Source organism: Vicia villosa, linkage group LG3, assembly GCF_029867415.1.
Source record: "Vicia villosa cultivar HV-30 ecotype Madison, WI linkage group LG3, Vvil1.0, whole genome shotgun sequence".
Lineage (NCBI taxonomy): Eukaryota > Viridiplantae > Streptophyta > Magnoliopsida > Fabales > Fabaceae > Vicia > Vicia villosa.
Genome location: NC_081182.1, coordinates 42,225,801 through 42,297,889, shown reverse-complemented (window position 1 = coordinate 42,297,889; position 72,089 = coordinate 42,225,801). Strand labels below are relative to the sequence as shown.

The 72,089-nt window shown below is 33.3% G+C and overlaps 4 protein-coding genes across 5 annotated transcripts in view; 2 read left to right on the top strand and 2 right to left on the bottom strand.

The window, feature by feature from the left end:
• The window catches only part of LOC131655530 (ethylene-responsive transcription factor ERF110-like), a 1,762-nt gene extending 96 nt beyond the window's left edge, over nucleotides 1-1,666 (bottom strand). Inside the window, exons 1-2 of the mRNA XM_058925384.1 lie at nucleotides 1,217-1,666; nucleotides 1-929 (exon numbers count right to left, since the gene is read on the bottom strand). The exon at nucleotides 1-929 is cut by the window's left edge and continues 96 nt beyond it. Coding sequence (XP_058781367.1) covers nucleotides 232-929; nucleotides 1,217-1,559 — 1,041 coding nt within the window. The 5' untranslated portion in view covers nucleotides 1,560-1,666 and the 3' untranslated portion in view covers nucleotides 1-231. The remainder of the gene's footprint in view (nucleotides 930-1,216) is intronic.
• Nucleotides 1,667-10,230: 8,564 nt separating this feature from the next.
• LOC131657944 (ribonucleoside-diphosphate reductase large subunit-like) lies at nucleotides 10,231-14,456 on the bottom strand. Its single transcript, XM_058927288.1, has 17 exons — nucleotides 14,229-14,456; nucleotides 13,850-13,911; nucleotides 13,684-13,771; nucleotides 13,289-13,552; nucleotides 12,937-13,177; nucleotides 12,780-12,856; nucleotides 12,506-12,676; nucleotides 12,332-12,424; nucleotides 12,072-12,221; nucleotides 11,880-11,966; nucleotides 11,625-11,789; nucleotides 11,420-11,539; nucleotides 11,104-11,306; nucleotides 10,875-11,024; nucleotides 10,648-10,795; nucleotides 10,439-10,537; nucleotides 10,231-10,353 (listed from the first exon to the last, which is right to left on the bottom strand). Exons 1-17 carry the CDS (start codon nucleotides 14,454-14,456, stop codon nucleotides 10,231-10,233), a joined length of 2,469 nt encoding a protein of 822 aa, XP_058783271.1.
• A 33,714-nt stretch (nucleotides 14,457-48,170) lies between these two features.
• LOC131661153 (protein LIKE COV 2-like) lies at nucleotides 48,171-54,086 on the top strand. Of its 2 annotated transcripts, none has more exons than XR_009301123.1 (7): nucleotides 48,171-48,467; nucleotides 49,866-49,918; nucleotides 50,002-50,111; nucleotides 50,670-50,837; nucleotides 52,279-52,376; nucleotides 53,500-53,652; nucleotides 53,775-54,086. XR_009301123.1 is itself a non-coding variant. In XM_058930585.1 (7 exons), exons 1-7 carry the CDS (start codon nucleotides 48,348-48,350, stop codon nucleotides 53,873-53,875), a joined length of 777 nt encoding a protein of 258 aa, XP_058786568.1. In that variant the 5' UTR covers nucleotides 48,175-48,347; the 3' UTR covers nucleotides 53,876-54,086. The 2 variants fall into 2 exon arrangements, 1 of the variants encoding a protein (XP_058786568.1); XM_058930585.1 differs by having other exon boundaries at nucleotides 48,175-48,467; nucleotides 53,526-53,652.
• Nucleotides 54,087-63,406: 9,320 nt separating this feature from the next.
• Nucleotides 63,407-70,651, top strand: LOC131661152 (uncharacterized). Its single transcript, XM_058930584.1, has 13 exons — nucleotides 63,407-64,179; nucleotides 66,240-66,318; nucleotides 66,420-66,476; nucleotides 67,379-67,434; nucleotides 68,281-68,509; nucleotides 68,734-68,820; nucleotides 68,907-68,981; nucleotides 69,074-69,154; nucleotides 69,594-69,658; nucleotides 69,730-69,913; nucleotides 70,001-70,089; nucleotides 70,206-70,320; nucleotides 70,401-70,651. Exons 1-13 carry the CDS (start codon nucleotides 63,569-63,571, stop codon nucleotides 70,440-70,442), a joined length of 1,770 nt encoding a protein of 589 aa, XP_058786567.1. The 5' UTR covers nucleotides 63,407-63,568; the 3' UTR covers nucleotides 70,443-70,651.
• Nucleotides 70,652-72,089: the final 1,438 nt, after the last annotated feature.

Sequence of the window (72,089 nt, the reverse complement as noted above, 5' to 3'; positions counted from 1 at the left end):
CTCAGCTGTGCCACAATACTCTCATCATTTTACATTGTATTATGTGTATCATGTATGTCGATGTGTCAATGTTCGGTCGTTGTCATGTGTCTGTATGTTGATGTGTTTGTATCTGTATCTGGTGTCTGTCATGTGTCTACATCTGTGTTTGTGTTTATGATCGATAGAAAACGATTCATCTAGGTTTGGTGTCAGTCATATGTCTGGTGTTTATGATTGATAGGAAATGGTTCATCTAGAGGAAGAAGAGTTATGATCCGAGGCAGACCATGGTGGAAACTGTGTAGAATAATACGAGGAAGCTGAAGCATTGGTCTGCATAGAAGAAGGAAATGCAGAAGAGGAAGATGCCAAAGAAGAAGCTGGTGACAACACCGACGAAGAAGATTGAAGATGAGAAGCCATAGTAGAACTCATAACCACATTATCATCATAAACATTCCTACCAAGAATACCCGAAAACTGAAAAGGATCATAAAAGTTCGTTGAAGGCTGAGAAGAAGAAGAAAGAAAAGGTCGAGTATGAACAACCGGGTCCGTAGAAGTTGTAATAGAAACAACCGAACTCGGCATATTCGAAATATTCCATTGATTCGACGTTGTTGGAGGAGGATGACGAAGAGTAACATTCTCAGGAAAATTCAGTTTTGCTTTGTTTCCTCTAAAACGAAGAGCAGCTTCATCATATGCTCTAGCAGCTGCTTCAGCGGTTTCAAATGTTCCTAACCATACTCTTGCTGCTTTGAATGGATCTCTTATCTCCGCAGCCCATTTTCCCCATGGTCTCTGTCTTACTCCTCTGTACTTTCTTTTCTCTTCTCCTTCTCTTACCACATTCTCTGTTCTTCTATATTCATACACAGCATTTCCCATTTCTCTTGTCACTCTTGTTGTCGCTGTCGCTGTCCTATTTCTCGAACTTTCTGTATCTGCGTTCATCACAACAGGTATAAATACAATAACCTTTGTATTTAATACAAGACATAACAAAATCATCTACCTATGAAATATATAACAATATAACAGTATCCTGTTTAGAATTATGTCTGGTGTCTGTTATCTGTGTGAGGTCGTCTATCTATAAATATGTAACAGTATTGTGTCTGTTACGTCTGATGTCTGGTGTCTGTGATTGTAACAAGTTCATTACCTAAAAATATTGTGTTCTGGTGTAAGTGATTGTAACAAATATAGAAGAATTAAATATGATGCTTACTTGTTGGTAGAACGAGTGTTGTGTCTGGTGTCTGTGTCGATTGATCTCCGAGGTATCTATCATCTTCTCTAGTTCTTTTGAGAGAAGAACTAGTACCATAACTAGATGAAGAATTAGTAGAAGTAGACATCTTGATATTTGGTTCAAGTTCAACTGCAGTGCTTTGATTTGGAACATCTCCAGAAACAATATGAGTCAAAGCAGAGATCATAGCCGACATTTCTCTATCTCTATTCATCCCAGGAAAAGGAAATACCATTTCACTTGACGACAATGTGGGATCATTGAGTTCCCTTTTAATAACTTTATTATCTCTTGGATTCGCCACCTTAAACAAACACATGTAATATATACTATATGTTATGTTTATGATATATGTTACCTTGATTTTTGTTTTGCATGCAAAAATATATAGATGATTGAAGAAGTCGAATCGCCAACTTCATTAGAATTGTTCGTGTATATATATAAGGAAAGTATTGAAAGGTTCAAATTGTGTTTTTAGCCGCCATTGTGCTAGAGAAAAGTCAGTCGGTGATGATTTAATGAAGGAGTGTAGAATTTTTGCACGAAATAATTAAATAATAGTTTGTAATAATAAAGAAATTAAATAATTAGGCGGTTTGAGAAATTAATATTGGTGATTAATCATATAGATAAATAAATAAAGAATTAGAGAGTGGAGGTGTGAAGGGAAGGTTGTTGCCGGCGGGTGTGGAGAGAACATTCTCGACGGTTGGCAGCTGGTTCGAGCCGATATTAGTTAGTCGGTGAAAAAGGAAGAGACTTAGCCAATTGGTAGGAGCCGACAGAAAGACGAATAAAGTAATACAAAATGTGTTTGATAAGTGTATAGTTAGTGTCTTTCAAATGGTGAGGTGAATAGCCGTGTGTGTGGGGAGACCTTTAATATTTTGAAAGATACTACTGATAGCTGTACATAGAGTTGTAAAAAAGGGTTCGGCCTATTAGACAAGCCCGCAAACCTTATATTTTATTGTGGGCCACGGCGCAAAAGACTTTAAAAAAATACAATTCTATTTTTTTGTCAGTCCACCGGACTTATGTTTTTTTATTGATCGGGTAGGTCAAGTCTCAAGCGGGCTTCGAGCTAGCCCATTAAAAATAAAATTTTAAAATAATTTTAGTTAATTTTGGAGAAAAAATATTGAATTAATGTATAATTGCATAATAATATTTCAATTGAAAAAGAAAAGTTAAAAGAGGATGAAGATATCTTTTAAGATGATATGGTTAAAGAAATAGTTGATATGGTTAAAGAAATAGTTGTGAGATAAAGAGAAATTTTGATAAATATTAGAGATGATATTCAATTTTTCTCTACTTTTACATAGATATCTTCGTGGGAATCGTATATATGAATGTTGATTTGATGAATATTTTAAATGTCACTTAACTAAGTTTATCATTATTGTCTATTTATGTTATGTAGCTTTTATTCATTACATCCTTTTTATAAATTTAAAACTATAATATTGAAATAAATGACTGATTGGCCTATCGGGCTGGTCTAACGGTCCATAGGGCCTGTTAGTAACTAGGTCGGGCTCATTTTTAGCAGCCCATAAAATAATCGGGTCGACCCACTTCAGCTCCTTTATATGTTTTGGCCCCTAGACCGAAGCGGGTTGGGTCAGACCGACCTATTTGACAGCTCTAACTATACATAACTAGATATCATATAAATGAATATTTAAATTCGTAATATCTTATTTATTTAATTTTAGAAGCAAAATTTCAACTATTAAATTATAGAGTTAAAAGGTAGTGCATTGACAGTGTAAAATAGTCCAATAGGGAATCATGAATGTGCCATATCATTAAAGGTTTTTTTAAATAAAAAAATGTTTTAATTGGATGCATGGTGGTGATTGGTTAACAGTGTAAAATTACTTTACACTGTCAGTGCATGATCCCTTTTCTCTAAATTATAATACAATGAAAAATAATATAATAGATACAGATTTTAAAATATTATTTTGTGAAATAAAAATTTTGAAAATTTTAAAAGATTGTACATAATTATATTATTATTTAAAATTTTAATTATTATATTTCATATTTTACTGTTTGAATTTTGAAGAATTTATAATGTTAAATTTTAAGAATTTAATAGACTTAATAAAATTTTCATGTAAATTTTATTTTAAAAAAAATAAAATTAAGACAAATATTAAATCTATTAATAATAACATGACAACTGCTTGAAAAATAAAGTGATTTTAACTTCATGTTATTCTAAGTTATATTTTTCTACACGTGTAAAAATATGTCCGTTATTATTGAAATTCAATGAGTTTATTTTATTTTTTTTAATTTTCTCAATTCTCATAAAAATATACAGTACATACTAACCCCTATATATGGGTCCATCTCCAAGTAAACTATATACAACTACTTTAACAAACTCTATAACAAATTTTTACAATTAATTCTAACCGCTTTCATTACATTAGAATCGACCAAAGTGCAGTATACTCTACGTACAATGTTTGGCAAGCATATTCAAATATGCGGATTCTATCCAAATCCGAGTCAATGAGTAAAAATTTAAATTGATTGAATTTGAGTTTGGATTTTGGATAGTGTGAAACTCGTACTCGACACCAAAATTATATATATATATATATATATATATATATATATATATATATATATATATATATATATATATATATATATATATATATATATATATATATATATATATATATATATGAGAGATATTCTTACTCCAAGAGTAAGTTATCAAGACTTACTCCTTATCATGACTATTGATTCTTTTCAATCTAATAGTTAAAGTTAATGAGTATTATTTTTCTCTCTCCACATTTAATTACTTATTAATTTTAACCATTAGATTGAAAAGAATCAATGGTCATGATGAAAAGTAAGTTTTGATAACTTACTCTTGGTGTAAGAATATCCCTCCTCATATATATATACATATATATATATATATATATATATATATATATATATATATATATATATATATATATATATATATTGTGGAAAATTGTAGGAAAAATGTATTTTATGTATTTTGTTGCGGGTTTGGGTTTGGGTGAAAAAACCTGAACCCACAGGTGTGGGCGGGTGTTATTTTACAACCCGAACAGCATTAGGATTCGTTCGAGTTCGGGTGCCGATTTCAGGTGCGAGTTTGGATAGTGTGAAACCCCGACCCGTTATCATCCCTATAAATACTCCCCCACAAGATCATCATGGTGAAAACGTAATTACTTTGAGGTTGTTTTTGAAGTCTTGGAAAGCTAAGTTGTCGTTGACAAGGGCTTTGCCATAATATCTTCTAACTGTGTTGAAGCAGGTGCATGTTGAATTTTAAGCTTGTTTGCTATGACTCTTTCTCTAAAAAAAATAAACATTTAATTTAATATATTTTGTTCTGGCATGCATGATTGGATTATGAGACAACAACACAACACTTAAGTTATGACAAATCAAAGTTGGGAGAGGTATTTAACTTTCAATTCGGCTAGTAAAAACTCTTACCAGAATTACTCAAATGTAGTGTGTGTCAAGGTTTTATATTCAGCTTCAATACTTGGCCTAACAACCAAGGACATACTCTTGGAACTCCTAGAAATTAGCTTGGACCAATAAAAATACAAGGTCCAGAAGTACATCTTTTATCATCTAGATTATTTTTTCAATCTAAATCACTATATGCTCTTAAAAATCGTTCTTGATCAGATTTTGTAGGAGATAACAGCAAGCCATGTGTTGATGTACCGCTCAAGTATCTCAAAATCCTTTTGACTACGCTCCAATGACTGTCAAGTGGATTAAACAGACAAGCTTTGTTCACACAAAATTCTATATCTAGTCTTGTTAGTGTGACATATTACAAAGCACCCACTACAGACATGTGCAAAAGAACATCCTACATAGGATCAGTTCCAAATTTGCTAGGCTTGCAATGATTGAACATAGGAGAGTGAACTTCATTTGCTTCTTCCATGCTAACCTTAGAAAGTAGATATCTGATATATTTTGTTTGTGTGTGTGAATGAGAGATCCACTTGATTGATACTTTACTTCAATGCCAAGAAAATACTCAAGTCTCCTGAGTTGTTTAAGAGCAAATTGATCATGAAGTTTGCAAATCAGCTTGTGAATGAGAGTAGAAGAGGACCATGTTATTAGGATATCATCAACATAAACAAGAGCATACAAAATGACATCTTGATGATTGTATGTGACAAAGAATGGACATACTTGTTGGATGTGAATCCAAAGTGAAACATGACTTGGTTGAGCTTATCATACCAGGCTTCAGGGGTGTGTTTAAGACCATATAGAGCCTTGTTTAGCTTGTACCCAAGAGCTTTATTGGAATGTTCAAAACCTGGTGGTTGTTGCATGTACACTTCTTCTTAAAGTGCTCCATTGTTAAAAGTATTGTTAATGTCTACCTATAGAATATCCCACTTGTACGTCATAGTCAAGTTCAAGATCACCCTAATTGTTGTTGGCTTTACAACAGGTGAAAAGGTTTCAACGAAATCAAATCCATATTACTTTGTACGTGTTTAGGCAACCATCTGAATTTTGCTTCACTTTAAATACCCATCTACAACCTATGGATTTTGTGTGGGAGAGAAGGATAATGAGTTTCCTTATGTTCTCGAACATAAGGGTATCATACTCTTATTGCATAGCCTTAAACCATTATTACCCTAAGAGTAAATGTAAAAGAGTTACTTCAAATCTTAACTATTGATTTTCATTAATCTAACAACTTTAATTAGTTGTTAACATAAAAAAATATTTCCAAAAATAATTAAATTAAATGATCAATTAAAACCGTTAAATTAATAAAAATCAACGATTAAAATTTGAAGTAACTCTTTTACACAGTTACTCTTAGAGTAAGAATATCTTTCATATATATATATATATATATATATATATATATATATATATATATATATATATATATATATATATATATATATATATATATATATATATATATATATATATATATATATATATATATATATATATATATATATATATAGATGTAAAGATTAATGCGAATATACACAATTCTAATTTATTACTACTAGATTATAAATAGAAGTGTTTATTGATTTACAATATTAATATATGTAATTATTTGTGAGTTGGGATGACATATGTGTGATGTAGAAGTACCCGTTTGATTCAACTTCTAAAATCATTTGACCAAGTTAGCACAAAAAAGAATAAGGGGCCAACTTGTACCATCAAAACAAGTTAAAAGGTAAAAAAAAAAAAAAAGTATTTAAGTTTTGTATCGTTGACCTTTTATATTTTATTTTAAGTTAGTTAACCATGATGAAACATTGAATCTACAACTCAAAATCTGAAAGTATATAGCGGCTTTTAAATATGAAGGAATGGATGTTCTCATCGAGTCAAGAAATTCATAACAAGATAGTTGAATGTGATCATGAACTAAAGAGGAAGTAAAACCAACATGGGGACCCATGTTATGTTTCCTAAATATAAAGATGGCATCGTCGACGTGTTTTCATTCACATGTGCAACTTTCTTAGTGGTTCGTGAATGGGCCAAGTGGGAATTATAATTTTAACTAAAATCAAGTTTTATTTCTTAACTCTAAAAGATCCCATATTTTGTAGTGTTGCAAGACTTGAACTCACGATCTGTTGATTAAAGATGCGCGCCTTTACCCTCTGAACCAACCTAATGCATGTGTCTAAATTGAATGCTAAGTGGTATATTTCTTCACTATTCTCTGGATGCAGAATTGAATTAAAAGGGTGTTTCTCTTCATCAAGTGACATGAATTTCTCTAAAAATAGAGACACTTGGGAAACTAAAAATGCACACGAAAATAGAAATATTCACATCCATTTTTCACCATTTCAATTAATTTAAAAGCATCCTTTACTTTATTAATGCATGAGTAGAGTGTAGGAAATATTTTCTGCAACATATTATCAAAAGATGCGCTTAGTGTGTTTGTGCAATTCACATTAAGGAATTCAAAGTATCCTAAAGGGAATTCTCCTGTAATCTCAATTGCATCTAATATACAATAATTTGTGGGGGCGAATTGTTCCTAAAGGTTTGTTTGAAATTCACACGCTTTGAATATTTCAAGTACAATCTTCATCAACACCTTTTTTATTCTAGTGTTGCCACGTATCCACCAACGACCACAACTATATAACAATCTTTAGGAACAATTTTTACTTAATCAATGGCGGCATCACTCAAAGAAATGACATCTAATTTTGTGAAATTGGATTAGTTTGATGGAGGAAACTTTATCCATTGGCAGAAAAAGATGAAATTTTTGCTTACAACTTTGAAAGTGGTATATGTTCTAAATAATACAAGACTGATCGAAAGGGAAGAAGAATCAATCGTTGAAACAAAAGAGGCAAAAATGGGATAATGATGATTACATTTGCATGGGCCATATTCTCAACTGTATGTCAGATTCCTTGTTCGATATATATATCAAAGCAGTCAATCCGTAGAAGATCTATGGGATAAACTTGAGTCAAGGTACATGCAAGAAGATGCTACAAGTAAGAAATTTCTTGTTTCCCATTTCAATAATTATAAAATGGTAGATAATAGACTTGTTATGGAAAAATTGCATGAAATTGAACATATTCTGAATAATTACAAACAACACAAAATGCACATGGACAAAACCATGATTGTGTCTTCCATAATAGACAAACTCTCACTTTCGTGGAAAGATATAAAAAGGACCCTCAAACATAATAAGAAGGATATATCTCTTGAGCAATTGGGAAATCACCTTCGATTAGAAGAAGAGTATCGCAAAGAAGAAGATACTAAAGACCAATTTACTCATGAGAAAATACATGTTGTGGAAGATGGAAAATTTAAAAGGTCTCACGATAATATGGAAATAGATGGTAAAGATGTTCATGACAACAATGAAAATGGACAAAAGAAAAGAAAGAAATGAAGTTGCTTCCATTGTGGCAAACCGAGATATTTCAAAAGTGAATGCAGGTTCTTGAAAAAGATGAATAAAGAGAAGAACTCAAGTGTGTGAAATGATCACATTGTTGCATAGAAGTAACTTTTAGAAACTATTCACTTTTAAGAATGTTTATCAGATGTCGGAAAAAGTTATAGTTAAGGTTTTGTTGTGTGCAATATTTATATGAAAGTGTGGATTTATTTAGTTTGTATAATTTATTGTGTGCAATATTTATATGAAAGTGTGGATTTATTTAGTTTGTATAATTTATTGTGTGCAATATTTATATGAAAGTGAATTTATATTTGTAACACCCCATTTTCTACCCGGTAATTATAATAAAATCAGAGTGCGGAAAATTTTAAACATCAAACATGAGGCATTACATTTTCGACTTAAAACCACAAACAACTTGTATTTCATTTATCTTTGATACATAGCGTTCGGCATCTACAATTTTAAAAGTATAATTCATACACAAGTTTATTCAACTAGATCAATCTTCATCTTATAATTATTCATCAACTTTTATTCAACTAAAAACAACTTAAACAACAGTAATTACTTCTTATTATTCAACTTGGATATTCAACAGCTATAATAATAACAACATCAATAGAACAACAAATACAATCATAATTTCATCCCGAGTACTACGTATCAGAGCAAGACACCAACTCGACTAACAGTAACTAAAGACTTCATAAAATCACTTCAAACTTCCACCGCTATCTTGAGTACCTGTCTGTTTCCCATGGTAGGGGAAACATCAGCAAAAGGGGTGAGATATCGAAAAATATAAACAAAAGTATGATAATTAATATATTAGACAAGAATCATACAATCATCACCACTTTCAAACAACAGTTATAATAACAATTAGCAACAATTTGTAACAACAATTATAACAACCATCAACAACAACAATTATCACAATAATTACAATAATTATTTCACAACTCAATCCAACACAACTTATATCAACGACAACTCATAACAACATTAACTTCACAACGACTTCAAAAGTAGCTTATTTTTCTAGTTCAGCTTTTACTATACTATGACCTATTATTTTGAGTTTTTCATGATGAATCATGATCAAACCCTGATCAAATGATGAGTGTGACCTAAAAACCTTGATGTCGACCAAAAATCTTGAAGTTTGACTGTATATTGATCATAGTTGACTTTTAAGTCCACATATTATAACATGGAATATATGTAAAGGGTTCAAATGAGCAGGATCAAATTACTCTATGCCTTTATGTATGTGATCTATTGGTCAGGGATCAAATGAAATTGAACTGACAATATTTAAAGTTGGCATGAAGAAGTTATGAGACATGAACTAAGAGGAGTATTGTAAATGTGATTCATGGCTTATAGTTAGATTACTCGTGTTGCAAGTTAGTTACTTGCAACGCAAGTCAGCCGAAATTAGCTATGCCATTGAAAACCTAGGTTGTTAGTTAAGAAAATTAGTTGTTCACTACCTATAAACAGGTTGTCTATGTAACTGGTTTTTGTAATTCCCAATCAATAGACATAGCTTCATTCAATTCTCTAAATATACCTCACTTTCATTTTCTCTATTCTTGCCATTCAAGCTTTCTTACTTCTCAAGTTATCCCAACAGGGTGGACACAAAATTGTAGCTTATTTTTCTAGTTCAGCTTTTAGTATACTATGACCTATTATTTTTTGCTTAGTGTACTTGATCCTTGTATGCTGTCCTAACTTTTATTCAATTAATGAAGCTTGTGCATAATCTGTTATTTCTTTGTAACAGTAACAGAGAAGCAATGCCAAATTCAAAAAAATATATATATAAGACATGACTTCATGAAAAAAAGTACGTTAAAATTCTTTAAATCTAAATAGTTCTAACATGTTCTTTATCCTAATCAGAAAAGTATACAACTTCACAGATCTTTTTCCCATGACTATTCCCAACAAATCTTTATCTTACTCTAGATTTGTATACACTACTTCAACATGAATCCTCCAAATCCTTTTTACTTTTTTTCAACAATTCAAGTTCCTTAGTAAGGTAGTCCTCGCGAATTGTAAGAGACAACAGCCTTTCTGCCAACTTTGCATCATTAATATTATACTTCCCGAAAGATATATCCTGCATTCACACCGCAGAAATGTTTCCATCAAGATATGTAAAAATCACATAAATACAAAAATTGAACACAAAGAAGTCTTACTTTTAAAGCAGAAGTATCAACGATAAACTTTAGATAATCTTCTGAAGCTTGTGTTTGGAGATAACACATCCCCGTCTTTAGACACTTTCATCATACAGATAAAAATAAAATCACTCAGCATTTTCATTTAGTGCAACTCTGGACACAGTCCTGAGTTCAACGTTTTTCACTAGATTTAATATAAAACTTTCTACCTTGGACCATGCATAGAAAAGCAGGGAAGTTAGCTCTTCAAAGGTGGGTTCAGCCATGTGAATATTTAAGCTTTGACTCTGATCTATGTAGCATCCTCGATCAGTTGCCATATCAATCAATGTCTTTTGTTTTATCTCCCAAACAGTTCTGCTCATACAAATTAAGTTAAAGTGAATATATTATTAAAGCAATACTTTGGTTATTTGAGAAATCATAAATTCAATACTTGTATATAGACTTCAGCTCTTCAGGTATTTCTGGAATATTTTGAATCGAACCATTTCCTTGAATAATCTTGTTCTTGATTGTGGGGGACCACAGTCCCATTTCAGTCAAATCGTGAAGAAGATGCTTGTTCACAGAAACAAATTCACCACTGAGACAAACAACTAGCAAATTAGATAGGACAATGATACAGCAAGTCAGTAAGAATAACATGAGACAGGAAAGCAAACCTTAAAGCTTGACGATTGTAGATATATGAAGTATATGGCTCAAAACATAAATTATTTCCAAGAATCTGGCTAGTAGATGCAGTTGGCATGGGGGCCACCAGAAGTGAATTTCTAACACCCTTCTTTAACATCGTCTTCCGAAGTTCTTCCCAATCCCAACGAGTTGAGGGTGTCACACCCCACATGTCTGGTTGAAGAAATCCCTGGGCAATATACAAAAATTACCTAAGGAACTAGAAATACCTTAGAGATAGAGAAGCTAATTTTAACCTTGGAATTTAAATTGGAAAAGCCCCTAAACTCTAAAGTCAAGCACCTTGCTTAAAGGGCTGCCAATATATGTCACATAGGGACCATCTTTTGCAGCCAAGTTAGATGAAGTTTTTAGAGCATGATAGTATATAGCTTCAAATATATCCATGTTCAACACTTGAGCCTGCATTAATATCCAAATAAATTATCAGACTGAAGCACATCTAAATTAAAATGGATATAAACAGCAGCCTGAAAACAAGGTTTACCGCTGGTGAATTAAATGGCATGCCAAGTAGTATGAAGGTATCAGCAAGACCCTGAACTCCAATACCTATAGGTCTGTGCCGTAAGTTAGACAGCATTGCGTTTCTAACCGGGTAGTAATTAACATCAATTATTTTATTCAGGTTTGCGGTGACTATCGCAGTAACCTGTAAAGAAAAAAGCACAATGTACTAAGTTAAAGTATACATGTTATAAAATACTAACATAACACCGGTTAATGTTAACAATAACTATACCTCTGCTAGTTTATCGAAGTCAAAATATCGATTTCCAGAACCTGTACTTCCGACAAGCTTGGATGGATGAGATTTCATTGGTACGCCCTACAGTAAGGAGAAACACATCCAAATCAGGAAGAAAATATCAGTTTAGAGACAAATAATCAAATCATCTGAGAACAATACATGAAGCATACAAGAGAATCCTACCTTTTCTCTTACACACTGTGGTAGTGCAATTGATGCGAGAGTGCACACAGCAGTTTCAGTTTGACTTGAATACTCAATTATCTCGGCACCCAAGTTTGATGACTTAATTGTACCAAAAGTCTGCTGGTTACTTTTCCTATTGCAAGCATCCTGGAATAAACATAAATGTAGGATTAATTCAAAGGATAAAAACAAAAGGTACTAAATCTAGGGAAGCTGAAGTGAATAGAAGTATCTACTGAAGCAGAAGTGAAGGGTACCTTAAAAAGCATGTAAGGAGTTCCAGTTTCTATCTGTGCCTTCAGTATTTCAAACCAGAGTTTCCGTGCCTGAACAACCATTGTTGCTTTTCCCTATATATTTAACCAAACAAAATTATGGCGCTTCTAAGCAAAAACACTTCCTGAAGCAAGCAAATATGAGATTGATATTACTTCTCTTTCATAACGAGGATAAAGCTCCTCAAATTCTTCACCCCAACAATCTGCCAAACCTGGTGATTGATTGGGGCAAAACAAAGACCATTTTCCATTACTCTGAATCCTTTCCATGAAAAGATCAGGCACCCAAAGAGCATAACAAAGATCAGGAGAACGGTTTTCTTCCTGCAAACATAACACAAATACATATCAATAATGTTAAAAAAAAAAAAAAAAAACACAATGATAATGGTCAAGTATAACATTAACACCACGAATCCAACCATACTTTTCCATGATTTTTTCTTAAAGCCAGTAAGTCAAATATGTCAGCATGCCATGGCTCCAAATACACAGCAAATGCACCTACAAAAAAATAATGAATCATGCAGACAAGAAAAGACAACTTAGGAGTCACTAGATATAGAAATTGCTTAATTATTCACCTTTCATCTTGCCTGTTCCGTCATCAAAATGGCGTACAGTATCATTGTACACGCGCAGCATTGGAACAATGCCATTGGATGTCTCATCTGTCCCAAAAATGTAACTTCCTCTAGCACGAATGTTGTGAATAGAGATACCAATTCCTCCAGCTGATTTACTGATGACAGCACACTCCTTCAAAGTATCATATATACCCTCTATACTATCATCTTTCATGCATGCTATAATGCCACTACTCAACTGCCAAAAAAACATAAACAATCTCTTGAATGAGGTCTCGGAACATAAATTCATCAATGTATGCAAAAAAGCTAAAGAGCGAGAACATGAACTGGAAACAACAGATCATACATGAGCCTTAGGTGTACCAGCATTTAACAGAGTCGCAGACGCATGCGTAAACCACAGTTGAGACATCATGTGGTAAGTCTTGACAGCAGATTCTATATCATTCTTGTGAATTCCAACAGCAACCCTCATCAACATGTGCTGAGGCCTTTCCACAACCTTTCCTTGAGCCTTGAAAAGGTAGGATTTCTCTAGGGTTTTGAAACCGAAATAATCGTAGTCAAAGTCCCTGTCATAGACGATCTCACTGTCCAAACGAGCAGCATTCTGTAACCAAGCAAAAAATAATAAAATTTCAATTCATCACATAAAAGTTTTAATCCATCACATCAAAATTTCAAACAAAAGAACAATCCTCTCGTATTTCAAAACAGTACAAAATAAATTGCGAAAGATACCTTGATAATAATCTGATAGACATCATCAGCAATCAATCGAGCTTTCACTCCAGATCTCTCATCAAAATTATTGTACAAGATCTTTATACTAAACACGCCAAAATTGTGAACACATTAACATAAAATCACGCTAGCTAGCCTGAAATTAAATAAATCTAATACTTACGTCTCCGAAAAGGAATTATTCGTGCTCTTGTGCAGATTAGAAACAGAAATTCTCGTAGCCAACTACATAAAAAAAAAAAGCAGCCACAATTACAAAATTAGTAATCCGTAAACACTAGAAAATTATACAACATTCTTTATTAAGTCTATAAGGTTTTAAAAAACGATCCGCGACAAAAAGGTATCAGCAGGTACCAATACCGATACGGTTATTCACGGTTTTTATGTTAATGAACAAATTTTAATTAATTCACACCGCGGCAACTGCAATCAACGTTATAACGCATGTACCGATTGAAATCAGAAAAGCCTTTACGCGGCCGCAACTGATATTTAAAACCTTTACATTTCTTGATTTATAATTTGATGAATCAACTTACGGTAGCATAGTCAGGATGGTCGACCGCCATGCTGGCGGCGGTTTCAGCTGCGAGTTCATCAAGATAAGAGGTGGCAACGCCCTTGTAGACGCCGGCGCATACTTTCTGAGAAACCAAAACGGGATCGTAGTGCTCGGTGTTCAATCCATAGCTGAGTTCCTTGATACGCGCGGTTATCTTGTCGAATTGAACGGGTTCTTGGCTTCCATCTCTCTTTATCACGTACATGTTGTTCTTTGGGGTTTGAATCGTTTGATCGAAAATCGAAATGCGAAGAGGAACGAAATGGTTGAGGAGTGAAGAGTGAGTTTTGAAAGTTTGAAATCACGTTTATCTTCCCGCCATTTGTTTTGAGAGTTTGTTACAGATCGTTAGATTAGTTAGGGATTAGTTCGGTATTTGATAGATTGAAGCTAGATGAGTAAACGTAATATATTCTATTCTTCTCAAAACAACTTATTTAATTTATCTATTTAGATTAATAAATGAAAGACATGAAATATTATTTTTAAAATATGAGATATTTAATATTAAATATTTTATTAATTGAAACACTAAAAGTTACTTAAATAAATGAAAGACGTGTATATATGTTATTTTTTAAAAATTAAATAACATTACTTCATTAAAAAAAGAAAAGTATTTTATAACTTTGAGGAAAAGAAAATAATCCACTATTAATAAAAAAATACTAGATGAGAATAACGGATTGAGTCCTAAAGATAGTTTTGATTATTTGCATTAAATATTTAACTAGACTAGAAGCAATGAGTACACAATGTGAGTTTTTTATAAAATGAAATAAAATTGAAGAGAATAGAGAGATCAAAATGTTACCTTAAGCAAACTCTCCTGTTTTGGATCTATATTATAAATTTTAATCATTTAATAAAAACTATAACAAACAAAATTAAATAAATAAGTTAAAAAGCCTTATCAACAAGAATTTTGAATTAATGAAGCTATAGACACTTGAGAATTGAGATTTATTTTAGAATTTAAAAATTCCTCCTTGAGTTGAAAATTTTATGCAATAGCTTTGTCGAAATTGTGTTTTTATTAGAGTGCGGTTAAAAGATAAAGGAGTAGAATATCCTTCTACTCGTGGAATATTTGGGATTGAGGATGAGAACAACCTTCATTTGTTTTTTCAATGTCTAAGAGTATAGAGTGTTTTTTGCTATTGTTGTGTTTTCTTTTTTTTAGGTCGCTAACCAAGAGCAACAAACCATTTTTTCTACTATTTTGTGGAGTTTATGGAAGTGTAGGAACAACCTTATCTAAAATCAAGCTGAAGAATCTCAAGAAACTATTTGTAATTGAGCTCTGTACTTATTACTAGGGTGGAGAAATCCCCAACAATCCAGGAAAATTAATAATTCTCAATCTCATACTTTAGCTGATTCTAATTGGAGTAAGTTTCACTACTAAAAAAAACGCTATTAGAGACCGATTTAGACACCAAAATATTTTGGTCACAATAGTGACCGAATTAGCCACCAAATAAAAGTAAGAAATATTTTGGTGGTTAAATAGGTCACAAAATTAAATTAGCCACGGAATTAGCAACTGAAAAAGTTGTGACCGAAATATCAGTCTCTAACATGTATAGTTATGCCAAACTCAGATCAGTTCGTCATATTTATTAATTTTGTAAAAGAAATCCGCGACTGAATTATCGGTCACTATATTTAGAGACCAAAATTTCGGTCACTATTAAACATATTTATTATTTTTGTTTTCCTACTCATTGTGTTAAATTATCTTTATTGAACTTTTACTCTCTCTTTATTAATAACTAGTAGGAAACTCGTGCTATCGCACGGGTCTGGTCGAGGTTTCACATTACATGTATCCAAATATCACTTGTAGAGTTCTTTTATATAAATCAACCATATATATTTAACCAAAATGCAAATAAATTTTAGTCAATATTAATCCCAAAAACATAATAGTTAACAATAAAAGAGCTAATAATACATCAATTTTTTTTAGCTCTTTAAGTAAAAACAATAAACATATGGATTAATATTACACGTATTAATGACTAAATTATTAAATATGACATCATATTTTCAGTTAAATAACATTAATATAGTTATAACTTATAATCATTTATCAAAATTTAATTCATTTGTTTGGAATATCAAACATAATATAACTTATTTTGCCGTTCATAAATATTCACGTAATTTCAATTATATACTAATAATATGTATCAAGTTTTAAGCATTGATTCATATTTATAATAAATCGTACAATTATTTTTATAACTTTCAATTTTATAAAACAGTAACAAAATAAATAGTTAAAAGGTAGACATTAAAATGATCAGTCAATAACTGATATCTCATAGATACATTCACATCTACCCGTCAATTATTTTTATAACTTCAAACTTATAAGTCAATAACTGATATCTCATAGATACATTCACATCTACCCGTCAATTATTTTTATAACTTCAATTTTATAAAACAGTAACAAAAGAAATAGTTAAAAGGTGGACATTAAAATGATCAGTCAATAACTGATATCTCATAGATACATTCACATCTACCCGTCAATTATTTTTATAACTTCAAATTTATAAGTCAATAATTGATATCTCATAGATACATTCACATCTACCCGTCAATTATTTTTATAACTTCAAATTTATAAAACAGTAACAAAAGAAATAGTTAAAAGATAGACATTAAAATGATCCGTCAATAACTGGTATCTCATAGATACGTTAACATCTACGCGTCAATTCAGATGAGTTAAGAAACTTCAGTTGAATCCAAATGAGTTAATTCTTAAAATTTATTAAACCTATTTGAGATATTAGCTCATTTTCCCAAACGTAAAATGTATGACAACTCCCCTCAAATGCTTAAGAGTTTTTACATTTAATGTATATTATTATAATATAAAAAAAATAAAATTTTATAAGTTTAAAAAATACAATTTTAATTAAGAAATTAAACATAGTTAGAGAATAAAATTTACTAAACCTATTTGAGATATTAGCTCGTTTTTTTCAAACCTAAAATGTATGCAATCTCCCGTCAAATATTAAAAGTTTCTACGTTTAATGTATACTTAAAATATTTAAAAATTAAACAAATAATAAAAATATGAATATGTTAATAGAGTAATTAGATCTTGAATATGTACAATTAACAAAAAATAGAAATTTAAAACCTATGTATGGTAAATAATATATATTTATTTCCATAAATTTAAAATAATCACATTAAGTAGTCTATAAATATAAAATCTCTAATTTAAAATTCTTTGTAACTTATTCTCGTTTATAAAAACAATCGTAGTTTATTCAATTTATAAAATTGACTATATTAATACATTTTTATCTTTTATCATTATTTTTTATGATTACCATTTATCATTAAATTTTCATGACTACCCATTAACATATTTTTAACATGATTACAGTTATGAAGTTAATTTGAAAAAATTCTGAGAAGTTTTAGTTATTTCATAAGTTTATAAAAATTACAAAATCTCAATTGATTTTGTTTTGTTTTGTTTTATTAACCTTTCTATAAAAGTCTAAATAATTTCAAAATAAATTTTACCTCAAATAAATATCTAAATAATTACAGAATAATTTGTATTCTTATATTTTTATAATGAAAAACTAAATATTTAACTTTGGAATAAAAAAAAGTTATAAGTTGAAGTAAAAAGTTATAAATTTTATCTCTATTGTCTAGATTACACCATGTTTTTAGTTGGATAACATTAATATAGTTATATGTACCTAAATCTTACTTGCAAAGTTCTGCAATAGTTAGTATAGATACGTTCACTTCTACCCGTGAATCTAGATTAGTTAATAAACCTCAGTTGAATCCAAATGAGTTAATTTTAAAAATTTATTAAACCTATTTTAGATATTTATCCATTTTTCAAACTTAAAATATATGACACCTCCCCGTAAAATTTTAAATTTACAAATTTTACAAATCTAAAATGTATGATAGTGCCCGTCAAAATTTATTTTCTATATTTCTATAAAGAAACAAAACTTACTTTTGATCTAGTGATAAAACTTTATGTTATGTGTACTAATTAAATAAAATGATAATACATGATTGTATAAATGTTAAAATGATGATAAATTTATCTTTTTCATAACAAATATATGTATTTTTTTATCATAATTGTCTCATGTTCTTTTATCTAAAACAAATATTTATAAATTGTTTTAGTATAAATGATAACGTTTTATCATAAAAAACACTAACATTTTTTGTTAAATTAATATTTTTATATAATTTATTATATTTAAATAATATTTGTACTTATATTTAATATATTACTATAATTTAAAAAAGAAAAATAAATGTAATAACAACATCCTCGTAAATTTTGAATACTAAAATTAAAATTATATTTAAAAAATTAAATGCTTAAACATAAAAGTAAAATTTTGGATACCAGAATACAAAACATATAAATTTATTACTATAATGCATAATGGATTTATAAATATAGAAATAAATGATCAATAAAAAGTTATAAATATGGATTAAAAAGGTATATATAGATTAAAAAAATAAAAATAAAATGCTATGTTAAATTAATTCTAAAATAAAAAAATAAAAAAATTTCATAATCTATTTTTTATTCCCATTTATATAAATAATTGTATAAATGAATATTCAACCAATATCAATTTCAATATCAATATTAATTCAATGGTTGCATCTTGGAAAGAGATTTTGTAGGTCGTAAACCGTGAAATTATCTCAAGAATAAAATAATTATGAACGCTGTTCAAATTCGACTGCCATATATAAATGCAGACTATGATTCTTTCCATTAATAAATGGAATAAAAAATATAAAATGCAACAAATATTGTAATAAATGCCAAATCAATAAGATTTAGTTATTATGCCAAATCAATAAGATTTAGTTATTTTGTCAAAAGTCTGTTTTATTCATGGAATAAGAAAATTTTAAAAGGGCTTATAATGCAAATGCCAACCCACTACACATTATGATGGCAAGGAATTAGTACTCGTGTTACTGTAATTTTGAATTTTTATTTTATTTTATTTATTTAAATTCCACTAATAAATTTGAAACATTATAACTCAAGTCCACTACACGGTTATTGTAAACATATGCATCTATCAATATTATTAGGAAAGCCAATAAATTACATTCCAGTAGAAGTTATAAAAATATTATTTAAATTTCCAATCTATTCTTATCAATTTGAAAGCTATTTTAATATTTATTATATAAATTAACAATTATATTAAACTATTCAATTAATTTTAATCAATTATATTAAAGAGAATAATTCAAAAGATGTGTGATGTTTAGAGACCCACATAATCTATTTAAATAAATAATAATCATAATGAACATTGAAAGAAAACATTAGTATTAAAGTTATTGAACAATTAAAAGGCATAAAATGATTCAGTGTTTTGAAAAAGTAAAATTAAAAGGCATAAAGTGATTTAATTACGTGTTTATTTAAAAAAATTAACAAAGTGATGAAAATAGGTGCAGAGATTGGTTCCTTCCATAGAGATGAGATAAAGACTACATTGAAATGAAAATGCATCAGCAGTTTCTCCGGCAAAATCAGAGGAAGGCTACATTGAAATGAAAATGCATCAGCAGTTTCTCCGGCAAAATCAGCAGTTTCTCCGGCAAAATCAGGCTACGTTGAAATGAAAATGCATCAGCAGTTTCTCCGGCAAAATCAGAGGCGGGATTAGAAGCATCAACAACACACTCCTATAGATCTCAATATAGAAATTATAAAATCAAACAAAACAAAATCGAACAAAACATCAAAAACAGTTTCAAATTATAATAAACATACTAATCAATATAATGAAAAGAATTATATTATATATGTCACTAGAAATCTTCGATTATTCATAGCATATATAACTGCAGTTTCGTTTCGGCCATATTGTAGATTCAGCCATATTACAGATTCAGCAATATGGCTATTCCAAAACATGTTCAAGAGTGATTATTGAAGAAGAAGCCGTGTATAATCACAGTCACTATTAAGGTATGTTTGATTTCGCGCATAACCAATGAGGCAAAAATATTGAAGACTTCTGATATTGTACAAAACCAAGCAAAACAGCACATACTAAGTACATGAAAATCACAATCTGACCAGAACATATCAGGCTAATTGGGCCGTATAAACCACCTGTGAAGGAAAGGGCAAACATGAAAATCACAATCTGACCAGAACATATCAGGCTAATTGGGTCGTATAAACCACCTGTGAAGGAAAGGATTGTCCTCTGCTGCAAATGGACCCTGCATAAATTAAGGAAACAAAAATGACTTCAAACTCACCTTTGTATAATATCCGTTGGATTAAAAAGTGTACTTATAGGAGAGAAAACCTCAATGTCTGCCTTAAAAGCATAGTCCTGTAATAACAAAACAAAAATCAAAATGTCTTTAACTCATTATTAACTCTCATACACAACATATAAGCTGGTCCACTAGGAGGCTTTGATAGTATCCAGCTGTTTCTTGACATCTTCAACCATGTGATCGTACTCGGAATTAACTGGGATAACCTCATCAACTTCAGTAAATTTTGTATACCACTGCAGACACGTGAAAATTCATGTTTATACCAATTGATTTAGTTATAACATGCCATCAATAACATAAGTTACAAATGATCAATTGAATCAATAACATAAGTTACAAATGATTTAGTTATAACATGCCTGTAAGTTTAAGCCTGCAAGTATAGTCAGTTTTAGAGTTTAGTAATTTCTTACTACAATTCTCAATGTGAATTGACAAAGGATAAACATGTGGTAGTCTCAATTACATTGATGTTCTTCATCAAATATTTAAAACAAAACTCATTCCAAGCCAAGCATATAACCGCAAACCGCAAAGTAGCTTAGTAACTGCAATAGCAGAAAAACACAGGGAAATAGTAAGAACCCAAATTTGTCGCACAAATTAGTATCAACTTAGTATCGTAAAATCATCAATTGTGCATATCGAAAAACTAAACGTACCGGGTAGTTAAATCTAAAGTTTCACAATGTATTCTGATGATGTGGTAGCGAGTTTCAATTTCTGACGCGGTGGCTCTCGAGACGGAGGCATTATGATGGAGGTGACCAAATTTGCATTGTGGAGGGCGATTTGACCAGAGTTTCATTGGTAAAACAATCACACAAAAAACATGATGTTAGCTTTAGATTCAAGAATTTCAAACAATTAAGCATCATATAAGCAAATCAAGTAAAGCTGAGAGAAAGGGAAATCAGAAGAAAAAAAAGGGAAATCAAAGATAGAAGGAAGAAGATTAGACGGAGAGAGTGATAAGCAAGGGTTGGGAAGATGTTGTATGCACATAAAGGAATTAGATACATGGGTTTTGGTTTTGAAATGCAGAGAAAAGAATAGTTTAGCGTTTGAAGAATAAACTCTGGTATATTTATGGTTGGTTTGAAATAACCCCAATTGAAATAGTGGGCTTATCGGAAGTTGTGTAGTTGTTGTTTTGGTTGTTCATCTTCTTCTGTTGCATATTCCAAAGAACAGTTCCCTAAGTAGGAAATCATTACACGTTATAATTTATCATTTATTAGGATTTTTCAATGTTAATTTGGTTCAATATAAAAATAATAAAAATAAATATAAAATAAAATATTGTTGAGTTATAAATGCCAGATGAATAATACACCTATAATATAATCTATTAATAATATATAATAACAATTAAAAATAGGAAAAACCAAAAAAAAAAATGAAGTCTACCAATCAATGTGTGACACATCCAACAGCATTTAATGTCAAATGCATATAATTGATTTATTCTTCAAAATGACCAATTTAGCCATGGAATATGAATGGTTTCAGTTGTTTAATCAGAGGGCTTAAAATGTAATTATCAGGTACTTTATTTTTTATATATTATAATAGATTAATTCCTTCACAAGATTTAGTTTTTTTAGCGGTAAAATTCCCTCCTAATTTTTAATTCTCTTCTTTTCCTTGAATAAAAGTACAGGGGCTAAATTCATTTTAAACCATAATATTTATTTTTATTAAAAAATATTAATAAATAAAATGTTCAACTTTTCAACTTCCACCTTATTATAAAATAAATATCCATAGGCCAAAATATTTTAAAATAAAAAAGAATAATACTTTTTTATTGCAGAGTTAAATTATTCAATGAAAAACAAAACAAAACATTAATATTTATCACTCTCTACTTTTTCCTAAAATTAAGCTCACACAATTAAGGGGAGAATTCGTTTGAAACAAAAATAGAGTGAAAACCGTGTGCCCTAACCCCATCTCCCTCTCACACTCATTCCTCTCATTTGACAAATTCTTTCACTGTAATTCTTTCGTTGTTCGACGGCAACATTTGTCACCTTCATCATATATGGAGCCATGGCCGTGTTGACTCTAAGGTAAGTCTCCAAATTCTTTTGTTCTTGACTAATCTCTGACTAAAACCTAAGTTTCTAATCAATTTTATAGAAAAAACTTTTATGTTGTTTGGTAATTGTAGAGATTGTAAACCCTAAATTTCTTGTGAAAAGTTTGTAAATTCCTAATATTTCTTAACTTTTTCAATATTCGTGTAGAATTTTATTTGAGACTCACAATTGATAAGTCCTACTGCTTACTATTGTATCTGCACAAAGAAGACAGGAAATCAAGGTAATTTCATTTTTTTCTCATAAAAAATAACTCATTTTGTTACATATGATTCTAATTTCTATTGAAAAATTAATAGGGGAATTGAAAGTAAGACTGGTTTGTGTGATTTTTGTTTAGGTATTCTATTGAGATCTTTTGTGATTATGATTTTGAACTTGCAATGTTAGAACTAAATTGATTGCCATGATAAATTTTATGTTACTTTAGTTAAGAATATGTGGGCAAATTTGGTGTTGATGGGTTTGTGTTGGAACTAAGACTACTCTTTTGTTTCTTGATGGATGAAAATTTATGAAGTTATGATGTTAATCTCAGTCAACAACTTATTGACTAGATATTTCTGCCTGGTTTTCTTTGAATTGTTAGCGGTGGTGATATATGTTGGAGTAGAAAATAGATTTCTTGTATTTTCAATGTCATATTTACCATTTAGAGTTCTGTAATGTCATAGTTTTTTCTACTTTTAAAAAAAGCTAAATTCTGTATCTAATCAAAACAAGTAAAAGTGTTAAAGTATTTGGTACTCTGTTGACTAAGTTTATAGATAAAGTCCAATTAATAAAATTTATTTAGGTGTTTGATTTCTAAGCATGTTCTTTCTGGCAGAGTCATATTATAAACATTTAATTTAAAGTAGAACCTCTCTTGATTTTAAAGATTCAATGGATATATAGTGTGTATATGTTATGAAATATCACTACATGTTGAATGACAAAAAATAGTGTATAATTGTTCCATGTTATATAATATTTGTGTGTATAGCATGTGCCTAGCTTTAAAGAGCTCACATGATAGATCATATGTGTGTATATGTTTGTTTTAAAATTTGAACCATAACCAAGTAACTTACATTATTAACAAAAAGGAAACTAACACTTGTCAACCAACGGGCTCCCTCCGACGGTCTCGATTCGTTTTGTTTCTCAATTCTTTTCGATGATTCATGTTTGAATTTGTTGTTGTTTTGTGTATAAATTGAATAAAGGGGTAGTAATGGGAAAGAAAGAAAATCATTAAGAGAGAGAATGAATGTTTCTTTTTCTTTTCCACTATCACTTACTGTACGTGGATATCCCCCTCTATTTCTATTAGAGCAGTGCTATTTCTAACGAAAGAAAATATCACGAACCTATCACGAATGGTTTCTAACCATTAGATTTTGACTTAAATAAAATACATGAATGACTAATAATAAATAGGTGGAGAGAGAGGATTAGCAATACACTATCGTGATGATTTCGTGATACAGTTATTCGTGACAAGTAGCATTTCCCTTTCTATTATTCATTTTGTTTTTTTTATGATAAAGATGCTATTATGTTCACTTGTCAATTTAAATTTGAAACTACAAATTTCAACCATAATAGTAATCAAGTCTAACCTGCATAATTTAACCTGCATAATTTTCCACGGTAGCTACCCAAAATGAATAGGATAGGGCCATAATAACTTCAAGTGTTACAAAATAAAGTAAAATGATGTATAGAATTCAGAATTAATTGAAAAAATGGATAAAATAATAACCTGACCAAAACAACTTATTGTATCTAAGCAAATAAATAACAAAGAGTTACTTGGGGAATGAGAAGATTCTAAGAATCCAATCACACGTCAACATAGATATACTCGATGGAGGTCATCTTATGTAAGCACACAAAAAGAAAATAAACATGTAAGTAAACAGTTTAGTAATTATTAGCTTTCACTAATCTAAATATTGTTTTAGGTAATTATATATGTATATTTATAATAAATTTGATATATTTTAATGCACGCTTCTTTCTTTCCAGTAATAGGTTTCTAGTAGGGAATTACTGATACATTGTTGGTCTTTCTATCCATTTGTATTCTCAAAATATTATTTTATAATTGTGTGCTGGACTCAACACATGGACATCCGACTAGATCGTAGTTGGATGTATAATAGGCTAAATTCTGGCCGAAAGGGGTACACTGAAGAGTTTCGAAATGGGTTAGATGAATTTGTGTCATTTGCACTCCAACAAGAGGGCATAATTAATGATGAAATTAGATGTCCCTGTTCTAATTGCAAAAACGTCCCTTTGAAACACTTCGGAGAAGTTAAAGTTCATATTTTTCAGAAAGGGTTCAAACCTAATTATTGGTATTGGACATGTCATGGAGAAAGTGATCCGGAGTTGCTTGTAGAAATTAATAAAGAAAAATCTGCACAAGAGGCTCATAGCAACCACCACGATACTTTTGAGAACATGATTTATGATGCTGTTGGACTACAACACCAAATGCAATTTGAGGAAGATATAGAAGAGTCTCCAAATATTAGTGACCAGAAGTTTTATGATTTACTACATGCAACACAGAAGCCATTATGGCTTGGATGCAACGATCACACTGAATTGTCTACAGCTGTTAGATTGTTGATGATTAAGTCAGAGGGGAACATGTCTCAGCGGTCTTTTAATCAAATGGTGGCACTTATGAAAGAGACACATCCTCCAAACAATCTTGTTCCTACTGATTTCTCAATCTTAATACTTGGGTTGATCGAAGATCTGAACATGTTTATGTAATGAGTTCTCAATCTTAAATAGTTATTTATTTTTATTTTTCATGTTGATTTCATTTTATTTTACTTTATTTTAAAATATTAATTTGTCTTATATTTATGTCAATAGGAAAAATTTAAACGTAGATGGGAAGAATTAACTGAACAAGAATCTTCGCAAGGAACTCCGCCACCAAAAGAAATTGATGTGTGGACTGAAGTTGCGGGAATAAGGAAAGGGCATGTGTATGGCCTTGGGAGTGAATCTTCTTCATTTGCAAGCAGGCGAAATTACCGTGGTTCAAGTTCCTAGTCAACAGAATGGGTGCAAAGGCATGAATTTGAAGAATTAAAAATTGAAAGGGAAGAAATGAGAATTGAAAGGGAAGAAATGAGAAATGAAAGGGATGAACTTTGTGATATGTTAAAATAATTGATGAAAAGCTTAAACTTTCGGCCCAAGCCATATATTAGAAATCAAGTTCATGAAGATGATGTGGTTGATGATAATGATGACGTGGCTGATGATAATGATGATATGTGTTATGATAATGATGATGTGCCTAATGATGGTGATGAATTAGTTCAAGAATGACAAGTGTAGTAGTGTGGCTTAATTTTTTATGTTTTGGAGTTAGTATATTGCTTTTTGTATGCAAGAGTTGAAAGGGATTTATTCCCTCTTTTGTAAGTTTGAATATGTTGAAGATCATCCATTTACTGATGATACTTGCAAGTTTATGTATCTTTTGATAAGTTTTTGGTAATACTTAAATATATTATGTTCATATGGTTGTGTGCTTGTTTAATTGTTTGGTGTGTATGAAATAATTTTAGAGATATTAAATTAAATCTAAAAAATTGCTACCCGGAAATGTAAATTATTAATAATAATTATAATAACAAACTCAGATTTCAGAGACCGAAATAGAGATTGAATTTATCATACAATGTTTCTTAATCAGTAGCAAATTCGGTCACAACAAACATATAAATTAATTCAAAATCAGTCACAAAAATGGTCTTTGAATTCGAAATATGGGTTCGGTCGCTGTTTCCATCTTTGAAATCAGTCACTAAATTCGGTCTCTTAAATCAGTCACTAAAGATCGGTCTCTAAAATGGTCGCTACAAACTAGCGACCAGGGTTTTCGCTATTGTCTAATTTTGGTCGCGAATTCGGTCGCTAATGAATTTAGTGACTGATTTTGCATATTTTCAGTCTCTAAATCGGTCTCTAAAGGCAAGATTTTTAGTAGTGTTTTGGGCTGGTCGTCTCAATTGCAACATCGACACATCTTTCTCTAATAACAATGTGGGTATAGGTGCTTGTATCAGAGATGATAAAGGCTTATTTATTGCAGCCAGAACGGAGTGGTTCTCACCTATCATTAAAGTCGTAGTTGGGGAAGTTTTGGAGTTACAGACATCTATAAAATGGGTGCATGCGCTTGGTTATGACATTATGAATTTTGAGTTGGATGCTAAAAGCGTTGTGGATAATGTGAACTGACTTCATCCTAATGGTACAGACTGTGGTACTATTACTTATGAATGTAAAAGCTTACTAGCTTTTTTGTTTAGGAACTCTCTTGTTAAGTTCACTAGGAGACAAGCTAATGAAGTTGTTCATGTCTTGACTCTGACGACTCTGTCTTTTACTAGTTTTTCATATTTTTACTAATGTACCAACATGTATTCAGATTCTTATTACTAATGAAATGAAGTAAGAATTTTTCCTTTAAAAAAACAAAATTTTTGAAGCCTTTGTTGTTGAAATAGAAATATAGAAGTAGATTCTTCTTCTTTCTACCAATAGTGACTTAGTTGATCTTTTCAATAAAAAAGAACTTTAAAAATTACAATAAATATTTAGCTAGAAGCAATGGATAATGGAAGAAGTTATTAAAATTAGTGGTTAATGAATTTTTAAAGTTTTGTTCTGATACAGTAATTATTAGTTGGTCCGATAATAATTGATACTAAATTTAGTATGGAGAATCATCGTTCGATCCTACGCAATTACGATCAGATATTGGTGGTGAAAAAAAATGTTTTGCACTTATATGAAAAAAGGATGGTGGAAGAAGTTAATGGAGTTACTAGGTTAATAATTTTAATATATTAGTTTTAAGTTACTTATTATTAAGACATTTTAATTAATAAATGAATTTTATGAGTTAATGAATTTTAATATTATTAAATAGGTGAAGTTTAAGGTGAGGGCTCAATTAAGTCCCTCACCGGTGAAACCCCTAAAAATAATCATAAGATTAAATGAATGCTTTAGATATAATATAATAAAAAAAGTGAGAACATATAAAATCACCCACATGTAATTTGTTTTTCAAAGTAACTCATCATTTTCTCACTTTTTGTAAAAATGTAAAATAAAATTAAAATTGATTTTTTTTTAAAATCAATTCAGTTATCTTTATGCACCATGTTTTATTTTTCCAGATTCAGGTTCCAAGGTTGTTTCATCTTCTTTAATGTTGTTCCTGTTCTTCGTTACTTCTTTTATTTTCAGTGAAACTGCTCATAATATATTTGCTTCACCCCGTCAAATCCACTTCGTACATAGCCTCGCTGCTGTCGTCGTCGCCTCTTTAAGTTTTTGTTGATCCAATTTTGATCGGTGAGTTTTCACTTCTCCAAATTTTTCATTGATTGATTATATACTTCCATCACATGAAGCTAATCTTGTTAGGCCGTTTTCTTTCTCTCGCTGCATATAATAATAGTTCAGTATTGTAACTCAAGTTTAGATTCAGATTAAATTACCCATATAATATCATTACTTAATCAATCTTGTCTGCTTACCAAGTGTAAAATATTTTTAAAAAACAAATATACAAACAGATAGATGCAATTGTTACATTACATTTGAGAGCTAACTTTCTATTCAAGCAAATACATTTTTATTCAATTTTAATAGTTTGGCTTCATTTCTATAAAATATTATCAAAATAAAAATATGGATCATTTTGCTACACTCTGAGAGAGATCTAATCAAATTACATGTTGGTGATAAATAATTGGACGTTGGTCGTTGGAGTATTATGTGGTTTAGTATAACAGTATAAGTAATTGGTTAACTAATTTTTATATATTTTTCATCCATTTTGAGGTTTTGTTGTAGTTTCAAAAGTGCACATGAAGTGTTTTACCGTTGCATCTTAAAATGTTACGTTTCATTCTATGTGTTAAAGTTGATCTTTCATGTGTCTCTTATTTGTTTTGGCATGTTATTTGAATTCTTTCTCATATTTCTAATAGTTTAGGTAGTTAGATCAAGTCAAAATAGTTGAAGATACTGGCTAACTAGTATTAGTGTATCTTCATAAAATGCTCTTTGCTATCTTTCGAATTGAGATTCATGTGAGTAGTCATAGATCTTGAGAGTCTATGTAGATATTATTTATATATGGAAATATCATACATACAAGATATCACCAATGGAAAGTTATTATTATGGAAAATTTCTTTGGTCACCTCCCTATGGGGGTCACCCCCAGCGAAAATCCCAAAATACCCCTGCTTCAGAAATTACTTCCGAAGCGCTTTTTTTTTAAAAAAAATTTCCTTAATTCGGAAGTGCATCTCCGAAAACACCTCATGGGGGGTGTCTGCGGAGATGAACTTCCGAAAACACCTTTGTTCAGATTTTGGGGGGTTTCGGAAGTTCATTTCCGAATTATGCAGAAACTGTGTTTTTTTTTATGTTTTATCTAAAACAGTCTCGCATTTTAATTAAACGTAAACGCCAAATAAAATAAGCAATAGATAAACTGAAAATACTAATATGATAAATAAACAAAAAAAAATACTAATCCGATGAAAATAATATATACAAACCGAAAAAAATAAAAATAGTGTGCTAAAGATACAATCCGATAACAAAAAATATATAAACCCGACCACTACTGGGTGTGCCTAAACCTCTCGCCCTGAGACCTCCTCTGCCGCGTGTATGTCGCCGCACGGCCCGCATCAGTGACGATCATCTCCATCACGGCGACTGCCTCTGGACCGCCCCGCTCCACGATACCTCGATCCAACGCGTCCTGCCCAATCATCGATATCCGCTGGCAGATCGGCATGAGATCAATGGCGTGATCATCCTCGGCCTGCTGGTTCTCCAGGATCTCCTCGTGTGCTGGCCTAGGAGCGCCGGGAATGTCGGGTCTCAGAAGAGGATGTGACACCCGGTAGAACCATGTGACGTATCCCTCCTCACTGTGCCAGTCCTGGGTGACCCGAGTGAGACGGTACTCCAGTGGTACCACATGATCCTCCCAATGCTCCCATATGGCAGTGAGCTGCACTCGGGTCACAGTGTCGGGAGCAGCCTCAAAGGGTGACCTGGGTATCCGCTGCACGAATCCGAACTGACGCATGCACCGCTCAGGGAGATATCGAACCATGATGCCGGTCCCGTAAGCCAACCAGCCAGAATAAAGTGCAATGTCGTCAAAGGGGACAATCTAAGCGTAGTCGATGAACGGCCTCCAGGTGACGTCGTCGTGCAGAGTGCGGTCCAGGTATCCACGGTATGGTCCCACCGCATCGTTCCCCCTCTGGAGATCGTATCTGGCGGCCCTGGGCAAGGCGTCCACGTACGCAGGATCGAGGTGGTAGCCGTGGATGCGGGAGAAGTAGGAGATGATCCAGCTCTGAAACAGAAACAAGATAATGTATTAAAATTAAATACGAAACATATATAAATAAATAAATACGATAATGTATTAAAATAAAACGTACCATAAGCAGTGTGCAGGATCCGACCAACTGCCTCGTCCTCCAGTTGGAGGCCTCATTCAGCTTCTGGTAGAGATATGCCAGAGTAGCTGACCCCCAGTTCCACTGGTGAACGGTATCCAGGTCCATGAAATAGCGGAGGTAGGCCACGTCGACGTACCTGGCACTCTTGTCCACAAAGCATGCAGCGCCTACCACATGCATGTACCAACACCGGAGAGTGCAGCCGCGGTGGTACTCCCTGAATAGGTCGTTACCCTCCTGCTCGGCCTCGGCCGCCGCGTCCAGGTGGAACTCAAAATAGAGGCTCAGTGTGTTGAACCGGACATGACACCCAGAAGTCGAGACGCACTCCATGTGAGCAACCTCGTGCGGCATGCCCAAATAGTGCATCATCCACTCAATGGCCTCGACCCTCTGGATCCTGGAGTGGTCCAACAGCCACCCCCTGATGGGCAGGTGGAGAAGACACTGGACGTCATGCAAGGTGATCGTCAACTCCCCCACCGGCAAGTGGAAAGAAGACGTCTCCTTGTGCCAGCGCTCCACAAATGCCCCCTGCATGCCGGTGCTGATGGTGGTGTACCCGGTCATGCAGAGCCCGCTAAGCCCTGAACCTCGCACATGGTCGTTAAACCACTGAGCTGCTGGTTTAAACAGACCGAAAATCTTCCTGGAGTGGTTCACCATTTTCAATGGCTCTCTCTCCTGTTACAAAAAAAAACAAATAAGCGAGAAATAAACGGTAAAATTATAAAAAATGGTGACAAATAAACGGCTAAGTTAAAAAAAATACCTCTCCCTCCCAGATCCGCCGAGCGACGTGATCCTGGTAGTGAATCAGCAGGGAAGTGTCAAAAGGCCCTCCCGGATAGCTATCCACCTCCTGCTCCTCCTGCTCCTCCTCCTCCCCGACTGGAGGGTCAACATCCGGTATCACCTCCTCCTCATCCTCATCCTCCTCCTCTCGCTGGCGGGAAGAAGATACCCGAACCAGCCTACTCCTAGAGCCTGAAGCAGATGAACTCTCCACCAAGTCCTGTGGAACGCGCACACGGCGTCCCCGGCCCCGCCCGCGTGTCGACGCCAGCTGCGCCGCCGCCCGCTCGCGTCTAGCCGACGCAGTCTGGGACTCCCTGCCCTGTCTGATGCGTGCTGGCTGGTTGCCTGACATGTTCCTGTAAACAATCGAAATCGATTAATATGCGAGACAAATGAAAAAACAAAAAAAAAAATGTACTTCTGATACAGTTCGAAAGTTCATTTACGAAACTGGGATGGAGGTGTTTTTGGAAATGAACTTCCGAAACACCCCTGCGCAGAGCTTTTCTGCAACCTACAATGGCTGACCCCAAAATCAAAATTCAAACCTATGTATACACATTCTAAACATCCTAAATATCACTATAAACCTAACCTAATACATTTTTTGCTATTTGTAAACACCCTAATATACATTTTAATCATAGATCTTAAAATCAAAATGCTTACCTATTGAATAGATTGGAGGACTTTAGAATGTAATAGAGCAAGTAGATGGAGCCTTTGAGGTAGCTTGGAACTGGTTTGCACAAAAATCTCTTTGGGGTTGAGTTTGAAGAAGATTAGGGTAAATGATTTGGGGGAGGGGGCTGTTTTGCTTAATCTGCAAAACGCGCAGTATTTCGGAAATGAACTTCCGAAAATTTGTTTTCGGAAATGCATTTCCGAAATAAGTTAAATTTTTCAAAAAAAAAGGCGCTTTCGGAGATGCATCTCCGAAAACACCTTTTTCTTACATTTCGGAAATGCATTTCCGAAGTCAGGGGTAGTTTGGGTTTTTCACCAGAGGTGGACTAGAAGGTAGGGAGGTGGCCAAAGAAAAAACCTTATTATGAAGCTATGAAGCACGGATTCCGGGACATGACACAGACTCTGACACTCGACGTCGATAATGTAAAAATTGATGTGTTTGATTATCTCCCTAAAATGATATTTTTTCAGATTATATCTTTATCAAAAAAACTCCTAAATCTCAACATGTTTATTTGCTTAAAGACAACAAACCTTCTTAGAACAAAAAAGAAAAATAGGAGTTATGATTCTTTGAATCATTCTCTGTGATAATTTTTCTATAATTTCGCCGATCTTGAATGTTCCTTAGCATTATAAGGCATGTTTGAAGTATGAGGATGATTTGTTGATTGTTCCACTCCTTGTAGCATAAGATAGTTGGCCTAAATAAGGATTTGAACATGATTTTTTTGTACTAGTATGTTGAAGCAAGATAATATGAGATCACATAAGCTAGACAAAAATGTCTTGAAAAATAACCTGTCAATTTTATTGTGTTGAAAAGTTTTGTAATGTTTGTTATATATATATATATATATATATATATATATATATATATATATATATATATATATATATATATATATATATATATATATATATATATATATATATATATGACACTGTAAAATTGCCAATAATAAGTAACTCACTGAAGGAAATTATAAGTTTCATTCTCTATATATTTCCACTTCTCTATTCTCTATCCTTTTGTTTTTTATCTCTTTAATAAAGTGCATACTTATCTACGACATGTTGTAGTTAACTTGAGATGCATTTTTGTTTGGTGGGGGGTGACTAATATAAACTCAATTTCATTTTGACCTTTAGTTTTAATTTTTTGTTTATTATATATATGATGTCATTAGTTGGAATTAATGTTTTTATGCTCTTTAACAACACTTGTAATCAAAAAGTTGAGTATACCTGTTTATAATTTTTCTATGAAAATAACATGGATGACATAATTGGTGCAGAAAATAAAAAAAGAGCATCGGTACATTAGACAGATAGTTAAAGGTGGTAAACGTATTTGAAAGTTGTTTGAGATGGAAAATAATGTTGAAGCACATGTGCCAAAGGAGGTAAACAAAGGATTGTTCTAAATACTAGTATTAGTGTACTTTGGCACTTATGTTAAAACCATGTTATTTATTTTGATAGGGAGTAGAAGACTTGTCAATTGGAGTAGTTGATGAAGCAACATGCAAAACCATTGTTGTTGATTACATTTGAGGATGGAGAATCTATTGAAAAAATTATAAATATTGATAGTATGGAGGATATTCTTAGCATGGACCTGAAAAGATTAAGTCCCCATGAGATTAGAAAATTTCAATTTTCAAGCCTGGACATGGCTTATGCGTTCTACAACCAGTATGCTAAAATGAACAGGTTTGTTGTTCGCAAGAACAAGATCCTTTGAAACAAGAAAGGAGAAATATTACATCGGACATTTGTTTGTCACAGACAAGGGTTTATGGAAGATAGAGATTTAACACTAGAAAACCATAAGCGGGGAATGTAACACCCTATTTTTATTAGATTTTATTTAATTAGGATTATTTAATATTTGATAGTTGTTTATGTGTTTATTTAATTATTGTTTGAGTAATAATTATTTGATTGTGTGGTAATACGTTACTTAGCTAATTAATAAATGGTAGAATTTTATTAGAATTAGCTATTGAGCTTAATGGGAATTAGAAATGAGAATAGTGGATGGGTTAAGCCCGATGAGATAATGAGAGTTAGAAGAGAATTTTATGAGTTAACCTAAATTAGATAGAAAGATAGAAATAAGAGTAGAAAGTAGAAAAGAGGCAAAAGAGTATAAGAGAGAAGAGAAGAGGATTGTAGATTTCTTGAAGTTAGAAGGAGAAATTCAAGAGGTAGGGGTTTGAATCCAAGTTCTTATAGTTATATGATTGGGTAATGTGTGTTTGTGTAATCTTTCATTTCTTCATTTCATAGTTTTGGAAAAATGTTAGGTTTATGATAAAACAATGAGATTTTATGATTTGTTCATGTTTAATGTGTTGTATGGATGACCCATGGTTAGAAACATGATTAGGAACATCATATGTGTGCCAATTTTGCTTTCAATTGATGTATGGATTGTGTTTGGGTTAATGGGTATTGTATGAGGGGAATGGGGAAGAAAATAGTGATTTTCTGAGTTTTACGCAGCATAGGTCGACCTACATAGAGGCATGAGTCGACCTGAGCAGCTTAAAACAGCAGAAAATCAATTTTCCTTCAGCATGCGTCGACCTGTAGATGCTTTGCGTCGACCTGTATAATGCCTTGCATCGACACATGAGTCGACGAGCGCTTACCCGAGAGGGATGGGAAACAGTCGTGCGTCGACCTACAGACTTCCATTTTTGGCAGATTTTTGTAAAGACCATAACTTTTGATCCGTAACTCTGTTTTATGCGCCGTTCGAAGCGTTAGGAAGCTAATGAGATTTTTTATATGATAAAGTAGGTTGATTGGAATTTGTTTAATTTAATTATGATGTTAATAAAAAATAACATGTAATTATATGTGTATGTGATGGATGAATCTTATATGATCAATGTTCATGGATGCCTTATGAGATGTTAATGTCATGAATTATGTGATTGATTGATAAATGCTAATTGATGTGTGATATTGGATTGAATGTCATGTTGTGCAAAGTTGTAAAGATGTGATTGTGTAGTTTAAGAGATAGAGAGATCGTCTTAAATGCATGAGTCATGTTTTATTGAACACGTACACAAGCATGAGTCTTTGAAAGTGGCAATGTTAGGTAATATCGTGAAGGTTATTTAATTGTCCCAAACCTAACGAGTATGGGATTTGAAAGCTTAACGAGTATAGGGCTTTGAGGTGGTTATCTAGTCTTGAGAGAATGACAATCGACATGACCGGAAATGATAACGGAGGGATCCACATGCATATCGCATAGAGTCACACTTGAGTCGCACGTGTCGGTGTGAAATGTTGTTATGCGTGATTATGTGGTATGAATGTGTGGATGTGAAATTGATTGATATGCATGTATGTGGAATAATGAATCATTTTATATGAATTAGAGAATGTGATGAGAATGAGATATATGTGATTGATACACATTTGATGTGAAATGTGAAATATATGTATATGTATGAGTGATATATGTGTATACATGTAAATCGTCAATATATGAGGTTGTGAATTTGATTGCAATGCTTAATGGTATTGAACATGTTAACTTTATATCGGAGATAAATGCATGTTTTGAGAAAGTAAAGAATTGTGAAATGTATGCTTAATTACGTTGCATTTCCATTATTATGTTTTCTATAAGAAGTTGAATTCTCACCCTTCTGTTTGAATGTTATCCTTCGTTGATAACGTGCAGGTTCCGACGAGTAGTAGTTTGTCCGAGGATTTAGCCGAGGAGCTCCTGAGTTTTGTTATTGGATTAGGTAGCGAGTCATATGCTCTGATCATGTAACACTTGGGGGGAATTTTCTTTAGACTTATGCTTATGTTTGGATATTGCTATTTCCTATGTTTTGTGGAATATTCGGATGTATTTTGTTTGAGATCTCGGATATGTGTTTAAGGCTATGTGGCCAAGATTGTGGATTTAAATGTTAATTCGAATTTGGTAGATGAATATAGTATGGGATATATTCATTGAAATTTTATTAGCAATTCAATCGTTTTCCGCAAGCATTTATGCATAATGTATGAAAGCATGAGATTTAAATTTGTGTTACAAATATGATCTTTGCATATTAAGAATGTATACTGTTTTGTTCTAGGTTTTCATTGTGATGAAAATAACATGTGACTCCCTTTTTCTTTATGCATGATTACTCTGTGTGATTGAATGATATATTTGGGGTTAGAAAAGGGGTGTTACAGGGAATCCCATCCCATTTTGCTGCAGACCTTGGTCCGATTGTTTGGAAAGTTGTTACTAGGAAAATCAGCAGTAAGTCTACTTATTAAATTGATTTACATTAATGGTGTTGTTCTTTTTAGGATGACAATTGTTGAAGAGATAAGAAAAAAAGAAATTGATCAATGGAAATTTCTAATTGGTGAGGAAGTTGTTAGCAGTAATTGGTTCTCGACAAAAAAGTAAATAGATTTTGCTTCATTTGAAAAAAAACATGTTAATATTTATAATTTTATCATCAAACCTTCTGTGTCACAATATGTTACAATGTGTTACTGATATATGACAAAAACTCCACCAAAGTTAATCCAACCCAAAATTAACTACATATACTCAAATACATACAAACATTAATAAACAAGATTCTACATACAACCAACTCCAAGCTACCCCGATAAGAACAGCAGATGCCAGAGGACTAAGCCGAGTTTCTTTGTCTTCAAAACTAATATTTTTAGGAGAGAACGCGGTATTAGCCTGCTTACTCTTCACAACCGATTTATCAGCACTTCCACCAGAACGTCTAGGAAAAAGAAAGCCTTTACGAGTTGAGGTTGCTCTATTAGTACCATTATATGTCGTACCAGTTTCCCCTTCATATACTAATTAACTGCAACAGCATCAGACGTGTCCGATAAAATAAAATCTTGGTAAAAGTCTGTGGTGGGCAGCATCAACAATTCATCATATCATTAGTCACCAAAATTATACAAACACTGTTATATTAACAACTCCAATTGATTAAAATACCAGATAAGACTCCACCTCCCCTCCATCACCACCAGTATCTAAGCAGTCACCTTCAAGAACAACTAGATTTGCTGGGTTTTTACGAAGAGATCCAAATTCACTTTTTTTGCCTATTGAACTATTCAATGAATTCTTTTCTTCAATTGTGATACAAAAAAAGTTCATGTCGATTTGGCAATTGCAACTATATATATAGTGAAGCAAAGAAATAAATATGTAGAAGATATTTTGATGAACTAGGTGAAACATTGATTGAAGAAAGAGTAGACAAAATGTACAAGACAAAACCAAATAAGCTCAAAAAAAAATTAATGATAAACAACTTTAATGGAAATTGTTGTGTTTGTAATTCAAAACCAAATAAGTCTAAATACCAAATGTTAATAATAGATTATCAATTTCCTAAATAAAATGATCATGATGATAAAATTCCCCGTGTCCTAGTCATGGTTTGATGATTTAGTCAAATAAATTTCATTGGATAGGTATCTGGGATGTCATCTAAGCCCCATAATTGATCATTTTCTTCATCAGCAACAACAGCAGAGGGACCATCTTCATCACCTGGTTGGACGAATTCTCCTTATACCTGATCTAGTTGTCTGCACTAGAAAAATTAACCAAAATTAATGGCTCTGTATGTAAGGTTTTCATAAACTCAAATACATAGTCAGAGTGTAATAAAATAAGAAATACCATTATGTAAAGTGAAGTCATAGAAACACTTATTAAAATGGTGATATGTAGACTTAAAATCTTCTAGAAATAAATGTCACATGAGCTATAATTTCAATTTGAGTTACTTGTCTTCCTCTTTAGTAGAACCACGAGATGTAGTACCATTAATGGGCTTAGCTTCTAGCATGTCATTCCTATCCAACTGCAAGAACCTCTCAGGAGAAGAACAACAAAATACACAGATCTTCCTTTGGAAAATTAAGCCAAGCAGCATAAGGTTCTAGATTCCTTTCTCTCAAATTAAGATAAAGTTTCATCTATGGATAAATAGTCTCGTGTAATTGAAGCTAATGGCATCGATGCTCTTTCTCTATTTCCTGCACCAATTATGTCTTCCATGTTATATTCATAACAAAAATTACTAACAAGTATACTCAAGCAGTCTTGGCTAACCAAATAACAACTTCAGAAGAACAAAACTTCATAAGCACCTCAACATATATTCTACAAGCAAACTTATTCACGGTTAGCTCAAAAATTAACAAGTAAAGAGCCAAAGTCACCTATTTACAACAAGTCACTATTGGCAAATCCGAGCAGACAAATCAAAACAATATAGGTTATATTGAGGAGCAATATTTAACATCTATAAAGCAATACAAAGTTATTAAAATTATTTAACAAGATACAGTCTTGGAAAGAAATTTAAATACTCTCAACAAATAAACACACATATAATTGGTTCAACACTCACAGACAAAAGAACACAAGCATCAACATATGACTACAAGTTTCACGCAGAAGAACAAACTCGAATTCGGGAAATATGGAGGTGGTCATTGAATATTACATCAAACAAGCATCGTAAACAATTCAGGAAGAAAATGACATAAAATTGAGTTTGGTAACAATATTAGCTTCATTGATGTTGCAAACATATAACCAATCAAAGAAAATTTGAAGAAGTGAAAACTTACCGATTAAAATTGGATTATCGAGAATTTGAAAAAATGAGATTGAAAATTAGAAGTAATGTAAAAAAAAATTTAAGAACTACTTCAAGTGGCAGTGACGGCGGCAGGACTATGATTTAAGTGGCTCTTGCAATAATAAATAGTTTGTGTTGCAACGGTGGTTCTCGCGACGGTAGATAGGCTATGTCGCGGTGGTTGCTCTCGAGGCGGTAAATAAGTTGTGTTGTAATGGTGAATATATTTTAAAACAAGGAAAAAGTTTTTATCTTACGATGAAGAAGAGGAAGGTGCAGTGATGAAGTGATCAAACAGAGAAGTTTAAGAAAAAGAACTTGCAAAGTAGAAACAGAAACCAAATAACATTTAAGTAGAAAAAAATTCTTACGAAAAGTAAGAATATCGTACCATTGTGTTGAAAAAAATTACCTACAATTAATTTCACATGTTCTTATTTTTATTATATTAGATCTGAAGCATTCAATTAACCTTAGGATTTTTTTTAGAAGTTTCACCGGTGAGGGACTTAATTAGCCCTCACCCTAGACTTAACCTATTAATTAATATTATTAATTAAAGAATTTTCCTAATGGTTAAAAATGGGTAATTTTATTTTTTTTAAAGATGTATTAAACACAAAAATTGATTAAAGAAACTTGGGAAACTTGTATACACTGCCTAATCGATTAGGGAACTTATCCAATCGATTAGAGAAAGACATAAAACTTCTTAATCAATTAAGAACACTCCTAATCGATTAAGACACATAACTAGTGTTGAGTTTCTTCTTCAAGAATTACGACTACCGTAATTTGAAGCTCATAGTTGATTAATCCTATGGCATAATTTATTAGAGTAGTTAAAGGTCCATGCAGATTTTTTCCTTTTTGGAAAAAAAAGTTCTCCTATAAATAGAGAATTTCTCCTTACTTTCAAAATACTTCACAAAACATATTTTTACATACTTTTTCACTTTTTACTCTTTCCATCTCATTTCTTTCTTTTTTACTAAATTGTCTTAGTGTTTTGAGAGTGAAAACACTAATGAGGCTTTTTGTTCTAGTGTTAGGGTTGGTATTGTAATTTCCTCAAAAGGACTTTTGTATCTTGTGTAATATCTCTTGTGCGAAATTGTTATTTGGTTCATGAGATAAACCAATAAAAAAATTGTTTACTTTGTGAGATTACCCAGTCAAAATCTTCATTTAGTTTGTGAAACTCAATATGGAATAAAAAGCTCTCGTTTTGTTCATTAGATTGTTCGGCAAAATTTCCATTTGATTCATGAGCTCAATCTAATGTAAAAGCTCTGTCTAGTTTCGATATTGTTTTGGTGTAAAATCTTGTGTTTGGTTTGAAGGATAACCATTATAATGTTTAGTTGTAAGAAAGTTTGTGGGCATAACCTGTAAAAAGCTCTCATTTGATATAGTAAAACTCTCAAGAAGAAATTTTTAGGGGATAAGATAAAGTCAAGTAGTTAGGCCGAACCTGTTTAAATCTTAGTGTAATTCTCTTAATCTTGATATCTTTATATTTATGCTAGTTACACTAATTTCCATTTCTTTAATTATTATGTTGTATATTCTCTGTTTGTTTTACAAAATTGATTTAAACAATTTCATTTATCAAATAAGTTTTAATTGGAAATTATTTTTCAAACCTCCACAATTCACCCCCTCTTGATTTTGGAGTGACTTGTCCAACAAACTTGAATATGTGGTGGTGTCAATTTACCCATCAACTAGTTTGTTGCTCTTTGCCAATTCAATATTTATCGAACAATTTTTATCAATTTCAAGCCTTACTTGAACCTTTATCTTTCCACCTCCATACATTCGCTTCCAGCAATATTTATATGCTTTAGTAGTCTAACAAGTCCACGAATATGGTTCTTAAACCATATTTTACCCGACCAGTTTTCGAATGGCTCCCCAAAATTCCTTATTTATGAGTTTTACAACCCTTCATCAACATTCCAAGGAAACACCTAAGGCATGCATAAACGTCCCTTTGAGATGGTGTAACCTACCTCCTTACCTTATCATGAATTAAATGATAATCATAAGTCATTGTAATTGTTTCCTCACGACTACTAGTATCCTTGGTAGGAACCTCCATTTCAAGTTGAGTCTTCTTTGCCATAGTTTCTAAAAGTTTTATCTTCATATATTTACTCTTATTCTCTTTATGAGATTCGCTAAAAGTTATACATTTGCAATTTATGAACTTTGATCATTCAGGCCCCATTATCAACAGTTCATAGCCCTCATGGCCTCTTGGATAATCCATTGAAGACAAAATTCTAAACTTTTCCATAAAACTGAATTGGCTTGATTTGATAAATATTAAAGTTTTGACAGCTTTCAAAACAAATTAGGTTATTGTTGCACCCCAAAATTTGCCCTCTTTATTTGAGCTATAAGTTATCCAAGACGTTTATTTCGTCGTTCGAAAAGAAAAGAAAAGTAATAAAGAGTTTTCATGGTTGTAAGGAGATATGGTGTGAAATATGGTTTATACAGTGAAAATACGAGAAAATTCACAAGTCTTATTTGGAATGTGATATGAGCTTGGTTCCCACGAAGTCGGAACTGTTTCGACGTTATCTACAACTTTTGTGATTGACTCAGAAACCAATTCTATGAGGAAGGTGGTCGAATCAGCAAATTACTGGAGCGTTCGCAGTGAAAAATGGTGCTGAATGTAGGTTTTCGGGCCTTAGAAAATTCATATCTCATGATCCGCTTGTCGGATTCGCTCGAAATTTTAACTGGAGCTCCGTGACATTATTATCGAGATTTCATATGTTTGGACCGTCGACCAATTATGCATTTAAAAATCCCAGCATTTTGAAGAATGTCATGATCTTGCAGTGAAAAGTGTATTTTCGGGTATGTCGCGACGAGTTTGAAAATTCATAACTTCTTCGATTTTTATCGTATGAGGTCCATTCCGACGGCATTCTCTTGGAAATTCCGTTATCTTCGATTCTTCATCACACATGCTTGTTCAGATTTCGAGCCGAGGAAGGAGTTTTATCGAGTTCTTTGAGCGGTATGTACAAAATTCTGCACAGTCGCGCCAGATGAATCGGTGTTTCTCGTCATTCAAACGCGCGTAATTTCTTCATCACTTATCGGATTGAGACGATTCTCGCGGATACGATCCACAAATTTAGTCATCTTCGAGTTGACGTTGGTCCCGCTTTCAAACTTCACACCGATTCGTGTTTCCTTGAAACCGAGCAAAAAAGAGATAATTAAGGGCGTTTTGAACATTTCACTACTCACACTATATAAGTCATTTTCACTCTTTTTCTCTCATAATTTCAATTCACCCAAATTCAGAAAACACTTTCTCTTAATTCTCTCTCAATTCTCTAGCATCAAAACTACAAAAACTCACAAAAGCTTAATCAAACTTCATCAATTCAAGATCAAATCTCAAGAACAAATGAAGATCGAAGCAAGAATGAAGATCCTTCTTCCTCATTGATCATCAAATTCATGAATCTCTCTCATCTCTCAAAGCTTGCGCTTCACTCTCTCTTTACTCCTTGGATTTTCGTTCGTTTTCGCGTCGAGTTCGCGTTCGTGTTCATCTGATCTCGGTTTCTTCATTCGATCCGGTAAATTCACTATAAATCTTGCTAGATCTTTGATTTTGTTGCTTATTTCAACATTAATCATGATGATCTTTGATTGTGGATGATGGGTTTATGATAATTGATGATGATATTTGTGTGTTGATTGATAATTCACGTTGATTTTGTTCATTTAATTGAGTATGAGATTTGTTAGTAGATTGTTGTTGATGATACTTGCATATTGCTTAAGATCCAAGAAATTGCATGCTAAGTGTTTGATAATTTGAGTGTGTGAAGCATTTATGCTTAATTCTTAGTTTTAGCATGTGATAATGAGTGGTTGATTGATGATACATGACGTTTGTGCTTAATTGGATAAACTTGAGTTTCGACGAGGAATTAATCTTGATGTTGTGTTCATGGTGCCTAAGATCTAGTTCTTGCATGGTAATTGTTTGACGAAATGCTTAATTGTGATTTTGGATAATCAATCGATGTGTCAAATAATGTGGTTTAGTTGGATGCTTGGTGTTGCTAATCGTTGATGCTTGGTCTTGCTTTTGATGCTCATATATGCCAATTCGTGCCCTCGTTGCGATACTGACGCGTCGATTGTTTGTACATCATTTAACGTTGATTTTCTATGCATGAATTGGATCTTATATGTTGAATAATGTGATTGCTTTTGGCTCTTAAAATTGCATGTTTCATCGTTGCTCGTATGATTGTCGTTGGTGATGGATCGCATTGTGTTCGTTTTCTCGAAAAGCTGTTTTTTGTTGTTTTTGCCTGTGTAGGTCGACCTAGGCTGAAGGTAGGTCGACCTAAAACCTTCATGTTTGCTTATGGACCATTTAGGTCGACCCGGGCTGAGTTTAGGTCGACCTAAAACCTTCATGTTTGCTTCTGGACCATTTAGGTCGACCCAGATTGAGTTTAGGTCGACCCAAAACCTTCATGTTTCTTCTGGACCATTTAGGTCGACCTAGGTTGAGGGTAGGTCGACCTAGAGCTGTTCTCTTTCGTTTCTGGACCATTTAGGTTGAGGGTAGGTCGACCTAGAGCTGTGTTTTTGTTTGTTTTACTTTCTAACTTCAATCTTTCATATCTTTTGACTCGTAACTCCAGTTTGTGCGTTCTTTATACTGTTGGAAAGCTTGTGAAACGTGCTATCTCATGAGATGATTGGTATTGATTGATTTTAGTTTATTCGTGTTTGTTTTCCCTTTCGTATTTGTGTTAGTCGTTCATTTTCTCTTAGCTTATAATGCAATAACGCAATTCCGATTGCGATGTTTGTTATCTCTAACTTGTGTGCTAGTGTGCAAGGCATTTGAAAAGTTACCGAGCGACGCTTACATCATTTTTGTTCTGCTTTATTTGCGGGACATGATCTCATTCTCTCATCTCGTGTTCTCATCTTAGAGACACATCTCTTTTACTTTATACATGTTTGCTTGGATTGCTTGTTCCTTTTACAAGTGTATTGTGATTCTGCTCGATGCACACATCGACGCGTGATTTATTTTCACGTCGTCTATCCTTGTTACTTATGTGGTTAATCAGTTTGCTGACTATTTGCTATTGCCTTTGCTAGCTCGCTTGCGGGATCTGGTTTTCTTTCTTATTTTGCTGCAGTTTACGGATCATCATCTGTTTGGTATTGATCTCGTTTAATTTTATCTTTTTCTCGTACTTTATTACTTTCCACATCATCCTATAACATGAGAGGTAGGACCTAGACATTCATCTGGCCAAGCCCTCGAAAGAGGCTCTATTTTTGTTGGTGTGTTTATATTTGTGCTTTGCGGCAGGGAGTCACGGTGTAATAAGACCTTTAAAGGCACTTCGTTAAGTCCTCATGGAAGGCATGCAGAAAGGGTTAGCAATCAACCCCCGCCTAGTCTCATCGAGTCCGTTCAGTAAGTGCACGCTACGCGTTGCTTGCTTCTGAACTAGCACAAGATCCTGTTATCGAGTATGTCAGGTAAAGGGTTCATGCAGTCGAACCCCCACATTTCCTATAGCTCATATTAACCGACGTTGATGCTCGGTGTACGCATGCACCGTTTTCCTTTTAGATATGTGAAGGCTTGGTTGTTGAGAGAGATTCGCTCCTTTTGTCTATGGCCCGATCGCTTTGCGCGAGGTCTAATGCTTGGTTGACTCGGGTGATCCGCTCCCATTGGCTATGGCGGGACCGCTTTTCCACTACTCGGCCTGCGCCTGTGGTTTTGTTTGCTTTACGAGCGGAGCTCATTTGTGTGATATTCTTATGTGTTGTTTTTGTTTCCCCCCATAGGTTGCTAGCTTAGTTTAGACTGGTACCCTTTGTATGACAACATAGGTAGCAAGCTTTCCCCCCTTATCTTAGGTTTTCCTCGTGCATTCTTTAAAACACAAACCACACTATTTGATTTTCTTTTCTTGAGAGCTTGTTATTTCCGCTCCAATCCCAAGCGTAAGACTCCAAAGGTTGAGCAGTGGAGTGCGAATGTAACTCGTTCACCTAAAAAATACAAAACAAACAGAAATTAGCTAACCGAGCTACGGTACCTCTGATTCCTCAAAAAGGATATGTAGGCAACAGGGTAGGGCCCGTGCGAGTATAACTCTTTCTTTTCCCTACATTTTGCATGCATTTTAGTTCAGATTAGGCGTAGATTTGTTACACACCCATAGTTTTAGACACAAGCGTGGATACCATCGAGTACGATGGGCGCGAGGGGTGCTAATACTTTCCCCTCGCGTAGCCGACTCCCTTACCCTTTTTCTCTGGTCGTGAGACCGTTGTTTTGTTTTGTGGTTTGCTGGCATTCCCTTCCTTTTTAGGATAAATATGTTAGTGGCGACTCTATTAATTTTCGCGGTAACGACAATTACGACCTTCCTATTCCAAAGCTCCATAAGTGTTTGGATTCTATTATTGTAAATGAATACATGTCGATCAGGTAAGTTGGTTTGGCATCAACCATAACCGTAAAACTCCATGATAATTTAATTATCAAATGCATTTTCATCTCCCATCTTCTGCAAAACTCATTAAAGTGCTTTAAAACAACTCTCAAACACCCATCATTCATCGACCTCAAATCCTATAGATTGTTATTATCGTGAAAGTCTTCACTAGATGATGATGAACAAACTACTACGTTGGAACCTTCTAAAATATATAAGTCACATAGTTTAAACCCTTTAGCTATGGCCACTTCACCATTTAAATTCTTAAACATTCCCGTGTTAACCTTTGGTGCAATAGCCTAGATTATAAAATGATTATGGCTAACAAATTTCTCATGAACTTTAGAACATACCTCATGTCATGAAGAAGAAACTCATGATCATTAAGCATTTTAAGTATAGTCATATCAATACCATAAAACTCATGAGTATTATTGTAACTAAGGTGAACTACTCCACCTTACTCTAGCTTTAAAGTCTCAAAGTATTCTTTTCTTAGACACATGTGATAAGAGAAATCCAAGTCCATGACCTAACCTTCTTTATTCTCATAACTATCCTCATCTCAGGTAGCAAAAATATGAACACAGTCTTTACGGTTCTCCCTCTCGTGACAATCCCTTTTTAAGTGACTAAGTTTCTGACAAATAAAGCAGTTTAACCTTGACTTATCAAACCTATTTAAATTGGACATCTCTCTATACTCACTTCATCCTCTTGAGACTCTCGAGAATTCACCATTATTATTAATCTTCAAATCTTCCACCCTTGAATATTCTTTGATTCTCACAATTGTCTAAACCTCATCCAAAGTAATAGTATCTTCCATACCATAAATAAGAATATCCTTAGAGTGCTCAAACGATCTGGATAATGAGCTCAACAAGAGCAGAGTCTTGTCCCCATCATCAATTTTTACCTTAATATTTTCTATACTATCAATGATCTTGTGAAAATATGTAAACTACTTCACTATATCTTTCAGAACTAGTAGATTTGTTATTTCAAACACAACATATGAGCCTGAGGTTTGGTTATATACAATTATTCAAGTCTTTCCCACATTGAAGCAATGATCTTCTTCATGACGACTTTCTCATTATAACTTTATCTCTGACCTATATAAGATAATGACATTTGTGCCTTTATCTACCATCTTAGTCTTTTATGCTTGTGTTACATGTGTAGATATCGATGCACTACCTTTCAATGCTTCAATACATTTCTCTTGAGTTAAAATTATTTGCATATTCACTTCCCACAACCCAAAACCGCTGTGTCTGTAAAACCTTATTATTTTCCATTTAAAACCCATGACGATCACTTGTAAACAAAATCCTTTTGTTTCTCGGTGGGTGTCATTTATTATAAAATTAAAAGTTCAACACACCAAGAAATTTGACGTGACAAAGAATAATGTGAACAAAAATAAATGGATTTCAATAAACTTTTTGTGCAATAAAATAATAACTTAACTTGGCGGAAGAAGATAAAAGACAAGAAACACAATAACTTGCTTACCTTGTTTGATCAAACGATTTACCACGGGGAAGAAAGATCAACTATTTGATTCACTATACTTCCAAAAATTGTTATAAAATATTACAAATGAGTTACAAGAAAAATAGTCACTAAATCCCAAAAACAATCCTTATTTTTTATCCAAGTGTTTCTAAAACTCTCTATATATGAATTTCACAAGCGCATGATATTTAAAAATATTTCTCAATCCCTTTAGATACCTCTAAGAATTTTCTAAAGTCCAAGAACACACGCCTAGGTATTTATCTTTGTATCTCTAACATTACCACTAAGATTATTAAGCCTTGATCATTGTCTTCAACTGTAAAGTTCTGATGATTGTAAAGACAAAAATAATAGAGATACATATTAATAACTATTGAAACTCAACAAATCCATTACAAGCCGGAAACTCAACCTATTAATGAATGAATCCACGAACCAAAACAACGAAGGTCAACACATGAAAATCGAGAAACCATACTCAAGCTTTGATAGACCGAACCTCTTACTAGACCCAGACCTATAATTCTACCGCTGTCAGCGACCTCGTCACCACGCCACAGCTAACCCCTGTCGCGCTGATTCCACTGCTAGCCTCACTTCGCACTTGCTCCATCACCAACCTCACTCTTCGCCGTTGCGTCAACTCCATTGTAGCCTCGCTCTGCAATGTCACGCTAGTTCTGCTGTCAGCCTTTTCTGTAGTTATATCGTCTTCATTGACTTTTAAGTTGATTTCTAATTTCTATAATCTCAAAATATTTTTCCTCTCTCACTTAAAATATTAAGGCACTTCCAACACGTAAATATTTATCATGTGTTGTTTTATCTCAAATTTACTATTTTGCAAATAAAAAAATTTAGAACAACTCAGGGTCTGTTTGGTAAAAATAGCAGTTGACTGATAAGTTAGCTGATAGCTTATAGCTGATGACTGATGACTTATAGCTTATAGCGGATGGTTGAGACTGATAGCTTATAAGCTAATTGAAATGTTTGGTAAAATTAGCGGTTCAACTAACTTGTAAATGTAAAATGACATAAAAGATATTTAATATATAATTATTTTATTTTAAATTAAATTAAATTATAAGGGTTAAAAATGAATTTTAATTAAAATAATAAGGATAAAAAAGGAAGAAAAAATAATAAGCCATAAGACATAAGCTAAAACGCTATTTGAAATAACGTCTGGAAAATAAGATATAAGCTAGTAAAATAAGCTATAAGCTCGTGATGAAAAGACCGTTATCAAACGGGTCTAAATTACCATATGAGCTTATAAAACATAAGACATAAGCTATAAGCTCGAAAAGATGTTGTACCAAACAGAGCCTTACATTATCATATAAGAACACAATTTATTTATAAATAAAAAATTTTAAAAAAAAAAATCTGAACACTTTAATATCCTTGAATTTAATTAGATACTCGTACTCTTATTAACCAAATAAATATTCTAATTCAATCCCACTACACTCTTAAATTTAAGGGGGAAAATTAAAAAAAAAAAAAATTAGACCAAGATAGATTAATATTTAATGAAAGAATTTTAGGATTTCCCTTCTAAATAAAATATAATTAAATATCCAATTTTGACCAAATTATTAATTAACCAATTAAATTTATATAAACCTAGAAAGAAAAGAGTAAAAAGAAAAAACCACATCACATCACATAGTCCAAAACCACGTTATTAACATTGCTTGGGTTAGATTATTCTGGTAATTATCAGATTAGACTTTTTGGAGAGTGAGCAAGTGTTGCTTGCTTAGTATCCAAGACTAAATCATAACATAATATAGAATCCAAATTAAGCTTCTTCTAAGATCTTTCAAATTGATGCATCAGAAAAAGTGAAGAAGAAGAAGGAGAAAATGGCGGAAGAAAAAGAATCAACGTCGATTCCTCTCAGTCAAGCTGATAATGTCTCTTGCGAAGATCCCGAAGATCCAGCTAAATCTCCACCTACCTCTCCCAACTCTTCTACTCGCAGGGTACAATTTTTCTGTATTCCCTTAAGATTTCAATTTCTTCAAATTAGGGTTAACTTAACTCTTCGATCTCGTTTATTCTACTGTATTTTTTATTAGGTTACTAATTAGTCAACCCAGAGTCTTAAGCATAATGAAATTGACTTTACTAGGGTTTTATCTTAGTGGAAGATGAAATGGATTGGACCAATTCATTAGTTGTGTTGTTTGTTGAGATACTATGTGGGTTATGATTATGAAGTTTATTTTCTAACTTGTTGCTAAGATTTTGTGGATTTTGCTTGCTCTTTGCTCAGATTAGCTAGATTGATCCAGGTACTGTTTCCCTTAAGTGTCCTTATTTGGAAAAAAAACTAAGTTTGTTAAAATAGTATACAACAAAAACAAGCCTTATCCCTCCAAGTGGGTTAAAATATTATACAACAAAAACAAGCCTTATCCCTCCAAGTGGGATCGGCTACATGAATCAACTTTTGCCATAATGTTCTATCCAGGACCATGTTTCTCTTATAGTCTTTCTAGGTCTTCCTCTTCCTCTAGTTGGTTGACTTCTCTCCTTACCCCAAAGTTTACAAGTCTTCTCACCCTAATCATTTAAGCCTATGTTTGGAATTTATTAAAAACCACGGTAGGAAATCACGGTGGTTAAAAGCTACCAATAGTAGCTTCTGAAAATCACGGTGGGAGGGCTCCAAACGTGCGGTGGCGGCAGTGGACCGTGTTACCAAACACACCATAAGTTTAGTTTCCTCCATCTTCTCTACTATAAGGGTTATCCCTACAATCTCTAATATTTTGTTCTCTAATCCTATTATGTCTAGTCTTACCACACATCCAATGCAACATCTTCATCTCTACTACACTTACTTTATTCTCATGTTGATCCTTAACTGCCCAACATTCTGTCTCGTACTACATCGCAGATCTTACTGCAGTTCGATAAAATTTTCCCTTCAGTTTGCACAGTACCTTTATGTCACATAAAATCCCCGAAGCTCTCCTCCATTTCAATGGTTTACATCCCTTCAATAGTGTACATGGTTTACATCCCTTCGATAGTGTATGTGAAGCATATTACAAAGCCATTAAAAATCGAAGCACGATTGTAATTGAACCTCCAATCCCTGTTTCCCTGCATTGTATAGGCCTCAGAAAGAAGCCAGTTAGCTGCTGGATGTGGGAAATCAAGGAATGATTCGGCACAAACATTTCCTCATATAAAAGTAGCTGTTTTTCTTTTTATGATACAAGTTCTATTGATGACTTTGAAGTTTACAGAAACTCAATTGTTAGCCAATATGCATTTAGTTTTGGCATGATATAATTTTTTTAGTCTCATATTATTTCAAGATAAAGTCCATCTATGTCTTGCTACTGACTCATTATCTGCAATTATTTCAGGCCTGCTGCTTTGTTCTTCAGAGTTGGGTCTCAAAGAAATTTATGACTGGAATGTAATGGACTAAACTACTTGCCAAGATAACTAATTGTTGCCATTACTGTAAATCTAACTATTCATTTAATTTTGAACTTGCAGTGTTGTTCTATTCCCAGTTGCAGTTACCTTTTTTATTACATGGTGGTTTATTCAGTTTGTTGATGGTTTCTTTAGTCCGCTATACTCTAGTTTTGGCATTGAAATATTTGGTGAGTAATTTTTTTCCCTCCAATATACATGGATTTGACTATTATATTTGCTCTCTTGAGAAGGTAAAAATGGGGTGAGTTTTTCCTTGTTATAGATGTCATAGATCCAAAACAATAAAAAGAAACAAATTGAACATAGTGCTTATACTTGTGATATCAAATATAATAGGTTATTCTTTTTGTTTTATCAATTGAGCATGAAAGTATTATTATCCTTTCTTCTTTGGGTTTAGTGGCTAATCTGGGAACTTGCAAAGCAATGTAAATGGCAACAGTGCATAAACTTGTTAATTCAATGATAACAGGTTAATTTATTGTTGAATAAATTGAGAGAAAAGGCATATTGTTTCTTACCCGGGTTTATTTGAATTGTAATCTAAATGTCTTAGAGGTTATGGTATCCTCACTTTTGTTTGTAGTTCTCCACTTGTCTCTTGTAAATTTATTTTCTTCAAAACATGTGTGTATGCACATTGCACAAGCATCTTCTACATTCTTTCTTTTTAATCCCTCTCGATGCATTGTATTAAGTTTGAAGGCTCTTGGTTTGTGGTGCAGGACTTGGTTTTATTACATCGCTAGCTTTTGTATTTGTTATTGGTGTTTTTGTTTCGTCGTGGATGGGGGCCACTGTCTTCTGGATTGGAGAATGGTTAATAAAGCAAATGCCCCTTGTCAGACATATTTATTCTGCATCCAAGCAGATTAGTGCTGCAATTTCTCCAGGTATGCTCTTCATAACAATATAGTTCGATTAGATTAGCCCAAAAAAGATTAAGATTAGTTAGATAGCGGAGTTTGAATTCACTTAGAGGTGATGAGTTATGCTATTTGCTTGTTGGTTACCTAGTGTTGTTACAATTGTAATAGAATGTCTTAAATGGTTTACACGGAAAAGTGGCCAGGGTGGCTGGTTCCTTGTTTATATGTTGACTTTATAGAGTGTATTTTATAAATTATTATACAAGGAGCTCATTTGAAAATATTACTTAGGCTCTGTTTGGAAAGTAGCGAGTAGATAACACATAAGTGAGCTGATTAAATTTGAAGTGTTTGGTGCATCTATGTTGTCGATGGTGCCACTTAAGTGTTCAATTGCGGAATTGCATAGAGGTGGCAGCGTCCACTGCAAAGCGCTCAGCCTGCAAGTCGTGTGGCGGTCCTGGCCATAAATTGTGGCCAAACCATAATTTTATGTTTACACATAGGTTAAGCATGCAAAATTCCTCAAATACCCGTCAGTTTTAACTGTTCAGTTTCTTTTTTAGGGTATATCAGTTATTTTGTTATATTATAAGCGACTTGTTTTTGGATCTGGATCCATAGTGGAAAAGAAAAAGTAATGAACATAACTATAACAAATCTAGGTTGTTCTCTAGTTATAGATATAAGGTGATTCTATGTGTGTGAGTATGCTGTGTGTTTTATAGCAAATGCTCTCTATTTTAAAATGAAGACATTAGAATTACTGCATTGATTATTTATAATGGAATGCTCACTTGGGGCAATAACATCAAACTTTCTTGGTAGATTTATTAGTTAAAGCAGTTAGAGTTACTTAGCAGTTGGGTGTTGGAATAATTAGAGAAATAAGACGTGTTGCCTATTAAATGGAAAGCAAGATTTAGAGTTGTTTTGTAGTCTTGTTTGTTTGAGAGTTGGGATCTTTGGGCATTGGTAGGTTTGTCGGCTCTTACATATGAATTCTATTATATGGTTGACGGCGAGCAGTGTTATCAAATATCCGCCATGGCAACGCTATGGCGGATATACATGGCAATTGTTGGGTTCGCTGTAATGGTAAATATTGGCCGGTAATGCGGGTTTTTCCGCCATAATCCCGCTATAACTGCGCCACAAAACGGTTGGTATGGCGGGATTTTGGCTCTCCGCCATCGACACCACTAACAGTGAGGGAACTTCTTATCTTAGTCTTATAATAAAATACTTGCTTCTATCAAAGGATGGCCAGCTGAAAGGAAATACTTTACTGTTTAGAATAGATCTTATTAGCTTTGACAACTTAAATGGTAATTGGTACTGGTAGGTAGGATCAGTTAGGCTCTTCATTTCTGAAATCAAGGCTCAATTCAAATTGTTTTCCCCTATCATTTTATTTTAGCTGTCAGTGATTTCTTGTAATTTTTATTTTTCGAATTCTTTACAGATCAAAATACCACTGCCTTTAAAGAGGTAGCAATTATCCGTCATCCGCGTGTTGGTGAATATGCTTTTGGCTTCATTACATCAACTGTTACTTTACAGGTACTTTGAACACACTGTATTTACTAAACAGTTTTTAGGCTTCCCTTTTTTAATGTTGATAAATAGACTTCATACACCTTTTGGCTAAGTGGAAGTAAAATAAAATATATAGAATGCAGGCTTAGCAGGAGGCACATAAATTTTAGCCTAGATGTGAATGATGAAAGTGAAACACATACAATACCAGATGTCTCATGATTTATGTATATTGAACCCATCATCCACCATATAATAGTAGGGGTGCAGAGGGACGCCATTAATAAGGGTATAGGTACATCTTACTGAAATTATCATTGCACATCTATAAAACTTGTAATATACTAATATTTAGGATTGACTGTTGGGAGTAAAGAGCCAACAAGAAAGAATGATCTGTGTTGCAAAAATGAAGTTGCTATGGTAGATACGTGGTCACATAAGGCAAGATTGAGAATATAATTAGAAACAGAGTCTGGGCAACAAAAAATCATAGAGCCTCATTTAAAGTTAAGCAGTGTGAAGAAGAAGACTACCAAGGAAAGTGATAGGCCAACTATTAAGAGGAATTTGGATTTAAATAATTTGTCATTAAATTGTTGCAGCATATCAATCTAATGCGTTTACATTTATATGTGTGCGCACCTGTGAGATTTGATGCAACATATACATCTTATGTGTTTGGATTTGTATATGTGCTCACCTCTTAGATTTTTTTTTGCTATTCGCACCGGTTTCGACCCACCACAGGTGGGCCACTAATCCGGCTCGTGCGTAGAGGCATGCGCACTGGCCAAACAAGATTGTTCCGCCTGGGAATCGAACTCGGTATTCCCCGAGTACGTCCTTGGACGGGGCTCCTTGCCAATGGAGCTCAACCGCTTGGTTTAGATTTACAGCAACGTAAAAGTCTAATGTGCCCTGTCTCGAGTTTATCCAGTATATCCATGATTAGTGGTGCTTTATGGTAGCCATTGTTTTAGAAGTTAATTTACTGAAAATATTTGGGCTTACGTTTATTTCATTTTCATCTGAAAGGTGCCTCATCATAATCTCATTATATTATGTGTGCATCCACCATTGAAATTGTGTTGTTTTCTGAGGTAACTACTAATTTCAATGCTTTGTTTTATATATTTGACTTTAGATTTTATCATTTTTCCTCCTTCCCAGCAAGAAAATGAAGACGAAGAGCTCTGTAGTGTTTTTGTCCCTACAAACCATCTGTACATTGGGGATATAATTTTGGTTAACTCCAAAGATGTAATAAGACCAAATCTTTCCATTCGAGAAGGCATCGGTAGGTTCTCTTTTTGATGACTGATTGGAAAGTACATTCTTCATGATGTAGTGATTCTTAAACTATTATTTAGGTAACATTTTCTTAATTTGTGGCTTAACATTTATTTGATGCTGATACAGAAATCATTGTTTCTGGAGGAATGACAATGCCACAGTTGATATCTCCCATTGAAAGAGTTGCTCGGCCGAATGAGAGAATATCTTTGAACAGAATTGGTTAAAGGAATGAAACCGCGGCTTAAGATTGATTTGTAGTTATCGTTCATTATACCATGCATGACTCATAAGTTGATGAGAATTGTATTCTGAACCTCCTTGTGATGGAGTTTGTATACGAAAGTTGTTATATATTTGTAGTTTCTATCGAAGTTGAAAAAAGAGCAAGATACAATGTAGTTATTACAATATTTTTATCATTTTCTTATACTTTCACTTCTTTTCTCCAATCGTTCATTCATCCTTTGAAGAATTATGCCATGTTTAGGGTTATGGGGTGAGGATAGATCACAACATATCAGACTTTGTAAGGTTTGAGTTTGGCTCATGTTTACTGATCTGGGTCTAACCCGATCACAACATATCAGACTTTGTAAGGTTTGAGTTTGGCTCATGTTTACTAATCTGGGTCTAACCCGATTTTAAAAGTCTGAGATGGTCTTTTTAAAAGTTTGGTTTGACTTTATAGTCGGTTTAAAAGTGTATTTTTATAAAGGTTGTTAAAAAATTGAATTTTAAATCTAAAGAACATGAAAAGATCAGGAAAAATATTGAATAATTATTTAATTAATTAATTATAAGTTTATAATTACGATTGAAATCTATAATATAAGAAAATTAATGAACGTGGAAAAGTCTCTAATACCTATTTGATTTTTTGCTACCACATTAAAATTGTGGTTATTTGGTCTTTGAACAATAAAGTTTTTAATTTTATTATTAAAATAATACAACCCATCGATTTTATCAAACTTACAAAATTTCTCTCTATTCTCTATTTTTGTTCTTTCTCTTTTATCACTTTCCCACTTCTTTCTTCCACAAAAAAAAAAACTATTATTAATTCATATAATTTTATATACAAAAAATGATATTTATGATTGAAATGTTTTTTATTCAAAAATAGTATACCGGAAAAATTTATTTAAAAAAATCTATTATTGATCTAAATATTTTTATATACGAAAATTTAATATTGATCTAAATATTTTTGTAAATGATACATAAACAAAAATAATATTTGTATACGGAAAAAATCATTTATTTACGAAAAATGGTATTTATGATCCAAATAATTTTTATTCAAAAATGGTATACGGGAAAAAATATATTATTGATCTAAATATTTTTATATACGAAATTTACTATTGATCCAAATATTTTTGTAAATGATACCTAAACAAAAATGAAGATCGTATACGGAAAAAAAAATCAATTATTGATCTAAATATTTTTATATACGAAAAATGTTATTTATGATCCAAATATTTTTATATACGAAAAATGTTATTTATGATCCAAATATTTTTTATTCAAAAATGGAATAGGCCAAAAAATTTATTATTGATCTAAATATTTTTATATACAAAAGTTTAACAATGATCCAAATATTTTTGTAAATGATACCTAAACAAAAATAATATTTGTATACGGAAAAAAATATTATTTACGAAAAATGGTATTTATGATCCAAATGTTTTTATTCAAAAAAGGTTTACGGGAAAAAATCTATTAATGATCTAAATATTTTTATATACGAAATTTACTACTGATTCAAATATTTTTGTAATGGATACCTAAACAAAAACGAATTTTGTTTACAAAAAAAAAATTATTATTAATCTAAATATTTTTACTTACGAGAAATGGTATTTAAGATCAAATATTTTTGATCCAAAAATGGTATACGAGAAAAAATCTATTACTGATCTAAATATTTTTATATACGAAAATTTAATATCGATCCAAATATTTTTGTAAATAATACGTAAACAAAAATAATAATTGTATACGGAAAAATCTTTATAACTTACGAAAAATGGTATTTATAATCCAAATATTTTTATTCAAAAATGGTATACGAGAAAAAAATATACAATTGATCTAAATATTTTTATATACGAAATTTACTAGTGATCCAAATATTTTTGTAAATGATACCTAAACAAAATTGAAGTATGTATATGAGAAAAAAAATCTATTATTGATCTAAATATTTTTATATACGAAAAATGGTATTTATGATCAAATAATTTCGATCCAAAAATGGTATACGGGAAAAAATCTATTGTTGATCTAAATATTTTTATATACGAAAATTTAATATTTATCCAAATATTTTTGTAAATGATACCGAAACAAAAATAATATTTGTATAAGGAAAAAATCTATTATTTACGAAAAAATGGTATTTATGAATCAAATATTTTTTATTTAAAAATGGTATACGGGAAAAAATTCACTATTGATCTAAATATTTTTATATACGAAATTTACTATTGATCCAAATATTTTTGTAAATGATACCTAAACAAAAATGAAGTTTGTATACGGGAAAAAATCTATTATTGGTTTAAATATTTTTATATACGAGAAATGATATTTATGATCAAATATTTTTCATCTAAAAATAGTATACGAAAATTTTTTATGATTGATCTAAATATTTTGATATACGAAATAATCAATTATTTATCTAAATATTTTTTTTAATATTTTATTTAAAATAAATGATGTACCCAAATGAGGATAACAGAATAGAACCCGTGCGTATGAACGGGTTTGTTACTAGTTATAATTATATTGCAATTAAAAAAAAAATTAAAAAAAAATAAAAAAAAATTGCCAAGTATATGTAGACAAAATGTTCTACACGAGGATAGTGAATTTTTAAATATTTTATTAATTCAAAGTTGCGGGAGATCGAACCGTGGTTCTCCCTACCAAATCCAGCGCCAATCACCACTGGACCAACTAACGATTGGTTGTGTCAAACATTTCTAAAAAATATTAAATTGAATTGAAATACATTTACATTGTTAGTTAATTAAATGGTCATGATGATTGATTTATACGGATACTGCATATCAATTCATATAAAAATGTTTTAATAATTTATTAATTGTTAATACATTATTATTATTATTATTATTATATATATATATATATATATATATATATATATATATATATATATATATATATATATATATATATATATATATATATATTGGTATATGAAGTTTTATAGATTTTTTGTTAGGTAATGGACTATCCCATTGTTCTCTCCACTAGTGTAAGTAATGGTCCATTTTCTAAAAGTTTTTAGGGTTTTTCTCCATTATTGTTCTCTCTCATGTTGTTATGTTCCATTATCCTAATCCTTCCTATGCACACCTCTTCCTTCCAAACATTAGGAAGTGTTTTCTTTTCCTTGTTCCTAGTTTTGTTGAAACTGAACCTTTTTTCCATAGCCCGATTATTCTAGATACGCTTCTGACGAGCCCTATGGTCCCTGTTCTTCTTATTTTTGTTAAGCAAATCTACTAAGATCTTGCAACCCGTTCTAATCTCAACATCTACAACCTTCATCTCCTTTGCAAGCTTAGTAGTAACATTGAGAATATTTTGACATTCGACTGCAGTGGAGTTATCGTCCCCCCTTTAGTTCCAAGTTTTCTTGGTAAGGCTAAATTTTATAGAGAATTTATTAAAGATTTCTCAAAAATCACAAAACCTTTATGCCAGGTAAGGTAGCATATGTATGAAGGGCTTCATGACTCTTAATGGTATTAGAGTGGTTCAATTAGTTTGTAATAATGTGTGATGCTAGTGATTTCGCTAATGGAGTAGTGTTAGGCTAAAACCATAACAAGGTATTACATTCCATTTAATATGCAAGTAAGACCTTGATTGAAGCCCAAATAAATTATACCACTATTAAAAATGAACTACTAGCTCTGATGCTTGTTTTTGAAAAGTTTAGATCCTATTTCGTGGGCACCAAAGTGGTCGTATACACTAATAATTTTACAATCAAGTGCCTGATAGCCAAAAAAGACGTGAATATGAGATTTATAAAATGGGTAATATTATTGTAATAGTTTGATTTAAAATTATATACAAAAGAGTTGTGGAGAATCAAGTGGAAGATCATTTGTCATGACTCCCATATGTCACATAACAATGGTAAGGTTGCATCTTCTGAAATCAAGTTACTATTGGCAAGTCGGGTGGTACAGATGTGGAGATTAAACATGATAAGCATCTACGTGACAGTCATAAGATATATTGAAGTTCATGAACCTAAAAAGGCTACTGAGAAGAAATCAAAGAAGAAAAACCTCTGAAGCTAGATATGTACGACGGGAACGGAGATCCATATGAACATATCGAACATATACATTATGTTTGATCATCACCATGCCAAGAATGGGGTGAAAGGAAAATTATTGGTGCTGACCCTCAAAGGGGAAGCTATGACATGGTTCAAAACCTTGTTTGATGGTTGTATAAACTCTTGGAATGGACTATGCGATTATTTTACGACTCAATTTACGACCCTAAAATGACAACCCATGACTATATGCATCCTCTAAGGAATCAAGCAGAAGAAAAAGGAAACCTTGTGGGAATACATTGACTGATTTACCAGGTAGCCTTCGAAGTAAGTGGATCAAATGACAACTTGAAGTGTTGGATATTCGATAAAGGATTAAGATAAATTATTTATTTTGCGAGAAGTTAGGACTTGAAGGTGTTAGAAGTATGAGTGACCTCCCCACTAGGGCCTAGTCGTACATTAAATTTGAAGAAAAACTCTTAGTAAAAGAGGTGGAAATGACTAACTAATGACTAACTAATGTTAGGAAGACAAAGAACGGGGTCCCCATGCCATATTTTCATCCAACATACTTCTCAATACGTCAAGAGAAAAGATCTTACAAGAATGGGATAACACTCATTTCAAGGACGTGGGAGAAAAAAACCTTTACCCCGTGAAAGAATCATCCAAAATTGATAAGACGAGATTTTGTCACTTCCACAAAAGCCATTGTTACAACGCATAGGACTGTGTACACTTGAAGTTCGTGATTGAGGAACTGATTAAGAAATTAAGCTTAAACAAGTACACCCAAGAAGACGGTAAAAGCAATTATCATGGAATAAAAGAACACTACAAGAGGCGATACGAATCAACATGAAAAAGGGATCCCCTCGCCGAGAGAAACATCCCAAAAAAAGACAACTGAGGTTACGACATATAAGTCAATGGAAGAAAAGATAGGAGTGAAAAAGAGGAAGAAAACCTAAGAGGAAAATGTCAATTTATATACTTTATTAGGGGAGGTTTTCCATGCTCAAAGACTCTATCCAAAGGGATAATCAAGAGATGGATTGCCGAGTTGATAGTAGTTAATAAGAAAGAAGATGTGGCCTCTGAAGTGAAGCCAAAAAGGCATATCCTTGGATTCAAAGATAGTGAGAAAGTGGGCAGTATCCAAAATGAGATTTTTTTTCCTAGTTATAACAACGATTATGACCAACTTTGATGTTTTAAGAATCCTTATCGGCGTGGGGAGCTCGTGTGATGTCGTGTATGCCAAGCTCTTTGAAAAGCTAAGATTAAAGAAAGAAAGGTTATCTATTTATACGAAATTCTACCTACATACCTTCATTGGCACGATAACCTGCCCATGAGGATTTTTAGAGCTCATGGCCTCACTCGAAGAAAGAAGAGACACTATGATGGTGGACCTATAGTTCTCGATAATTCCATTCAAAAGTGTGTACAACTACATTTTTGGTAGAAATTTTGCTGCAACACTCTACATCGTGGCCTCCCCAATTCACTTAAAGATAAAATACCCCCAATGTCCATGATTTAACTGTGATAATATATGTCGACCTATTTGGAGCCAAACAAATACACAAAGCTCTGTAGCACAACCATGACTTGACGTAGATTGGTAAGGAGAAAGAAAATGCATTGGAAATTAACGTTACCAACCTTTGTAAACACTTGTAGATAATCATCATAGTGGAGGACCGACATCTCTTAACTGGTACTATATGAAGTATTATAACTTGATGGATCCAAGTGACGACGTATCGCACCGCGAAAAAATACAGAGTCCTCATCGAAGTTGATTTATCCCAAAGGGAAGGGGAAACATCAAGAAAACCCCAAAAAGTGAAGAAAATTGTCTCTCAACCAAATCCGGGTTCGGGAGTTAATTATGAAAGGGGAAGATATTATCACCCCCTCACATCCATTGTACTCAGTGGGAACCGTTTTGCTCGATCTATATGTGAGGATGTTATTTAGGGTTTACTTGTTGTTAAAGATGGATTTAATTAGGGAGAAAGGTTTTAAATTAGTGTGCTTGCCAATATTTATTGAATCTTATGCCTACATATCCTCAATGTGCAATGAAGAAATCAGAGCTCCGTAGTTCGTCTAGAAAATATTTATTTGTTGGTTGTTTTTAGTGGACGGTGTTAACATTCACGTTCTAGCATTACGTGTTGCTGCTCGTGTGTGGAGTCTTATGTGTTACATATGTTTCATTTAAGAATACTTTCAAATCCCTTAGCATCTTGTGAGAAGAATCCAAATCCCTGTTCATATTATCGAGGGAAAATTAATTGTCAAACAATGCCTTTCAAACTGATATCAACGCGTTATACCTTTCTCTTATCCATTGAGTTAACTCCATCGCTTTCTCTGCTAATAGGCAAAGATATCTGTATGTTTGCATCTCATAAAAGATTTCCCTTATGAGATTATCCGATCTGATAATATAAGTGAAAAGTTGACCTCTTTCAATAACAATATCCTTAAGACACTCCTTAAACATCTATTTGTCCTTCCGAAGACATTCTGATGCAAATATGTCCTCTTTACATGCATATGTAAAAGCCAAAATAGCAGAAGCCTGGCGTATCTAATATGACATTTCTTGAATTCCTTCATGACGAACGACTTAGTCCTTGTTCGAGAAATATGTGTAGTCTTCTTAAAAAATTTGATGGTGTTACCTATCCTTTTGAGGACCAGAGTGTACCAAGAGCATTAGTGACGAATTTGTGAGGTTCAACTACGAGCTTCCCTCATGGTCCAACCTTTATGAATCTGGTCCCACACACCAATGCCTTTTTAAGACCAACTCACCAGCCAAAAGGACTCTATCAACATCTCCCATCAACGGGCTTTCATCAGTTACCCTTGGTGACGGGCTTAAGACATCCTCCCTAAAGGCCAACTAGAATAATTCCATATCACGAATCGCTATATGAAATGAGGATCTAAAGAGGTCGAAGCAACATGGTTTCCCGGGAAGTGGGCTCTTTCTAAAATCAGTAAGGTAGCGACTTTGGAATATGAAGGAGTAACTCTAAATACCCTATTCATATGAAGCATCATTTTGTAACATCTTATCTTATCTACAAATAGAAGGGAACAATAAAAATAGCGAGAATATCCAATTTAGAATAACGTAAGAGGAAAAAGAGAAGCCTTTCATCCCCTTTACAAAAGATAATATGTCTCTCCTCTTTAGCGGTGGCCTCCGTTAGAAGGTGACTCTCGATGTATCGTCTCTTCTACTACTTCAACCCATCTATAGAAGGCCTGACACCGTCAACAAAGTCCAAACCTTTCCAAAAGACCACTCGTTTATTTTTTAAGTAGGTCTCCTCTTAAGATGGATCATTAGGAAGGTAGGCTTAAGTTCCCGATCAAGCCCATAAGTAATTGTGACGTTAGAATTTAGGGAATTTATAAGAGTATTTTAGAGGTATACCAAGTTGAGCATCACAAATACATGCATGAGAAACCCTAGTGAGGGGCATTACTAGGTAATACTGGCCCTTTAAGTTATTCATATTGTCAATATACACCTCGAGCATCTTCCCACCCTACTTGAGGGAAGAATAAACTTTGGCCCTGTCCCAGGTTGGCTGAGTTACACTGAATATTGAAAAAGGTGGAAAAATAACGTCAATATTGGCACACCCCTCTTATATTCATACAAATATTTGAAGACCTTGACATATGCCTAACTTACCCTATGCAATTACGAAAGAGCAATCCCCATGTGGTTAAAAACCACCACCTTAATATCGTTGAAAAGAAGCCAAAAGCCTATACGAGAGAATAAGCATTTATGAAGAGGAATAGCACATATGTCGTACATACTACACAATCTTTCACCCTCTTCTAAGGAGAGCACTCATATTCGGAAGAGGAACTTACTTCAGTAAAAGCATGGTTTATACCCCCTTACCGGAAAAAAAAACTAAAATGGTGCCTAGCGTCTCACAATCCACCCTTTGTTGGGTCTTCGATTCTAAAATCTCGGTCGACCGAACAATTACTTCGGTCCATCTCAGGTTCATTCCAACACATAAAAAAGAATGATCGTGAGTATAATCATGTGACTAATATTTTAACCACCACATTATTTCGCTGTTAGTGGGGTCATAACCAAAATCATGATGATGATGCATCCTAATATAAGTTTGAGTTTTTTGTTTTTTCTTGAAGGTACCTATGTCAAGTGGATTTGTCAAAGTAAAGTTGAGAAAGCAAAGCCATTAGCGATTTCCGTAGGATCAAGACCATCAACTACCCATTCATCTTTTACAACAATATTTATTTTTAAATCCTCCATATCAATCTTTGTCAAAAAACAAATCTTCCATAACAATCTCTTCAGGAACCCTAACGAACAATAAACAAACAAAGCAAAAAGAGGGCAAAGTCATTTACTTTAAGAGAAACAACTCCCGATACACATAAGAATCAAGTAACAGGAACACCCCAAAAAGATGTCAAAACATAAGAATAAGACCCGGATGAAGAAAAGTTATGGAATATGGAGTTGTACATTTGACAAGACAACTTAAGAGTATTTTAAGTATCACGGGCAATGAGGGTGAAAAAAAATCTAATTTACCATGACTTTCATGTATTAACTACAAACAACCACATGGTCGATGATCAACGATTTAAGAAAATGTGCCTTCATCATTGACAATATTGATTCAAACTTGATTCCTGCAACACTCAAGTGTCATAAAAAGTTCATCTAGGCCTCTAGAATCAAAGCTATATGTAGAACTTGCAGTGCAAAACATTTTGATGAAAATATAAACATTTAATTAGCATGTTCCCAAGACCACCTACTCCCATTCAATAGACTTTTTCGCTCCCCTTCTCCAAGTCAAAGACCTACACAAATAATCCAAGACGACGAAGAAGAGTGACGGGTGGCCGACCCTAAATCTTCTAATGCAATATTTGCTTCACATGTGATAACAAGGACTTAGGAGTAACTATTCTGAGACGACTAAAGGCTCATTAAGACAAACCAAATTACAAGGACCCAACCCAACACATCGTCACATAAAGCTACCAAACAAGAGAAATTTCACCAAAAGGGTCTCAGACATGGTCCGAGCTGCAAATCCACTACTCACTTCAGACATCTCCCCACGACGCACGCGACACGCCATACATACCATTGATCCGTCATTTAGTGACCGAAACAATTTTTATAAAATATATTTAAACTCTATTTCTATTTTCTTTTTAAAATATATTTTATTTATAAAAATGTAAAAACAACACCTAAATTTGTTTAAAGTGAACATTTAGAGCGTGGCACAAAATTGTTAATGATTTATTTATTTGGTGACTTTTAACAAGCTCGATAGAGTGCGGAGCGTGGAGGAAGTGTACAAATACAAACTACAAAGTACAAAGTATTAGCGGTGTTTATTTGTTTACTATCTATCTGAGCCCGAAGAGGAAAAAAAAAAACCCAAAACTGTAAAACCCTAGAAATTTGAGATTCTCAATTTCAATCTCAAATTCTCAATTTCAGAGTTTGGGATTGAGAGACGAAGCTGCCATGGATTTCGACGAGTACGATTATCTGGAGAAGACTGTGGAGGAGGAGCTAGAAGAGAAAGATTCTTCTAAGAAGGGGAGGGAGAGTAGCGACAGGACCGAACGGAGCTACAGAAAGCGCGATGAGATCGAAGAGGGCGCTGAATTGAAGAGGAGCAAGAGGTCCAGTGGCGACGACGATGAACATGTCTCCAGGAAGGATAGGGATCGGGATGATGACCGCGACAAGGAGCGTCGTAGGAGTGGCAGGGATAGGGATAGGGATAGAGACGGTGAGAGGAGTAGCAGAGACAGAGACCGAGGCCGAGACAGGGAGAAGGATGGGGATAGGGAGAAAGATAGGAGAGACAAGGATAGAGATAGGGAAAGGAGGGACAGGGAGAGGGAGAAGGAGAAGGAAAAGGAGAGAGAAAGGTCCCGGAGAAGCAAGAGTCGTTCCGAGCGGGAAAGAGAGATAGAACGGGAGGAAAGAGAGAGGTCTCGGAGAAGCGGAAGTCGTTCTGAACGAGATAGAGAGAAGGAACGGGAGGAGAGAGACAGGTCTCGGAGGAGCAGAAGTCGTTCTGAGCGTGATAGTGTTAGAGAACGGGATTTTGACATGAGAGATAGCCGGTAACACACTTTCCCGTAACTTAATCTTCATTCCTGTTTGTTAATTTTGTTTTTGACATAAACTTTTTGCTTTGTTTTTGGGTAGTCGTAGCTTTGCAAGTGTTTTCGGCTTAGGTTTAGTTGTTAGCTTGTGGTGAAAATTGTTAAATTTGATTGGTAAATGAGCAACTGTGCTGTTTATCAGATATGCCACAAGTAAATTGACTGTTTATTTGATGCACACTCCTTACGAATGAATTTTATTGCGCTGCAACATTACTTGGCTTAACCATGTTCCTTTTGCTCCCCGGTTATTCAATTCTTTAATGCAATTTTTGACAAGCATACGGCGTATCATTGAAAACTGTCACCACCCGTTAGATTCTGTGAAACCCCGTTTATTACTTTATACCGCGTTATTTATCATCCCAGCCATACATTATGTCCATCTAGTTATCCATTTCCGGAACAACACAACCATACCACCAGGTGGGTTAGATGTAAAAAGACCACATCCCATTTTTAACTAACAATGAAATTATATTTTCACAGAACATTCATTCATAATCTACCCAAATAAACTAGTAAATAGTGATTTCATTTAATAGATAAATTGATTCTATAGGTTCATTGGCTCTACAACCAACCATGACTGATTTTATGGTGTATCCTTGTTAAATGGACACCATCAAAATGTTTTGCTATATTATGATTAGTCAGTGCTCAAGTTATCACACATAATCTGAGGAATATGTATGGAAATATGCAGTTCTGCAAACAATGATTGCAAATAGAGAATTTTCAGCAGCTGTATTTGCCCAAAATTTTGTACACTGCCTCAGTCATCAAGCGCGCAAACTAGGTCCTGAAGTTGGGCCAAAGTAAATGCAGGGTCCTGAAGTTGATTTCCGATCACCTGGGGCCAGGCTTCACCATAATAAGCTTTAAGAGGGACTGGATGGCTCAAGTCAGCTGTGTGGTTTTTGCAGCAGCAACTCATGGGTTCCTATGATTCTTGAGATACCTCAGCGTGATCTTGAGTTCTTGACTGCCTTTCTATGATTCTCCAGTGGTCATGACATGAACTGGCTTGATTTGTTCACTGCAAATTGATCTCATGCTGGGCTTTATTGGCATATTGCTAGGGCACCCTCTATTTAACTTTAGAAAGTAGGATCATGCAAATAGTTGGCTCCAAATCTGTACAATTTTAGATTTGTTATCATGGAAGGGGAGGAGATGCCCTTTGAATCAGTCATGTGAGTTCCATCCTAGAGATTCTTAATCTTGTTGCTGATGAAGTCCTTTAGAAATTTTCCTGGTTGCAATAATGGTCTCAACCGGGTTTCTTTATTTTTGAAAACCCACTTGCAGCCTGGAGGAGAGGAAATAGAGACCAGGTCTGATTTTGAAGCAACATGTCATATTCTTTCATGGCTGTAAACCAGTGAGGTTCTGCCAAAGCTTGCTTATCTGTGCTTGGTTCTGTGCGTTCCTTTAACAAAGTAGGCACCAATCAGGGATGGGAAATGCCATTCTCTGCTCTAGTCTGCATGGTTGCGAGTGTTAATTTGAGAGTATAACAATAGATTCTGAAGTGATGACTACAATTAAAATTTTGAGACCTTTACCTTCTCAAGATTACTGTTTTGGGCTTAATATTAGCCAAGTAGGTTTAGGTTTATGCTTGTTTGAAGTAACTTTAATAAGAAAATGAGAGAAATTCAAGAACAAAATGAGGAAGTTGGAAGAGAGAATTTGAGAGAATCTGGACTATAGTATAATCAACGAGTATGTTTTCATTACATTAGCTGACTGAACCGAAATGAATCATGTAGAGAGGCACAACTCTCGTCAACGTTGCTGTTACTTAATTTTTGCTAGAATTCAGTTAATCTTACAATTTAGTATACTAACAACACTAGGTTAAAAACTATACACGTATACAAATAAGCTACACAGAATTCTAAGTATGAATTATTACAATGTCATGAATTATACAATCTGAACTCTGAATATCAGGTTCGAATTTGCTGAACTTTTCTATGCATGTAATGGCTGTATTTTAATGTGAATTGCAGGAGACTTAGGGAGAAGAAGGAAGCTGTGGAGCCTGAGGCAGATCCAGAAAGGGATCAAAGAACTGTTTTTGCCTATCAGGTTATTTGGTTGGCTCTTTCTGTTTGTCTTGGATTATTTGATCTGATATGAGTATTTGGTGTCCTGTTCTGATTATTGCCAATGTGTTGTGATGATTTCAGATGCCCTTAAAGGCAACAGAAAGAGATGTTTATGAATTCTTCTCAAAAGCTGGCAAGGTCAGTTGATTTTCATTAATTTATTATCTGTTTTTACTATTTAAAATTTGTGAGGTAATTAGTGTTTCCATTGGAACTTTCTGTGGCTCGAGTGTATATACTGTGCACTGCAAACATATATTATTATTTTATGATATTTCACTTAATATATGATTGAGTGTGTTAACACCGACACTTCTAAGACATTTCTAAGATGTGTCAGGTGTCCCACATTTCCTTAAATTATTAGTGGTGTCAGTGTCCGTCTGTGTCAGTGCTTCATAGATCCCCTTCTCCAGTTTCAAGTTATCTAGCGACTGTATTGTGCTCAACATTCTGTATCAATATGGGGAGTGCACTAGTGGTTGTTAAATTTAAATATTTCCATCTCCTGGATGTAGGCTATGTTTGGCCTGACTTATTTTGGCATTAAAAACTACTTTTAAGTTAAACCAAAAAAAGAACATTAGAAATAAAAATAAGGTTGTTTTGTAAGTTTTTTAGCTTAAAAGGTATTTTTATATAGAATTTGAGTATAATAATAAAAAAATAGATAAAATATCAAAGGTTTTCTACTTGATTTGACAAGTTCTTTATATCTAGTTTTTATTTATAAAAGATAAGTTCCTTTTTTAAATATGATCTTTTTAAAGATTATGTTTGGCCTAGCTTCTTTTAAGGAGAAGTTAAAAAAAGTCAAGCCAAATTGAGCTGTAGTTGTTTGGTTCCTTGGTGTGAATGTCTTGTATCTTTACTTTGTCTAGTGATATTTACTCAATTATTTTTTATTTCTGATGTACCTCGTTTCACTCTTCAAATTGAGCTGTAGTTGTTTGGTTCCTTGGTGTGAATGTCTTGTATCTTTACTTTGTCTAGTGATATTTACTCAATTATTTTTTATTTCTGATGCACCTCGTTTCCAGGTGAGAGATGTTCGTCTGATCATGGATAGGAACTCAAGACGATCTAAAGGAGTTGGGTATGCTCTTAATTGTAAAATATTTTATTTCACTCTTCATATGCATGCACTATTGTGGTATTAGGATATCAACTTTCAAGAATCATGTTTAACTGTACTCTTAAATGAACTAGCAATGCGATAATGATGAGGGATGATGGGAATACCTTGCACACATGTTTATTCAATTCATGCTGCGTACACAAGGTAGATGACATGATCCTGGTTTTATTTTGGTCCATTCCCAATTTGTTTCCTCTATGTTGACATACACACACAGTGAGGATTTCTTTCTTATGTTGTTGAGCCTTTTCAGTTTATGTCACTTGAACTGATTATGAGGTATATTATCTTGATAAGTGCGGGGAGGAAGTTTTATCCTGCATTTCCTTCCTTCTTTTATTTCTCCTCTTTTTTTGGGGGTGGGAATAGCCAGTTGGATGTGATGCTCATGAAATTGGTTTGTTTGTCTCTTAGAATTGATTTGACTAGTGAGACACAATATTTCGTCAGCTTTAAGTTGGTTATGTTTCCTGAAAAATGAATTTTTCTTGCACACAAGTGAAGATGAATTGCTGGTTTCCTAATCCTCCCAATCTTGTTAGTTTAATGCAGTCTTTCCTCTCTAATTTGGTCTTTTCTTATTATTTCTTGATTGAAATATATTTTTCAGTATATGTTTTTTACCATCAGACTAACACTTTCTTATCATGAGTCAGATACATCAAAAGATACTCTCTGGTTGAGCTGTCTTCACTAGAGTTTTTGTTTCACTACATCTCTTAGCTATGCTTTGTAAGTTTTGATTGCAACTGTTTGGATATTGTAGTTCTGAAAAGTTGATGCAAGTATTTGATGAGGTTGCAGGTATATTGAATTTTACGATGCAATGTCGGTGCCGATGGCAATTGCTCTCTCTGGTCAACTTCTTCTTGGACAACCTGTAATGGTCAAACCTTCTGAGGCTGAAAAGAACCTAGTTCAATCAAATACTACTACTGGGGCTGCTGGTGTGGTCGGACCATATGGAGCCGTGGACAGAAAACTGTATGTGGGGAACCTTCATTTCAATATGACTGAGAGCCAGTTGAGAGAGGTAATTTTGTTTTTTCTGTCCAGTGAATCTTGTCAGTGCCATCCATTGCTATGAGTTTGAAATGACAGGGCTAAATGATTTTTTGAAAATATACCCGTCAAAACAACGAAATATAGTTTTCTTCTGAATTGATTTAGCCAGATGTCAGACTTTAACTAAATAAGAATGTTTTGTTTGATAATTTGTCCCTGATCAGCTTCTGACTTTTTTTTTTAAAATTTTAGATTTTTGAGCCATTTGGTACTGTGGAGGTTGTGCAACTGCCTCTTGACCTGGAGACAGGACATTGCAAGGGTTTTGGATTTATTCAAGTTCGTTACCGACACTTCACTTAATTTTTTTTTGTTTCTGATAAAATACTGTTACTTACCCTTTTCCCTTATCAATCCTTGTACAGTTTGCCCACCTAGAGCATGCCAAAGCTGCCCAGAGTTTAAATGGAAAATTGGAAATTGCTGGCAGAACTATCAAGGTAGATTTGTTCACCTTGGTTTATATTAACTTTTTCTGTGTGGGTCTTTTTGCCTGTCCTTATATTTGTAACTAATGTTGTTTTTCAAACAGGTTTCATCTGTAGCAGACCATGTTGGAGGCCAAGATACAACAGCAAAATCTGCAGATTTTGATGATGATGAAGGCGGATTGGTAAGTCTACACATAAAACTAAATGAATAGCTTCCACAGGACAATGTGTCACTTAAATCTCTATCTCTTCATACAATAAATATACTTAGGTTGATGATTATTATTTTTTTTTGGAGTAAAGGTTGATGATTATTTACTCAGCTTGTTAGGGCTATTGACAAGTTGTTTATTTCAAATCTTCATTATTATTTTAGTAACTGTAAATTCTAGCTTAATTGTTTATATAGACTTGGCAAGTGTATTGAAGTTTTAGTTCTATTGAGTATTGGCGATGTTTTAGTCAGAAACTGCAACTTTTGCCCCCTATCTTGGGCTGAGTGTTTGTATTGAAGAGCTGCTATGGTCACTTTTCCTACCGGGGTTCTTTTATTTCAATTCATTTCCCAGTTACGAGGTCCGTTCTCACTTATCTTGCTTTTTCTTACTTTTATACAAACAGGCTTTAAATGCCCAATCAAGAGCATTGCTTATGCAGAAGTTGGATCGCTCTGGAATCGCTGCAAGGTTCATCTAAATATTTTACTCTTATATTCTTTAAATATGCCCATTATCTTAACATATTCCAAAATCTGCAGCATTGGCTTACCCATGAATGGTTCAGTTCCTGCCCAGCAGGCTATTAGTTTGCCTATTGGTAATCCTGGATTAATACCAGCACTAGCTCTACCAACTCAATTTATGCCTACCCAAGTGGCCGAACCTGTAGGAACCCCCAGCAACTGTTTGCTGTTGAAGAATATGTTTGATCCAACCACTGAGGTTAGTAGTTTTAACTGATTGATTACAGTCTAGTATATAGTTTCATTTAACTGAATTATTACTAATATCCGTTATTACGATCTGCAGACAGAGCCAGATTTTGATCTAGACATCAAAGAAGATGTAGAAGAAGAGTGTTCTAAATATGGGCGGGTGAAGCATATCTATGTCGACAAGTAAGTTTGCAAATTAGTGCACTCATATACTTGTACTCCATTCCATATATTTTTTATTTCCAATATCATTTTGTGCATAGCTGCGATTTTATTAATTGATTCAATTTTGTATACAGGAATAGTGCAGGTTTTGTATATTTGATGTTTGAAACAGTGGAAGCAGCAAGTGCTGCTCAGCGTGCGATGCACATGCGGTGGTTTGCACGCAAAATGATTTCAGCTATATACATGGTAAGCATAAGTCTATTATCCTGCTCCATGCCCCTTTTCCTTCAAACAAGAATTTTAATGATTTTTTGTTGTTGTTGCAGCAACCTCAGGTATATGAAGCTAAGTTTAAAGGGGTTGTGTGAAGAACTGCTTCCAGGCTTTTTGTGACTCTTAAAGACAACATTCTGCTTATTTTTCTCATACTTCAAAGGTGGAGTTTAAGTTTATGAATTCAGATTGGTGACTTGTATCATTAGATGTATGATTACAGAAATTCAACTGTGGTGATAGTCATGATTAATAATTGACTATTTTGTATCTTAATGTATTTTATACACTGTTTTCGACTCTATTCTACTCGTGGTTACAATACTCACTCACGATGTGGGAGTACTATTTTCTATATTTATTGAACAGCCAAGGTGTAAAATTTGCGATGGTAAAATGTAGTATAGAGATTTTGCCAGTGGTGTCTAATTTAAGAGGCTTCAAAAAAGAGAGAAAAAGAGGAAGGGTTGAGAAAGTGGCGACATTTTCTTTTCATTCAATCATTTTCTTTTTTCAAAGTTCTGCCCTTCTCGTTTAAATTTTTAAACACTCAATTTATTTTATCATTTGTTCTTAGTAGGGATGAATACGATAGAATTAAAGAATGCACAGTTGCAAAAGACATATGAAATGCTATCAAAATCCATCATGAAAGCACCTGTCATGTTAAAAGAGGAACAAATTGACATGAGAGTTAGAAAGTTTGAAACCTTTGAAATGAAGGAAGAAGAAAGCGCGGACGAAATATTTGCAAGGTTAATTGTCATCGTAAATAACTCAGATCTTTTGGAAAAATTTACACTGTTAATGAAAGAGTTCAAAAAATTATAAGATGTCTTCCAAAAATTTGGAGACATATGGTAAATGCTATCTCACAGTTAAAAAACCTAAAAGTACTACAAATTAAAGAACTCATATGATCTCTCTCACAGGTAAAAAAAACCTAAAAGTACTACAAATTAAAGAACTCATATGATCTCTTCGCACTCGTGAAAGTATTCTTAGTGAGAATACACCACAAAGAAAAGAAAAAATGATAGCTTTAATAACCACACAAAAATTTGAAGTTCGCACTGAAATCTTATCCTCTCAGAACATAATTGATGAGTATACAGAATCATATTCAGAGGATGAAGATGATCAAGCATTAATATCAAGAAGAATGCAGAGAAGCGTAAATAACTATCTTGGAAAATAATTGGCCATTGAACAAAAAGTCTCTTTTTGAATTACTTTACCTACATATATGAATTAATGAATAGTCATGGAAAATAACTATATAGTCATTGGAAATGGATCATTAGATTAAGTGCATTTCTATAAAAGATATTTGGAAAATTTTCGAACATCAATCGATTGATACAAGCAGTCAATCGATTGCTTTCTTGGGAATTTCCAGAATCCATCCATCTTTAAGCATACAATTGATTGTCATGAACAATCGATCGATTGTTCACATGAAGATCATCAAAAATCCTAATTTTCAACCCATAAATTCGAGCATTGCCAACACATAAACACCTTAATTATTGCTCTAATGCATCGTGGTTCATTTCATATTAAAAATCAGCACATGCAATACGTCAAACCACGACATTCATTGTTTTTTAGAAAATCATAAATAGACATGGCAACAAAATTCATACCCGTCGGCACCCACCTGACTCCGCTTCGAAGTTGACGGGGAAAACCCGCTTTGACTGGGTTTGAGTTCGGATTTGGATTTTCTCCGATTACAAAAT

Excerpts from the sequence above, each read along its gene's own strand:
- LOC131657944 (XM_058927288.1), bottom strand. The coding sequence starts at position 14,456 with ATGTACGTGATAAAGAGAGATGGAAGCCAAGAACCCGTTCAATTCGAC. Across the intron at positions 12,425-12,505 it reads ATCCTCGTTATGAAAGAGAA|GGAAAAGCAACAATGGTTGT; the intron begins GTAATATCAATC and ends TTAAATATATAG. Across the intron at positions 10,354-10,438 it reads TAAAAGTAAGACTTCTTTGT|TATAATATTAATGATGCAAA; the intron begins GTTCAATTTTTG and ends TCTTTCGGGAAG.
- LOC131661153 (XM_058930585.1), top strand. The coding sequence starts at position 48,348 with ATGGCGGAAGAAAAAGAATCAACGTCGATTCCTCTCAGTCAAGCTGAT. Across the intron at positions 50,112-50,669 it reads TTTTGGCATTGAAATATTTG|GACTTGGTTTTATTACATCG; the intron begins GTGAGTAATTTT and ends TTTGTGGTGCAG. Across the intron at positions 52,377-53,525 it reads CATCAACTGTTACTTTACAG|CAAGAAAATGAAGACGAAGA; the intron begins GTACTTTGAACA and ends CCTCCTTCCCAG.
- LOC131661152 (XM_058930584.1), top strand. The coding sequence starts at position 63,569 with ATGGATTTCGACGAGTACGATTATCTGGAGAAGACTGTGGAGGAGGAG. Across the intron at positions 67,435-68,280 it reads AGACGATCTAAAGGAGTTGG|GTATATTGAATTTTACGATG; the intron begins GTATGCTCTTAA and ends ATGAGGTTGCAG. Across the intron at positions 68,510-68,733 it reads CTGAGAGCCAGTTGAGAGAG|ATTTTTGAGCCATTTGGTAC; the intron begins GTAATTTTGTTT and ends TTAAAATTTTAG.